This window comes from Phaseolus vulgaris, chromosome 6 (assembly GCF_051622355.1).
Source record: "Phaseolus vulgaris cultivar YP4 chromosome 6, ASM5162235v1, whole genome shotgun sequence".
NCBI lineage: Eukaryota > Viridiplantae > Streptophyta > Magnoliopsida > Fabales > Fabaceae > Phaseolus > Phaseolus vulgaris.
Window position 1 is genome coordinate 9,014,137 of NC_143503.1, and position 72,089 is coordinate 9,086,225.

The 72,089-nt window shown below is 35.7% G+C and overlaps 1 protein-coding gene across 10 annotated transcripts; it reads left to right on the top strand.

The window, feature by feature from the left end:
- Positions 1 to 19,837: 19,837 nt before the first annotated feature.
- Positions 19,838 to 51,491, top strand: LOC137816903 (Major facilitator superfamily protein). 10 transcript variants are annotated; one of them, XR_016521510.1, is made up of 13 exons: positions 19,838 to 20,616; positions 27,703 to 27,903; positions 39,305 to 39,404; positions 39,925 to 40,037; positions 42,154 to 42,302; positions 45,326 to 45,412; positions 45,619 to 45,712; positions 45,790 to 45,946; positions 46,236 to 46,382; positions 46,474 to 46,547; positions 47,615 to 47,703; positions 50,801 to 50,915; positions 51,024 to 51,491. XR_016521510.1 is itself a non-coding variant. In XM_090303417.1 (12 exons), the coding sequence occupies exons 6-12, from the start codon at positions 45,629 to 45,631 to the stop codon at positions 51,204 to 51,206; spliced, it is 849 nt and encodes a 282-aa protein (XP_090159543.1). In that variant the 5' UTR covers positions 20,322 to 20,616; positions 27,703 to 27,903; positions 29,024 to 29,206; positions 39,305 to 39,404; positions 39,925 to 40,037; positions 45,619 to 45,628; the 3' UTR covers positions 51,207 to 51,491. The 10 variants fall into 10 exon arrangements, 6 of the variants coding, with proteins under 6 accessions (XP_068476175.2, XP_090159543.1, XP_090159540.1 ...); XM_090303417.1 differs by lacking the exons at positions 42,154 to 42,302; positions 45,326 to 45,412 and adding an exon at positions 29,024 to 29,206 and having other exon boundaries at positions 20,322 to 20,616; XM_090303415.1 differs by lacking the exons at positions 19,838 to 20,616; positions 42,154 to 42,302 and adding an exon at positions 29,024 to 29,206 and having other exon boundaries at positions 27,703 to 27,778; positions 45,326 to 45,466.
- The last annotated feature ends 20,598 nt before the right edge of the window (positions 51,492 to 72,089 follow it).

Sequence of the window (72,089 nt, forward strand, 5' to 3'; positions counted from 1 at the left end):
TTTCCCCCTTTGTATTCATTAAACAGAATGGGAGCATGGAATAAAAAGAAACACACCATAGCCATACATGATAGTTTAAAATGAAACACCATAAAGTGCTATTACAGTCCAGAAATTAAAACACAACCAATGTAGAAAAGTAGAAAACAAATTGTTCAACAAGACATAAAAGAGAAAGATTTGAAAAGGATCACATGTGCTTGTAGTAAAGTTCAGCTAGCTGCTCCTGGACCCCTTCAATTTGATAGTCTAAGTGTTGAAACCTAGCTTGAGTCATTTCAAAATAGGTCTTTTGATCATCTATGAGTGTGTCCAGTCTGTCCAGAACCTGTCTTTCGAACATTGATAGAGGTTCACCTCTTTATTCAGGTGCTTGGTATGCAACCAATGCATTGTAGTTTGTGGCAACAACATCTTCATTCATGAAAGAATGAACTGGTGATTCCTCCATGTGTTGCATAAATGGTTGAGTTGGTGATTCCACCTTGTGTGATGATGAATGATGCATCCTATGGAATGATGCTTCTGTAGCCTGCACAATTTCATCTTCCCTATGCATTCCAACATTCTCTTCCTCTGCATCTCCATGATTAGAGGCTTCATGCTCAGCTCTACAAGCATCATTTCTTTTGAAAACCCAGTTGTCTTCCTCCTTATGAAAGTCCATTTTCATGAGAGTAGAATTCCATCTCACTTGTTGCTTTGATAGTATCATTTCTTTCATTTGTAGTATCCACTTCAAAATAGTCAATTATTTTGGAAACAAATATTGCATATGGAAAACGGTAATCAGGGAGCCTTGTGGATTTGAGCATGTGTTCTACCATAGTACTCTCCCAGTTTACCTTGATTTGATTGATTATGCAGTAAAGTAGTATTAAGTCTTCTTCATGAAGAACAACATGATTGCTCCCTCTAAGAGTGAGTTGCCAAGCAATGATGTGAGCTAAGAGTCTTGGAATTAAAGTCAAATTACCTGCATGAAACCTAGCCACTGGTTCAGTAGGATTCCTCACACAACTTTTATAAAACTACATCTTGTTAAACCCTTGAATCTCAGTAGTGTTCCCTTTGCTCACTTTCAGCCATGAGTACTTGATTCCACCAACATTGCTCCAGATTTCTCTAGTGATTCTTGTCATCTTGTACAAGGTTGTTATAGAACACCTTCACTAGGTCTGAATAGACATTTCCAGTCATTTCCAGAAAGCTTTTCAGTTTTTGATGCTTGAATAGGGTTTTTGCTTCTGTCAGATTTTCATCTCTCAGCCATGAAAATTCCAACACCTTAGGTACACTGATTTGCTTTCTGCTTGTCTCATGTATGAACCTTGTCACAACTTCAGAATCTCCAGCAAACCAGTTTTCCAAAATACCTTGCGTGCTGTTAGGTTGCTCTCTGGATTTCTTCTTCCTGTGTGAAGAGGATGCCATTGCTCAATATGTTTTTATCTGCACCTATTCACCAAGAGAGATAGTTCCAACTAGAAGAAATGTTAGTGCAAAATTCATATGATGAACATTAAAAGAATAAACTGGTAACCAACAAATTGTGAATCTGGACAGCTTGCAGTAAAGAAGGGAAAATGTGAAATACAATTGATATAAACCAGATTTATATAGAGCACATATCAAACTTCAAGAGTCACAGGTTTGAAAGAAAAATCAAGAGAAACAGATGCAATAGAAATTTGATTCCATGTAGTACAGAAGGGTGCAATTTTGAATGATGCAAGAATATATTGGAAACATGTTTATGCTTAACGAATCAAATTTGTTGCATAATCAAAGTATCAAACCAGTTAGGATTTCCACACATGAATGTCATAAATCTGTTGGTCAATAACCATAAAAGCAGTCAATGGTCAAGGAGAGAGAGAAAAGTAATTATTTCTCTTTCCTAGTCACAGTTGTGATTCTGAAACAAGAAAATCAACACGTTACAACATGAGAGAACAAATTTAAATTTTTACTGCAATGAACAATTTAAGCTAATAATACCCAATTCGTTTAATAGAAAATAAAACCTATCTTTAGCAAGAGGTTTAGTGAACAAGTCAACCAATTGAAATTTAGTACCAATGAATTTAATATCACAAGTTCCATTAACTGTATGCTCTCTTAGGAAATGATGTCTAATTTCAATATGTTTAGTTCTTGAAAGCATAACAGGATTCTTAAACATATTTATGGCACTGGTGTTATCACAGTTGATAGGTATCTTATTTAAAAGAATTTCAAAGTCATTTAGTTGTTGCCTTAGCCATAGTGTTTGAGTACAACAACTTCCAGCAGCTATGTATTCTGCCTTTACTGTAGAAAGAGAAACACATGCTTGTTTCTTGTAATGCCAAGAGATTAGACTTGACCCAAGCATGTGACAAGTTCCACTTGTGCTTTTCATATCAACCTTGCAACCTACAAAATCAGAATATGAAAAACCAATTAAGTTCAAGGAAACATTGTTTGGTTACCATAGTCCAACATCTTTAGTCCCTTGCAAGGATTTCAGAATTCTCTTAGCTGCATTGTAGTGTGATTCCTTTGGATCAGATTGATATCTAGCACATAAGCACACAACAAACATAATGTCAGGCCTACTAGCAGTTAAGTATAGTAAAGAACCAATTAAACTCCTGTATTTTGATTGATCCACTGATTTTCCTGCATAATCCTGGTCCAATTGGCAATTTGTTGAGATTGGAGTGTTGATTGCTTTGCATTGGTCCATCTCAAACTTCCTAAGCAATTCCTTGCAGTACTTTGCTTGATTTATGAAAATTCCATCCTTGAGTTGTTTAACTTGCAGTCAAAGGAAGAAATTCATTTCTCCCAACATTGACATCTCAAATTCACTTTTCATTGCTTCTACAAAAGCTTCACACATTTCTTCATTTGTGGATCCAAAGATGATGTCATCCACATAGACTTGCACAAGTATAATGTCTTTTCTTTCTTTATGAACAAGGTTTCATCAGAGGTGTCATTGTCATAACCTTGAGAGAGCAGAAATTCACTTAGCCTTTCATACCATTTGTTTAGGTGCCTTCTTAAACTTGTACACATGCTCTGAATTTTTGTAGTCTTCAAATCCTGGAGGCTAAGAGACAAACACTTCTTCATTAATATATCCATTTAAGAATGCCCTCTTAATATCCATTTAGAATAACCTGAATCCTTTTATGCTGGAAAATGCTAAGAGTAGTCTGATAGCTTCTAGTCGTGCTACTGGTGCATAGGTTTCATCAAAATCTATTCCCTCTTCTTGGTTATATCCTTTAGCAACCAGCCTTGCTTTATTTCTGGTGATAGCCCCATGTTCATCCATCTTGTTCCTGTACACCCATTTGGTTCCTATGATATTCATCTCAGGTGTTCTTGGAACTAAGGACCATACTTCATAGTATTCAAACTGATTTAGCTCTTTTTTCATAGTTGCCATCTAGTTGCTGTCTTGTAGAGCTTCCTCCAGATTTTTAGGCTCTACTTGTGAAACAAAGGCCATTATCTTGCAGAAATTGTAAAGAGAATTCCTTGTTGAGACTCCTTTCTCAATTTTTCCAATCACATTGTCAAGTGTGAGATCCCTTGGAGTCTTCCACTCTTTAGGTAATCCTGCATTCACAACAGATTCTTTGCAACACTTGAATCAAATTTATCAAACACCAGATGCATAGATTCTTCCACAGTAAGCAATCTTTTGTTATACACCCTGTAAGCATATCCATTAATAGCATAGCCAATATGTATCGCTTCATCAAATTTAGGATCAAATTTGCCTAGATTATCTTTGCCATTATTCAGAATAAAGCATTTGCAACCAAAGATGACTAAGATTAGGCATCCTACCTTTATACAATTCATAAGGAGTTTTCTTAAGAATAGGTCTAATCAAAGTTTTGTTAAGCACATAAGAAGCAGTGAATACTGCATCTGCCTAAGAATATTTAGGTAGATTAGATTTATTTAACATGGTCCTAGCTAATTCCTCTAGAGATTTATTCTTCCTTTCAACTACACCATTTTGTTGGGGTGTCCTAGGAGCAGAATAGCTATGTATGATCCCATGTTTTTCACAAAACCTATCAAACTTTACATTTTGAAACTCTCCCCCATGATCACTACGAATTTGTTTTATGTTATTTTCATTTTCATTGTGTAGAACTTTAGCTAGTTTCTTAAAAGCTTTATATGAATCATTTTTAGAAGCAAGAAAGAGAGTTCATGTATATCTTGAGAAATCATCAACAATTACCAAAGCATAGAAGTTTTCAGCTAAACTAGCAGTCCTAAAAGGTCCAAACAAATCCATATGCAGAACATCCAAAGCTTTATTTGTAGAAACCACATCCTTTGTTTTAAAAGAAGTTCTTATGTGTTTACCCTTTACACATGAATCACACAATCTACTATTGTGAAACCTTATATTTGGTAAACCAGAAACAAGATCCTTAAATTTCAATTTATTCAAGTGATTTGCATGGATATGAGCTAACCTCTTGTGCCACAGCCAAGACTCATCACTTTTTGATAGCAAACATTCATTTTCAGAGCAATTATTCATAATATCTAAGAGATAGATGTTGTTTACCCTTTTACTTGTGAACAACACCTTGTAGCCCTTGTCACACAGTTGGCTAATACTTAGAAGACTATGCTTTAGTCCTTCTACATATAAGACATTCTCAATTGTGGTTGAAGATCCCAGCAATGTTTCAAGATTTTCTAGCTTTATGTGATTCTTCCTCAAGTGACTCAAGCTTAGGTTCAAGTACCCTGTTTACTTTGTTCAGTTTGTTACATATGATAGCCAATCTGTTTGCTTCATCATGTGTTTCCTTAAAGGAAATTAACAAGTAATCATAACTTTCAGAATCAGTGGAAAAGTCGCTCCCTAAATCAGAGATTGATCCTTCATCATTCACCATGAAGCACAAATTTGCTTCTTCACTTCCAGTTGAGGAGTCACTTGTTGAAGAGACTTCATTTTCTTCCTAAGAGATATATGCTCTTTTTCCTTTGCCTCTTTCACTCTTCTTGTTTGCTGATTTTTCTTTGTTTTGATTGTTTGGACAATCAATCTTTATGTGACCTGGTTTACCATAACCAAAGGAAGTATAACTAGAAGAATTTGAGTCATTGGATTTTGAGTACCTTTTTCTTTGTTGAGTTCTGTCTCGGTTCTTCCTTTTAAGAAATCTGCTGAATTTTCTGGTGAGCAGACTCAAGGTCTCATCATGTTCAGGATTCTCCTCTTCCTCACTTGTATTATGTTCTATGGTAGTCTTCAAAGCAATTCCTTTAGATCTTTTCTCCATTGTTTCTCGTTCTTTCAATCTTTTGAGTTCTAGCTCATGCTCCATCAATTTTCCAAACAATGCAGCAATGGACATCTTGAATAAATCTTTGGATTCAGAGATTGTTGTTACCTTAGGCTGCCAACTCCTGTCAAGGCATTTCAACACCTTTATGTTGAGCTTTTCCTTGTCAAAGACCTTACCTAGTCCAGTGAGATGATTTACAATATGTGTAAATCATTTTTGTACATCTGCAATACTTTCTTCTGATTACATCCTGAAAAGTTCATATTCTTGAATTAGTGAGTGCTTCCTTGCTCGTTTCACATCATCCATGCCCTCATGAGTTACTTCTAGCACTTCCCACATCTCCTTGGCCGAGTTGCATTGAGACACTCTAAAGAATTCATCCATATTCAATGCAGAAGTGATAATGTTCTTGGCAAAAGAGTCATACTGAGCCTTCTTCCTTTCACTTTCACTCCAATCTGACAACCTACATAGGTACAAAAGGTCCATTGGCCACTGCATCCCAAATACCCATGTCAATAGATTCCATGAAGATTTTCATTCTAATTTTCCAGAATGCATAATTCACACCACCAAACATAGGAGGTCTATTAATAGATGTACATTCAACAAAAAGCATTTTAAACTCAGACATAATGCACAAACTTGAGTAAAATACAAGTCCTAGCTCTTGATACCAATTGTTGGGTCTATTAGTGTCTAAGTTCGGGGGGGGGTGAATTGAAGTTATAAAATTTTTGCAAACACAAACTGGTTCACAGAATTTTAGGAGAAAAAGAACAGATTGATTTTGAAAAGAACAGATTTAATTTTCAATACACTTTAAGAAAACCAGAACTTGTTCAGATTAGGATTGAGATCAAACAAAGGAATTTTACAAAACCAGATGAGTTAATTTTCTAGCAGCTCTAAGAACAAGATTTATTTCAAAAGATCAACCAAATTCTTTTAATACAATTCCTTAAAAAACGTGAATCATTAACAAAGATTTTATGAAGAAACTATTTGTCCTCAACTTAGTCAATTACACAGATTCAGAAGGCTTTGTTTATGATTAAAGAAATTTTCCAGATCACGAAGAACAATTTGAGTAAACCCAGAAATAACAGGTTCAATTTTAAATGAACAGATTTCTTTCTTGACAGATTATTCAAAATATCATAAATGAGTGCAGAGATGAGAAGAATAATGCAAGCACACTTTATACTGGTTCACTCATAATGAGCTACATCCAGTTTCACCTTACTCTAAGGTGGAATTCACTAAAAAATCAGTTGCAATCAATTACAACACACAACAGTTCTTGAACTCTACAAGAATAATACAACCAAAGTTGAAAAACTCTATTTCAACACACCTTGCACTCCAAGAAACCCTATCAAAGAGTGACTTACACTAACACCTTTTGCAAGAATGAATAAGGAAGGATAACACCTAAAAGAATATGCAAGAACTTTCAATGTTTTATGATTAAACATGTTTTGTTCCCTGTTTCAAAAATTACTGCAGTGACTAGGAAAGATAAAGATTTACTTTTCTCTCTCTCACTTTATTGTTGACTGCTTTTACGGTTATTGACCAGCAGGTCTATGCCAATTAATGTGTGGGTATCCTAACTAATTGGATTTTGTGTAGATGCAACAGATTTGATGTGCCAAAATCAGGTTCCAAGATATTCTTACGTGAATCCACACCTGAACCTGCTGCACCATTGGAATAAAATCTGTAGCATATATGAGAGATTTGATTTTTCTTCAAAATTCATAATTTCCAAAATCTGATCAAATTGCCCTTCATTAACATCTGTGATTTTCAAATTTGGTTTAATGATCCTATATAAACCTAGCACAATTTAGCTTTTCTCTCACACCTTCTCACTTGTGCTATAAGCTGTCCAGGTTCACACTTGCTTCACCACAGGTTTCATTTCTGTTCTAAGTGATAATCTGTGCTGTTTTTTTTTATAATTGTATATTAATAAACTGGTGCAGGGAAAAACAGATTGAGCATGGCATCCTCATCACACAGAAAGAAGAAATCCAAGGAGCAATCCAGCAGCAACCAAGGTATTCTAGAGAAATGGTTTGCTGGAGATTCTGAAGCAATGACAAGGTACATCCATGAGACAAGCAGGAAGCAAGTCAATGCGCCCAAAGTGCTGGAATTTTCTTGGCTGACAAACCTTGCTCAAGCATCAAAAGCTGAAGAACTTCCTAGAAATGACTGGAAATGTCTATCCAGATTTGGTGAAAGTATTCTACAGCAACTTGGTTCAAGATGGCAAAAATCTGGTCTCCCATGTGAAAGGTGTGAAGCTGAAGATTACAAGAGAAATATGGAGCAATGTGGGAGGAATCAAGTACTCTGAAATGAAGGTAAGCAAAGGTAACATTGCTGGAATTCAGGGATTCAACAAGATGCAGTTTTACAGAAGTTGTGTGAGGAATCCTGCTGAACCAGTGGCTAGATTTCATGCTGGAAACCTCACAATCATTCCAAGACTCCTTGCCTACATCATTGCTTGGCAGCTTACTCCAAGAGGAAGTAATCATGCAACTCTCCATGAAGAGGACTTGATTTTGCTGTACTGCATCATGAATCAACTCAAGGTAAATTGGGTGAGTACTATGGTAGAGCATATGCTCAAATCCACAAGGTTACCAGACTATCGCTTTCCATATGCAATTTTTGTGTCAAAGCTAATTGATTACTTTGAAGTTGACATTACAAATGAAAGAAATGACACAATTAAGGCAGCAAGTGAGATAGACAACTCCACTCTTCTCTAGATGGGCTTTCAAAAGGAGGATGACAGCTGGGTGTTTAGGAGGAATGCTGCAAACAGGGCTGAAAATGAAGAAGAAAATGCTGATGGAGTGCAGAATATGGATGCATCACCAGTACACTCTGCTGGACATGAAGATATTGCTGCTACAAGTCAAAATGCAATGGTTGCATATGAGGAACCTGAGTACAGAGGTGAACCTCTGTCTATGTTTGAAAGACAGGTGCTAAGCAGGCTGGACACACTCACAGATGAGCATAAGGCACACTATGAAATGACTTACGCCAGGTTTCAACACTTGGATGACCAACTTGAAGGAGTTCAAGTGCAGCTAGCTGAGCTCTATTACAACAACAAGTGATCCTATTTCTAAGTCTTTATCTTTTATATGTTGTTGAACAATTTCGGATTAATCAGTATTGTTTTTATTCTGCACTGGTTTTTTAGCTGATTTGTGGTTTGTAATGGACCTCTATGTTGGTGTTATTTGAACTGTTATGTATGGCTATTATTGTTCTTTGGTATCCTGTGCTCCCATTCTGTTTCATGAATCCAAAGGGGGAGAAGAATAGCCTGGTACAGGTTCTGCAGATGATATTCACAGAGGTTGCTGATATGATTCAGATGGTAAATCTGCAGGTACATCAATTCTAAATCTGTTTGTTCTGCCTTGACACCTGTGTATTTTTTTTTCTGGTATATAGTACTGTACAGATTTGGTCATGATCTTTCTTCAAAGCTGTGCAAAGCAAAGGGAATTTGTCTCCATCAAACAGGGGGAGATTATTGAAGTTGGAGGAAGCTTCTTCCCTACCAAGGCTTGATGGGTGTTTGATGAAGAAAATAGCTTGAGTGCTTTGAAGATTGTAATAGGTTTTTAGATTCATTTGTAATTAGGCTTGTAATTGTGTATGATTGCCTTTTGCTATGTGACCTATCCTAGATGCCTAACCAAGTCTAGATCAAGCACATGATGTGGTTAAATGGTTTTTGAAAAGCTTTTTAAAGTGTTTTTAAAAGTTTTAAATAAGTACACAAATAAATCTGTTTTATGGAGAAAAAATCTGTTTATTTCTTCTCTGTTAAAAGGCTTTTCTAAAATTCTGTTAGGGCACAACAGGCAAAGCTTAGTTCGTTATTTCAGTTAAAGCTGAGCTGGCCTTTTTGCCTTCATTTAATCTGTTTCACTGTGAAAGAATCGGTTTGCCCTTTGGTCAGTTGAAAGGTTTTTCACAAGTTAGTTAGGGCACCAAAGGTACAACTCAGACAGTTATTTCAGTTAGCTGAGTTGGCGGTTTTTCACAAAATAAATCTGTTAAGTTCAAAAATGAATCTGTTGTTTTCATAACTGCTTTTCAACTGGTTTTTGAAAAGAAGTTAGAAACTATTTTCTATATAAAGAAAAGTCTCTCTCACATGAGGGTGTGCTGAGCAATTACGTTTTTGACAGAGATCAAACAATTTCCATGTGAGAAGAAGGATTGAAAGATTTTTGAAAGGTTTTCCAAAGAGATTTTCAAGTGTGCTTGTTCTAGGAAACCTTTGATCTTGGTGAAGGTGCTGGTGCAGTTCTGCAGCAAATTGAACTACTGGTTTTGAGTTCTTGCATCTTCTTTTCAGGTGTAATCTTTCCTTTATTCTGATTTGTAAAGGTGTAAGTGTTAGTCACTCTTTGATAGGGTTTCTTGGAGTGCAAGGTGTGCTGAAATAGGGTTTTTCAGCATTGTTTGTGTTGTTCTTGGAGTGTTCAAGAACTGCTGTGTTTGTAAGTAATTGGTACTGTTTTTTAGTGGATTCCACCTTGGGGTAAGGTGAGACTGGATGTAGCTCTGTATGAGTGAACCAGTATAAAAACTTGTGTGCCTTTTCTTCTCATCCCTGCACTGATTTCTGGTGTTGCTTAATTCTGTCAAGAACTAAATCTGTTCTTTTGAAATTGAATCTGTTAATTATGGGTTTAAATAAGAACTGTTCTTCCTGAGTTGTTAAAGCTTTCTAATCTCAAACAAGGCAGCTGTATATACTGTTTTAATTGATTTGAAAAACAAATTGTCTATTCATTAAAACCTGAGGAAGATTCATTCTCATTAAAACCTTGTGTTGAATGAAGTTGATTGATTTCTTGGCATAGCTGTATTCTTCATACTTATAAAATCAAATTAATCTGATTCTGTTATAGCTCTCTGCTGATTACAATTTTAATTTGAACAAAGTCAAATTGTGCTAGACTGCTCTGAAGAATCAATCTGTTTCATGTAAAATCAATCTGTTCTTTTTGTCTCTGGTATACTGAAAATTGTGTGATCTTGCGAAAATTTTATAAGCTCAATTCACCCCTCCCCTCTTGAACTTAGACACTAATAGACCCAACAATAACAAATGTCTATCTGCCATTTTTCCCATTTGCTTTGTCATATCTAATTATTACAATCACAAAACTAAGTCCAAAGCCAACAAAAACCTACAAATACATTACAACATAATTACATGCCTTGTCAAATTTATTACAGAAATCAATGAAATTTAGTTTACCTCATCTGTGTTAAATCCCTAACACAATCACCTCCGCCCACCTCATTTTCACATCACGCAAACTTCGTTTTTTATCACTTTCATATCGAACATTTTATTTACTTCATCGATATTTTGCTTCAAAATTGGAATTCCATCTCCACAATTCAACAATTACTCTCCTAAAGTACACAAAATAATCAATGATAAATAAGACCTTTATTATAATTTTATCAATGATTAAAATGAATATTTCTAATCACAAGTGAAGCATTTTTTTAAATCTAAGTCAAAATTTCTGACCTTGATCAGGTATTTATGGATCCAAAATTACCTTCTAGATTGTATCATCTAGAAGATTCATTATAGACTGTACAAATTAGAAGGTATTTCAAGATCCAAGAACACCTTTCAAATTGTACAATCTATAATGCATCTTCTAAACGATACCATTAACCACCATAATAACCAACCACCAAAGTAAGAAACACGAAGAACTTCCTCATAAAGATTTAGTGAACTTCAACTAATAAACACCAAAACCTAAATCCATTTTCTGAAGTATTTTTTAAAATTTAATAAAGGTGTAATTACCTTTTTGTTCCCTACCTTTTTGTAACTACCTTAGTGTAATATTAAATTTACTACAGTGATTTTTTAAAAAAACAATTTGGTCCCAAGGTTTTTTAAAAAATATACAATTTAGTCTCTTTCGTTAAATTTCCACCAACGACGTTAACTTCTGATGATGTGACACATAATGTGGGACAGTAGTGCGTAGGTGGAGTCCACGTGTTATGAATCCTAAGTCTCTCCCCCTTTTCGTCATCCTCAGTGTAACAACCATGCATCTCCTAATTGTCGATGCATCCTTCGCCGCCACCACCACACATCCTTTCTCCCCACGCGCTTTCCGCCTCCTCCACCGCACATCCTCTGCCCAACCTCTCTGCCACGAGATGCTTCGTTGAGTCTTTGAGCACTCACAACTTTAATGTTATCTATCTTTTTTAATCTTTTCTTTTGTTGAATGTTCTACAATACCCCCAAAATCAAATTCATAATGTTCTGCAATGCCTCAATGTTCCCATAAGCTTTTGAAATACCATTAATGATGTGAATGTAACTACAAGAACACATGATTCTTGACATTCTTAGGAGCAACTTGAGCTGGATTTGAAAGGCACTTTATTTTAGAATTGGATCAATGTTCTAATTCAAGAACTCACCAAAACTTAGCACCAACCAAGACTCATATGGAAGTCCATGTATTGTCAATGGAATCAAAACACAAGGAATGAAGAACAAGAATTAAAAACTGGACAGAATTGAAAAGCTAGCTACTAAACCGAAAAGAAAACAAAGAACAAAGTTGGAAAAGTAAATGTAAACGGTAGAAAATGAAGGAAACACTAGGAATTAAAAACTACCGAATGGGAAAATTGAAGAAAAGGAAGAAGAACACTTATAGGAAGATGCTTGCTGGATTTTGAGAATTAGAAGAAGCCATTCACGTCACTTGGAACCTTGAACCAAGATAAGTGATGGAGTGCCACCACTTGAAGCTCACCATAGCTCACAAGATAAGGCAAAGAAGAAGAAGACTCAAAACTCACAAATTCTCTCCAAATTTGAGTATAGTCTCTCTACTATAAAATTCCAATATGAAAAATACAAAGAGAAGCACCTTATTTATAGCCTATGAAGGTGCTGAAAATGCAAGCTAAATGGCACACAAATGCAATGAAATTCGGCGCCAATCTAGACAATGAAGGAAGTGTGACTTTCCTTCCTAGATTGGCACCTCCTAAGCTCCTATCTACACTCCCCCCTAGACTCCCTTACTACTTACACCTTTTTATTACATCCACACCCCTATTCTACAAAAGAAATAAGAAGAGCCATTTTATTATACTCTTGTCCCAAAGCTCTTGCCATGCTCCTAGTAATTCGTTGGGCTTGGGCCCCTTGTTGAGCTTGGACCCCTTGATGGGCTTGGGCCCCTTGTTGGGCTTGGGCTTCATGGGCTTGAGCATGCTCTACTTGGTTTCCATCATACTCCCCGGGTTGGAGAGAATTCATCCACGAATTTGGAAAACCTGCAGCAAAAGGAGTGAGATTAGTAACATTGAAAGAATTACTACCAAGATAAGTAGAGGGCATATCTAACTCATAGGCATTATCATTAATCCTCTTGATGACTTGGAAAGGGCCATCACCACGAGGCATAAGTTTGGACTTCCTTAGAGAAGGAAATCTATCCTTTCTCAAATGAAGCCAAACCCAATCACCGGGCTCAAAGATTAATGCCTTTCTCCTTTGGTTGGCAGTGTCAGCATACTTACCAACTTTCTTCTCAATTTGTAACTTGATGCGGTTATGCAAATCTTTAACAAAAGATGCCTTTTCAAAACCGTCTTTGCATAGAACCTCATCAAGTACAGGAATGGGAAGAAGATCTAGAGGTGTGAGGGGATTAAACCCATAAACAACCTCAAAAGGAGAATGGTTAGTGGTGGAATTCACTACTCTATTATAGGCAAATTCAACATGAGGTAGTAAATCCTCCCAAGCCCTTGGATTCCCGGAAATAAAGCATCTCAATAATTGACCCAAAGTTCTATTAACCACTTCGGTTTGACCATCAGTTTGGGGATGGCAGGTAGTAGAAAACAGAAGTTTGGTGCCAAGTTTCCCCCATAAGGTCCGCCAAAAGTGACTTAAGAACTTAGAATCCCTATCAGATACTATACTTCTAGGAAGTCCATGCAAACGAACAACTTCCTTGAAGAAGATATTTGCAATATGGCATGCATCATCCACTTTGTGGCATGGAATAAAATGAGCCATTTTAGAAAAACGGTCCACTACCACAAAGATGGAATCCTTACCCTTCGATGTCTTGGGTAGTCCTAAGATAAAATCCATAGAAATATCAACCCAAGGCATTGTAGGGATAGGAAGAGGGGTATATAAACCATGGGGTTGGACCTTAGATTTAGCCTTCCTACATGCTATACATCTATCACAGAAGGTATGTACGGATTTGCGCATGTGAGGCCAAAAGAAATGTTCATGCAATATTTCTAAGGTCTTAGCTACCCCAAAATGTCCCATAAGCCCACCCTCATGAGCCTTTTTAACAAGAGATTGTCTAATGGATCTTTGGGGAACACAAAGTCTTTTTCCTTTGAAAAGAAAACCATTATGTAAGAAAAAGTCTTTGTGACCTCCCTTGGAACACTCTTGATAGATTAGAGAGAAATCTAAGTCGTCATGATAAAGTTCCTTTATGTGATCAAAACCTAAATATTGAACATTTAAAACATTTAACAAGGTATATCTTCGTGAAAGAGCATCGGCCACCACATTAATTTTACCTTGTTTATGTTTGATCACATAAGGGAATTGCTCAATAAACTCCACCCACTTAGCATGTCTCTTATTAAGCTTGCTTTGGCTTTTCAAATATTTAAGGGACTCATGATCACTATGAATCACAAATTCCTTTGGAAAAAGATAATGTTGCCAATTTTGCAAAGCTCTAACAAGAGCATAAAGTTCTTTATCATAAGTGGAGTAATTGAGATGACTCCCTTTGAGTTTCTCACTAAAATAAGCGATGGGGTGTCCTTCTTGAAGGAGGACGGCCCCAATGCCTATATTAGAGGCATCACACTCTATTTCAAATGTCTTAGCAAAGTTAGGAAGGGCTAGAATGGGGGCTTTAGTTAATTTATCCTTCAAAGTTTGAAAAGCGTTTTCTTGCTCTTGTCCCCACTTAAAAACCATATCCTTCTTTACTATGGCATTTAAAGGTGCGGCAATTGTACTAAAGTCTTTCACAAACCGCCTATAAAAACTAGCAAGTCCATGAAAGCTTCGTACTTCATTGACATTGGTGGGTGTAGGCCAATGTTGAATTGCTGCAACTTTTGTTTGATCTACATGCACCCCTTTATGACTAACCACAAACCCTAGGAAGTCTATATGATCTAATGCAAAGAAACATTTAGCATGGTTAGCATACAATTTCTCCTTCCTAAGGGTTTCTAGAACTTGTCGAACATGGGACTCATGATCTTCTAAGGATAAGCTATATATAAGAATATCATCAAAGTAAACCACAACAAACTTGCCAATGAATGCTCTTAAAACATGATGCATGAGTCGCATGAAGGTACTAGGAGCATTAGTCAAGCCAAAAGGCATGACCAACCACTCATATAAACCAAATGTGGTCTTAAAAGCGGTTTTCCATTCATCACCATGTTTAATTCGAATTTGATTGTAACCACTCTTAAGATCAATTTTGGAAAATATTTTAGACCCATGTAATTCATCCAACAAGTCATCTAACCTAGGAATGGGATGCCTATATTTGATGGTGATGTTATTTATAGCGCGACAATCCGTACACATCCTCCATGTCCCATCCTTTTTAGGGACAAGTATGACAGGCATAGGACATGGGCTCATGCTATCTTGTACCCACCCCTTAGCTAATAAATCCTTAACTTGTCTTTGAATTTCTTTGGTCTCTTGGGGATTGGTCCTATATGCAGGGCGATTTGGTAAGGAAACCCCGGGCATGAAGTTTATTTGGTGTTCAATCCCTCTTAGAGGTGGTAAGCCTTTAGGAGGATCTTGAAACACATCTTCATATTCCTTTACCAAATGGTCCAAACATGTGGGACTATCCTTAGCCGACTCATATTCAGTAGGTCTAGGAATAGCTAAAAAAATAGGCTTGTGAGTAACTATTACCTTTTGAACTTGTTGGGAAGATATGAGAAGGCTTCTCTTGGAATTTTTAATTTCTTTTTTTTTCTCTCTCTTTTCTCTCATTTTGACTTGGTCCTCGTGTACCTCCTTTGGAGAGAGAGACTTGAGAATGACTTTGTGTCCATGGAAGTTAAAAGAAATTTTGTTGGTAAAGCCATCATGAAAATTTTTTCTATCAAATTGCCATGGCCTACCTAAAAGGATATGAGTAGCTTCCATTGGAACAACATCACACAAGACCTCATCTTTATATTTGCCAATGGAAAATGTAATGAGGACTTGTTTGTTCACCACTATCTCACCCACCTCACTCAACCATTGTAACTTGTAGGGCTTGGCATGAGAGATGGTAGGCAATCCAAGTTTGTCTACTACTCTTGTGCTTGCCACATTTGCACAACTCCCCCCATCCACAATCAAAGAGCAAACTCTATCATTAATAAGACACCTTGAATGAAAAATATTTTCTCTTTGAGTTTCATCAAAAGGTTTTAACACTTGTCCAAGCATGCGTCTTATTACTAATAGGTCACCCTCATGTGGGCTTTCACTTTCACTCTCACTTGGGGATCTAGAAGGCGAGGAATGTCTAGAAGATTCGGACCCATGCTCACTACTATCTACCCCATCATGCATATACATAGTTCGTTTAGTAGGGCAATTAGAAGCAATATGTCCATAGCTTAAACATTTAAAACACTTCTTACTAGACGATTTTTGTGGTGATTTAGGCCTAGCATTGGAAGTGGAAGGCTTAGACTCTCTAGGTTTGAAAGTAGAGTCCTTAGAAGGGATGTTTGAAAAAGAGTTTTTATTTTTCCAAGAAGAGTGGTAGTAGTTATCTTTAGAAGAATTTTTGAAAGCATTTTTCCTTGCAAGTTGATTTTCAATTTTGCTAGCAAGGTGCACCACATTTTCCAAAGAAGAATATTCTTGTAACTCTACCACGTCTTGAATATCCCTTCGAAGTCCACTCACAAACCTAGCTATCTTAGCCTCCTCACTCTCATCCATATTAATTCGAATTAAAAGCGTGTCTAGTTGTTTAAAGTAATCATCCACACTTAGCGCGCCTTGATGAAACCGTTGGAGTTTCAACATAAGGTCTTTCCTAAAGTGTGGGGGTACGAATCTAGCGCGTAAACATGCTTTCAAATCGTTCCAAGAGACCACGGGCGGCCTCTTGTGTAGGTCAATGTCCATGAGGTATTGATGCCACCATTGCATGGCATAGTCCAAAAATTCTAAAGAAGCTAACTTAACCCTATGCTCATCCCTAACCCCATTTACATAAAAAATTTGGTCCACCTTAGCCTCCCATCCTAAGTATACATTGGGATCACTTTCACCACTAAAACTAGGAAGTTTTACATTAGGAGAACAAGGGCCAGCCACATGTTGGCGCCTCTCTTCATGGTGATGATGTCTTGGCCTTGGATTATCTTCATAATAACCATGGGAGTGCCTTGAAGAATGCCGACTAGGAGGAGGAGTTCTTCGCTCATGGTTTTGATGCATTTCTTCTCGGTTTAACTCCAAACTTTGGAGTCGTGCTTCCATCTTCCTTATCACCTCAAGATAGTGAGCATTGGATTGCTTGGCATTCTTTAAGTCCTCATAAAGGGCTGCCTTTTGTGGTGAGCATGGTTTGGAGGACTCTCCTCTAGAGAAATGAGCCATGAGCAGAAAATACACAAAAACAGAAAACAAAACAGTGAAAGAAACTTGTTAGACAATTAAAAAAACAGTGAGATATAGGTTGCTGGAAAATGCCCAAGAAAGCACTCAAACCACTCCAAGAAAATATTCTGTCCTCAACCAAGCCTTGCTTGTGGAATGGAGTAGCTTCAAGTGAAATATGTCACAACAAACCAACTTACTTAAGAACAAGTCTCCACACAACTTTAAGAAGAACAAAAAGACAAGCAAGAAAAGGTGTAAACAATAAAAGCTAAACCAAAAAAAACAGAGAGCAATGTATGACAAACTAGAAAGAATATGAATGAAAGACAATCAAGAAAATAAGGAACTCAATGAATAAAGAAGGCACACAAAAAGATTCCTAAAGAAAAGTGCTAGAATAGATTGAAGAAAACAGAAACAACTACTGGAATTTTTTTTTTGAAAATGCAAACTGTGCTATGTTTACAGATTTAACTGTAACGATTGAAAGCGAACTGGAATGTGAAAAATTAACCACAGAAACTTCAATGTCTTATCTCAAAAATGGCACTGGAATGAGGTAAAAACAGTAAGCCAATTGAGAGAAATAAATTTTTCAAAGTCGTTGCCAGATTACCGTATTTTTTTCAACAGAATTGTACACTGTTCGTATTTTATTTATCATTTTTTGTGTACTTGGAATTTTTGAGTAATTCTTTTTTCTATGCTTTTGTAACACTTTGAAGAATGTAAATCCAAATTTTCACAAATTTACTATGAGCCAATTAATTGCAGTAAATTGAAAACAGTAGCACGTTTGTAAGAAAACAGAGGAGCTTATCTAGGAATGAAAAACAGTATGATGAACTAACAAAGACATAATGGAAAGTATGTAAAGGAACTTGTATAGAATGAGAATACAAGCATGAACTCAAATCTAAAAGTGAAAATGCACAAAGGATCAAGCAAAAAACTCAAAAAAAAAATGAAAGTAAACCAAAGCAAGAAACAATTAAAGCAATAAAAGTACTACTAGAAGTAATGACAATTATGGAATAACATGACTAAGACAAAACTTGACATGATTACAAAATTAAAAGACATATAACAAGATATAACCACAAGTGAAAGGAAGCTTAAGGTCAGCTCTAGGAAGGAGAATGTCATTCCACAAGAGCAGTCATACTCATATGAACAATGAGTGCTAGAATCCTTTTCACAAACACATGGTGTAACAAAAGAAAAACAGCAAGAAAACTCAAAATAAATCCTAAAACAGAATGGTAAACAACTTGAATTAAAGAGCTCTTGAAAGTAAAGTGCAATACAACTCAAAATTTAAGCAAGAAACAAGCCTAGACTCTAGATACCACATGATGTGAATGTAACTACAAGAACACATGATTCTTGACATTCTTAGGAGCAACTTGAGCTGGATTTGAAAGGCACTTTATTTTAAAATTGGATCAATGTTCTAATTCAAGAACTCACCAAAACTTAGCACCAACCAAGAATCATATGGAAGTCCATGTATTGTCAATGGAATCAAAACACAAGGAATGAAGAACAAGAATTAAAAACTGGACAGAATTGAAAAGCTAGCTACTGAACCGAAAAGAAAACAAAGAACAAAGTTGGAAAAGTAAATGTAAACGGTAGAAAATGAAGGAAACACTAGGAATTAAAAACTACCGAATGGGAAAATTGAAGAAAAGGAAGAAGAACACTAATAGGAAGATGCTTGCTGGATTTTGAGAATTGGAAGAAGCCATTCACGCCACTTGGAACCTTGAACCAAGATAAGTGATGGAGTGCCACCACTTGAAGCTCACCATAGCTCACAAGATAAGGCAAAGAAGAAGAAGACTCAAAACTCACAAATTCTCTCCAAATTTGAGTATAGTCTCTCTACTATAAAATTCCAATATGAAAAATACAAAGAGAAGCACCTTATTTATAGCCTATGAGGTGCTGAAAATGCAAGCTAAATGGCACACAAATGCAATGATATTCGGCGCCAATCTAGACAATGAAGGAAGTGTGACTTTCCTTCCTAGATTGGAACCTCCTAAGCTCCTATCTACACTCCCCCCTAGACTCCCTTACTACTTACACCTTTTTATTACATCCACACCCCTATTCTACAAAAGAAATAAGAAGAGCCATTTTATTATACTCTTGTCCCAAAGCTCTTGCCATGCTCCTAGTAATTCGTTGGGCTTGGGCCCCTTGTTGGGCTTGGGCTTCATGGGCTTGAGCATCCTCTACTTGGTTTCCATCAATTAATGTGGAGATTGTGACCAGAAACAAAGAAAGAGGATTGAAGAAAGAGGAAAATGAAATGGCGAATTTGAGGAATGGGTTTGAAGGGTTAAAAATTAAGGATAAAAATTGTTTTTGGTTGTGATGTAAGATATGATTAAATGATGAAGAACAAGCCATAGTTGGGAAAGTGACAGCTAGAGGAAGATGGTTAGGGTCTGGAGAAAGGAGAGAGAAAAATGTGTACTCTAACGTGGAGACATGTGTGCCTAACAATGTCACTCACATATCATCCGCAGTTAAGAGAAGGAACCAAATTGCATACTTTTTAAAATCTTAAAACCAAATTAATTTTTTCAAAGACCAATGTAATAAATTGAATAATGACCTAAATGTAGGGTTAAAAAGTTAATTATACCTTAATAAAATATGATGGTGGAGGTTGAAAGCATGGGGTGAAGGAAGTTGCAAAAAAAATATACTTTCATACCTTTATGGTTCATCCCCATCACGTGGTTTTGCTTCTTTCTTGAGTGCTGATATTGAATTTCTTTACCAATTTCTCATCCCTCTTTCTTCTTCAATCCGACCATTATTAGACTATCGGTTTCTGTTTACTCATCGTTTTCAATTATGACTTCATCTCTTTATTATATAGGGTTTCACAGCACTCAATCATTTTTCATGTGTTGAGTTTTTATTTTGTTACTTATCAGCTCATCAAATTAAAAATGAAAAACAATTAAAAAGTTCGACAAATTGTGAATGTACCTATATCACCCATATTTATAAAGAGGAGTATTTTGATCTATTCCTACTACTATACCACGGGTGTATGAAAAGAATATAAATAATCAAAGTAAAGAGTTTCTTGGTGTCCTTTATAAAACTTGATTCTATTGTCACTTTCAATCTTAACCCATAGTATCGTTTTAAGAAGGAATATAGGGTGATTATAATTTTTCAGTTTTGAAGGATGAATTCCCTTCATTCGGTTTCAGTAGCGATTGTTTCTACTCATTGCCACCCAATTCGCAAACTCCTTTCCTTCTACAAAGCCAAAACCAAAACCAAAACCAAAACTCACAATCTCATTTGCTCCTTTCGCCACCCTTCTAATAGGCTCCTAGTTTCAGCCCTCAAATGCGATTCCCCCGATGACGAAGGACCAGAAAAGCTCCCATTGCGTCAAAACGCTGCAAGTTTTGATTCGGGATGGTTGCCTGCTTTTCCCCACGTTCTTGTTGCTTCAATGTCCAATTTTATATTTGGGTATCACATTGGGTCAGTTTTTTCTTCTATTCCTTACTGTAACTTCACCTTTCATTCTGTGCTGGGAGATTGATAAATACTTGCATGCAGAACCTTAGTCTTTTTTCGAACTTTGAGATAAAAGTTTTGTGAAGGGACACTGTGCAGCCCATTTTCTTGTTAGAGCGGCGCACTGCTATGCATATACAAATGAGATGAGCTTCTTATGTAACAAAAAAAGTGTTTTACATGTTTAGTTTTTAAAAATAAAATCAGTTTAATGTAATCAATAAATAATTTGGTACTGGATTTAGTTCGAAGCTTCTGATGCAAAACAGTAGTTCGGAGGGGAGAGTAATGTATGGAATTATTGCTAGATTTAATTTTGAGAACCATTGTATTGAATGAAAAAACTGATAGCGAACAAAATGTTACCGAACTGAAAAGTGTTGTAGTTCTTGTTACAGAAACGTTTATATAGATCAGAGAATTACGGATGTTATTAAGGAGCAATAGTGAACTCAACTTATAAGTGAGGATAAACAGAAATGAGAAATATCTCTAGCACCCCCACATGCTCAAGGTGAGATAAATGTGTAGATCAACTACTGCGAGCTTGGATCTAATAAACAAGAAGTTTTATAGGAGATAGAGTTTTAGTGAGAATGTCTGCCCGTTGATCATGAACCATGACCATGAATATGTTGAACTATCGGTTGCTCGGCAAACACTCTTTCTCAAACAAAGAAAATATCAAGTTTTATGTGCTTTGTTTTCGCATGTGGAATGGGATTATGAGAAAGATAACAATACCCGAGATTGAGAAAGATAACAATACCGGAGATTGTCGCAGTAAACAATTGGAAAACAGAGGAATAACGAGTTCACTAAGTAATGTTTGAATCCAAAGAAGTTCAGTGGTGGCAGAGGCAAGACTTTAGTATTTTACTTCTGTACTAGATCTAGCAACGATTGTTTGCTTACAAGACCACCACGTAACTAAAGTATAACTAAGAAATATAGCTGCTCTGGAAGTGAACCATTGATCATTTGGATTAGTGGCCTAGTCTCTACCACAAAAAGCTTTAATCATTATAGTTGATTAGGAAGAGATAGAGTAATTTGGATACTACGATAAGAGTTCCCTTCAAATATCGAAGTATGCATTTTACAACAGTCCGAAGAGAAAGAGGAGTTGACACAAATTGACAAACTTTGTTAGTATAGAGACATATTTCTGGTCGAGTGATACTGAGATATTGAAGATCACCCACCACAAATCTATAAAAACATGGCAAAAAGGTCCTTAATGTATTTAGTTTGAGACATAAGAAGAGACCCATTGGATTAAGGTTGAACTTCTATACCAAGAAAGAAATCGAGATTATGAAGAAATTTTAGAGAAAAACCGGAATCCCTTTTTTTATAATAAGATGATGCATCAAAGAAGGAGAACTGTATAGCATCAACATATACCAACAAATATACCTCGTAAGATTGATGATTATAGACAAATATACCAACAAATACTTGTTGTCTTTGAAACCAAATTGGAATAATGTTGTTTTAAGATTATCAAACCAAACACAAAGCTTGTTTAAGTCCATAAATAGCATTTTTGAAGTTTACAGACATGAGAAGTATCAACAGCTACGTCATTGAGAAAACTGTTAAGGAATGCATTATGAACATCGAAATGAATACACCACCTATAAGTAATAGCCAATGTAAGAATAAACCGAATAGAGATAGGCTTAATAATTGGTGAAAAAATCTTAGTTAAATCAAACCTAGGTTGCTAATTGAAACCTTTAGCAACTTTTTAAACTATAGGAAAGAGATGCAAAATGAGTTGAAACTGTGTGTTTTTGAGACAATATGGATGCTTTATTTATTTGAGAAAATGGAATCAATACAATAAATAGAGGAGATATGATATCCTCTAATAATAAAGATATGACATGGGAATAAATAGAAGTGTTCCTAATAATACACATATAATCCAGGTATTCCTAATCATATAGGATTTGCTCCTTATTTTTGTAATTATAACATTCCCCCTCGCACTGGAGTGTATAAGTCGTATGTGCCCAACTTGTTTCAAATATGATTGATCCCTGATACTCTTAAATGATTGATATATATGTCAACCAATTATTCATTAGAGTTGACAAATCTAATGGTGATGTTTCCAGACTATAGATTTTCTTTTATGAAATGACAATCTATCAGATACGAGACTTGGTATTGCCTATATAGTTAGTCTAGTAAGCCAGTTTATTCTTGATCCAAGAGAAAGACGCATGCAAGAAATTGATAAAATTCTTCAATACTTGAAGTCAAGCCTAAGTAAGCAAAAAGCTATTGTTTAGAAAAGAACACACTTTGACCCTGAAGGTATAGACTAATGCAAACTATGTAGGTTTTGTTACTGACAAAAAGTGTACCTTTGGGTATTGTTTCTTAGAGAAAGTTTGGCAATCTGAAGAAGCAAAGAGCGGGAGATCTCATTCTAGTGCAAACATATTGAAATTGTTAGATGTACTTCATTAAAGATAATCTTGACAAAGTTGTTATTCAATTACCAACTTGGGTTGGAGTGTTGTAAATAATGAATTATTAGGATGCAAATATTCTGAATATCTCCATAGTGATTAGGAGAACATATCTTTAGGATCTTCTTATTTTTTTCAACATATTATTATTTCCTTAAGAGTTTGCTTGTTACAAATAACGGTGATGAGAGTGTAATTGGTGTGATTGCTATCAATAAAATAATTCTTTATTTCCTTACTGTTGCATAATCAGGAGAATTATTCTGTAATTAAGTGCATATTTCATTCTCTATTTATTTGGACGGATTTGTTAGTGATTTGATTTGATTTGATTTGTACATCTTTAATCACCAATTATTTCTTGCTTTCATTACCTATTATTTTTTGCCTTAATTGGGTTGTAAACAGTCTATAAATTAAGATTGTAATCACATTTGTAAATTATCTCATAAATATATTTTATCTATTTCTTTCAACTTGGTATCAGAGCTCCTGATACGGGAGACTCTGGTTCTACAATCTTTTTTTTAGCAGCCTTCATTGCTACAATTACTTTTTTGGGCAACCTTCATTACTACAATTACTTTTTTGGGCAGCCTTCATTGCCGCAATTATTTTTTTGGACAGTCTTAATTGCTGCAACTTGTTTTTTTCTTCTCTTTTCTCCATTAACCACCACCTTGCATCATTGACCGTTACTTCCGCCGCCATTGATCGTCGGCGACCACCACCCCCGATTGCTAGAACTGCAAAAAATTTTCGACGAACTTTTTTTGTGAACAAGACCAAAGTTTGCCAATTTGCAAAACTTAGTTGGTTTTGAGCTCTCATGGACTCCCTTAGTAAGACATCTAGCTATTATTCCTTGACTATGAGTGGTAAGAGTTCTACTTTCTTATCCTTTAATGGTTCTAGTACTGAAAATATCTGGATTATAGACTTTAGTACTACTGATCATATGACACCTTATTCCTCTTATTTTTCATCCTACACTGCTTTATTTGGACACTACAGGCACACACTTCTAATCTTTAGCAAGGACGTGAATCTCAGTCATCCTCTCAAATATGGCTTCAACACATACGTCTTGGTCATCCTCCATTTAGTACCCTCAAGTCCTTATTTCCTGTTTTATTTACAAAAGTGTCTGCTGAGTCATTTCATTGCGATGTTTGTCAGTTTGCTAAACACTATCGAACAACTTTTCTTCCCAATGCTAATAAAAGTTCTAAATGTTTTGATCTTATTCATTCATATGTATGAGGACCTTCACCTATTCCTAATATCTCTGGTCAAAATGGTTTGTTTCATTTATTGATGATTGTTGTCGGGTTACCTAGATATTCATCACGAAAGATAAGTTTGAAGTTTTTCACTTGTTTGTAAAGTTTTACAAAATGATTCAAACACAATTTGAAAGTCCAATTAAGAGATTGCGTTCTGATAATGGAAGAGATTATGTGAACCAAAACCTTTCCAAGTTCCTTTAGGAAAATGGAGTTGTTCATGAATTAACTTGTGTGGACACTCCTCAACAAAATGGGATTGCTGGAAGAAAAATCGCCATCTCTTTGAGGTTACTAGAGATTTACTTTTCCAAACGTTTGTTCCTAGATCTTACTGGGGAAGAAGGCTTGATTGCCACTTATTTGATTAATAGATTACCCTCTCGGGTTGTAGAGGTGTTACTCATATTCAGCTTATGACCACATTCTATCCTTCTATTCTCATGTAGATTAGTCTTCAAAATCGTGTCTTTGGTTGTTCTGCTTTTCTCCATGCTCATAGTCCGTATCGGGGTAAGTTAGATCCTCGCGCCATCAAATGTGTCTTCATCGGTTATGCCTCCAACAAAAAGGGTACAAATGTTATCACTCTCAAAGTCATAAAGTTTATGTTTCCAAGGATGTCACCTTTCATGAAATAGAGTCTTTCTTTCCCAGTTCTCAGCTTCAGGAGGAGAGTATTCAAGAAGCTGAGAATCTTGAGTTGCCACCTTTTCCTTTGTTGCAAGATTTCATTGTTAGGGTGGATGACAAAGACTCTGCACCAACATCATTACCAGAGAAGAATAATAAAGACTAATATTTTGGAAAACAATATCAGTGAAGGCAACAAGAACTCGTCTTGGTCGAACAAGAACCTGTGAGACTCTTGAGGACACCTTAAATACTGCTTTTGAACCTAACCTAAATGATTTACCTATTGCCTTGAGAAAAGAAAAAAGATCTTGTGCCAAATATCTTATATCCCAATTTGTGTCTACAAAAAAACTATCTATGCAGCATCGAAGTTTTCTTTCGCTATTGATTCTATTAGAATCCCTACATCAGTACAAGAAGCCTTAAAAGATGAGAATTGGGTTCGAGCCATGAATGAAGAAATGAGTGCATTAAAAAGGAATGAGACTTGGGAGATTATAGAGAGACCAAAAGATAAGAAATCAGTGGGTAATGCATTTGAAAGGAATGAGACTTGGCAGATTGTAGAGAGACCAAAAGATAAGAAAGAAGTGGGTTGTAGGTGGATATACACAATTAAGTATAAGTCTGATGACACACTGGATTGGTATAAAGCAAGGTTGGTTGCAAAAGGGTATACTCAGACCCATGGGATCTATTATGAGGAGACTTTTGCTCCAGTGGCAAAAATGAATACAGTCAGGATTATTCTCTCCCTGACAACACACTTTGGTTGGGCGATGCATCAATTTGACGTTAACAATGCCTTCTTGCATGGAAGCTTGGAGGAAGAAGTATACATGGAGATTCTACCTAGTTATGGTGCTATTAATGAAGCGAATAAGGTGGGCAGACTTAAAGAAGGCCCTATATGATCTTAAACAATCACATCGTGCTTGGTTTGGAAGGTTTACTCAAGCTATGGTATCTTTGGGGTACCGACAAAGCCAAAGTGACCATACTATGTTTATAAAACATTCTCTTAATGGTAAACTCATCCTACTTTTGGTCTATGTAGATGATATGATTATTACAGGTGATGATGAAATTAAAAAACAAACTTTGAAGGAGAGACTGACTGCTCAATTTGAGATGAAGGATCTTGGGAAGCTGAAGTACTTTCTTGGGATATAGGTTGCTTACTCTAGACAGAACATCTTTATTTCTCAAAGAAAATACATCCTTGATTTCCTCAAAGAAACTGGTAAGTTGGGTTGCAAGACCACTGAAGTTGCCAATAGAACAAAATCATAGGATTGGGAATAATGAGGAAAATCGAAAGGTGGAGAAGACACAATATCAAAGATTTGTGGGAAAACTCCTTTATCTATCACACACTAGGCCAGACATAGCTTATGCAAATAGTGTGGCTAGCCAATTCATGCATGATTTAAGAGAAAGACACTTGCAAGCAGTAAATAGAATTATTCAGTACTTAAAAGCCTCTCCAGGGAAATGATTGCTATTCAAAAAAGGGGAAAACTTATCCATGAAAATATATACTGATGCTGACTATGTAGGATCAATTGTTGATAAGAGATCCACCACAAGCTATTGCATGTTCCTGGGTGGAAATCTGGTGACATGGAGGAGCAAGAAACAAAATGTAGTTGGAAGATCAAGTGCAAAGCAGAATTTAGAGTATGGCTCAAGGGCTTTGTGAACTATTATGGATGAAGATCATACTCGATGATCTCAAAATAAAATATGAAGCTCCTATGGGTTTGGTGTGTGATTATAAGTTCGTCATTAGTATTGCACATAATCCACTTCAACATGATTGAACAAAGCATGTAGAGATAGATCGACATTACATTAAGGTGAAGTTGGATAATTGTCTTATAGCCACCGAGTACGTTCCTTCAAGACTCCAATTGGCAGATATGTTTACTAACAGACTTTGCACAAAGCAATTCAAAGATCTTACTTGCAAGTTGAGAATCATAGATATACATTTACCAATTTGAGGGAGAGTGTTGCATAATCAGGAGAATTATTTTGTAATTAAGTGCAGATTTCATTTTTTATTTATTAGGACAGATTTGTTAGTGATTTTATTTGTACAACTTTAATCACCCATTATATCTTGTTTTCATTACCTATTATTTCTTTCCTTAATTAGGTTGTAAACAGTCTATAAATTGAGACTGTAATCACATTTGTAAATTATCTCATAAATATATTTTATCTATTTTTTTCAACTCTTTTTCTTTCAACTCTTACATAGTTCAAGTGTTTTTAGACATAGTTATGGGAGATCAAGTTCTTTCAGTGAAGTTACAAGACATGATGGGCAAAATTTTAAGTTGAGAGTAAATTTGAACTAGGTTTAATAGTTCTAATCAAAATTCTGTAAAGCTAGTTGAATGTGTTCCATTCCATTGAGGTTGTGGAAGTAAAAGCTAGAATGGTATTCCATCTCTTAAAGCCAGAATAGATAATTAATGTGGACAAATTATGTTGTAGCCAAGTATTTGCTAATCTTTTATGTGATAGGTTCAAAATAGCATGATGAGTTTTTAAATTTATATGGTGACTGGGTTTCAGTTTCTAGCTTCTTGTGAAGTTTGAATAATTTCAAACTTGATTACATATTTTTGCAGAGTCATGAATGGTCCTATTGTTTCCATTGCTCGGGAGCTTGGTTTTGAAGGAAACACTTTCATTGAGGGACTCGTGGTTAGTATATTTATTGCTGGTGCATTTATAGGGAGCATAAGCTCTGGTTCATTGGTAGACAAACTTGGTTGTCGGCTCACATTTCAGATTGATAGCATACCCTTAATCCTTGGGGCAATAATAAGGTAGTGTATATGGTTAATGAAATTATCAATATCTTCCTCTCTTCGTGTGGACCTTGACATTGTCTTGCTTTTATATAAAGATTTTGAGAATGCATCCTTTTAACTAGCTAACTCTCTACAGACTCAAGTTTCTAGACAATAGAAGCTTCTTATAATATGATTTTCAAAACTGATTAATTTTTACATGGTTTTAAGATGCATAGTTTTTTTACATAGATGTCCTATGCTTCATAAAGTAACGACTCTTGTTTTATAGGGTTTAAACTATTTTCCTAATGTTTGTTTTAGTAGAAATCAAAAGCCCTACTTAGTGCTTGTCTGGTAAGGGCCAGTTTTGTCGAGAAATAATTGCATTTTCATTTTATCTTTCAACAGCTGTCTCCCTTAGCTTTTGATTACGAGCTTGTTGTCCCCAAAATAAGTTAATTTGAACATAAACTTACAACAATGTTATGGCACCTTCTATTTTGTATAGTCGATCAGATTTAAAATTTGTCATGTGCAGTAATATGTAACAAAACAACATTGCTAATTTTAGAGAATATTAAATAAAAATTTGGGCATGTTAAAAAAAGAATCACAGTTCCAAATCGAGCTCTCTTTTCATTTTTTCTAATTTCCTTCTAGATGTCAACGACTTTTGCTAGATTTCGCCTAATAGAGCTCCTGTATCTTGGTTTCATTCATCTATCTGAAAGTGGTAGACTGTAGTTGTTTGACAACCACTATCTTATTGGTTGTTGGCCTTATGCATTTCTAAAATTTCTCATAATTAAAGTTTAGCTATCTTAAATGGGAAAGGATTGAAATTTATTTAATGTGACAAAAGCTTTTGTTCCAAAATCCAATATATTGATAGGTAAAATTGGTGCATTGCTTTTTATTTATTATAATAATTATAATTATAGAAATAAGGAAAAAATCTTATCTAGTAAAGAATATCTAGATTATATATGTATTATTGGAAACATTTTTATTTCTTCTAGTATCATATCTTTATTATTAGAGGAAATCAAATCTCCTATATTTATTGTATTGATTCAATTTTGTTGTATAAATAAAACATGTGTTGTCTTAGAAGTACACAATTTCATCTCAATGTCTCTCTCTTCTCCTATAGTTTGATGATGCCTATACACATGAAGAGTTGGTGGCGGTGGTGAATCTTTATATGCACTAGGCACAACAAGAGGAATATTAACCTAATTAGATGAAGACATAGAAGGAGAAGGACAAGATTTAAAGTGAAGGGAAGATTCACTGAAGGTGACATCTGCTGAAATAAAATAACAGTTCAGAGAAGGTGAGAAACACATTTGTGTGATCTATTGAACCCTAAAAAAACACATTTGTGTGACCTAGAAGATAATTTATGAAGACCAAGACTAAAATTATAAACAAAGCATGTGAACCCAAAAGCTTTGGGAGGTAAGGAGTGAAAAGGGTCATGCTAAGAACAACGTCACCCCAAAAACACTAAGGAACATCACCATGGATTAAAATAATACGAGTTGTTTCAACAAGATGTCTTTTCTTGCGCTCAGCTACCCCATTTTGTTGAGGTGTATAAGCACATGATGTTTGATGAAGAATACCATGAGTAACCATAAATTTTTCAAAAGAATGAGAAAGATACTCACGTCCCTTATCACTATGCAAAATTCGAATGGAAATTCCAAATTGATTTTTAATTTCATTGTAAAATATTTGAAATATAGAAAACAACTCAGAACGGTATTTCATTAAAAACACCCAAGTACATCTTGAATAATCATCAATAAAAGTAACAAAATACTGAAATCCTAAGTTAAACTTAATATGACTTGGTCTCCAAATGTCAGAGTAAACTAAGGCAAAGGGAGATGAAACACGTGAGACACCACTAGGAAAAGAACTACGAATGTGTTTCCCTAACTGACATGACTCACAATAGACAAACATGGAATAATTTGTTGCATCTTGGCAAGACTAGGATGACCCAAGGGAGCATGAATGAGAAAAGGAGAATCTATAATCACGCCAACATTTGCAAAGATTTGTAGTTGATAAATTCCATGAGACTCACATTCGGTGTCAATCATCTGTCCCGAACTCCGGTCCTATAAAGAAACATAATCTTTAGTAAAAGAAATAACACAATCAATGGAACGAGTGAGACGACTAATGGATAATAAGTTAAATGGAGACCCAAAGACATAAAGAACATTATCACAGATAAAGAAGGAAAAAGATTAATAGTACCAACACCATGTGATGGTACCCTATATTCATTGGTCATGGTAACTGAAGGTAAATAACCCATAGTAGACCGGGAAGAGAAAAAATATTGATTACCAATAATGTGATATGTGGCACCTGAATCTAGAACCCAAAGGCCATGGGAAGTAGAGTGAGTGAGGCCAACAAAAGATGTACTTGAATGTGCAACAGAAGTAGTGGAACCAAGGTTTTGAGGATCCTCATACCATTTAATAAATTCATTGAAAATAGCAGGCTTGCCTAGGGTATCTAATGAAGTATGGTCCACGGTAGAAGGTTGCGCAAAAGGAGTTTGGGCAACCGCAACAGATTTAGGAGGACGACCATGTAAGGAATAACATCTGTCAATTTTGTGGTCAAGTTTGTCATAATGGTCACACTTGTGATGCCCTTTGCCCGGCTGATGAGGGCGAGTATATCAATGGTGTGTTTACCTGGCACACGTAGAAGGGTAGAACAAGTGGAAGAAAAATTGGACACAATAGGAGATCCAAAAATTTGATCATGAACATGAGAATAATCATAAAGGCCATGTAATCCCAATAACATGAAGAATTTGGATCTTTGCTCTAGTTCTTGAGAAGGAGTGGAGGCAGAGGCAATAACTCATTAAAATCATGAAGAAGAGCATGAAGTTTACTCAAATATTTCACCATTGTACCATCATGGCGTTTGGGAGCTACAACTGTGAGACCCACCATAAAGACGTTGAATATCATTGGTGTATAATAATTTTGCTTGTTCCCAAACTTCTGAACATGTCATATAGGTACGAAAAAGTTGTTTTAGAGATGAGTGAAAGGTAAATTTGATAGCAATGCATAATTGAGCATCATTTTTCAACCAATGGGAAACCTCATTTTCAGCAACATAGGGACGAGTAAGATGGTCAACATAAGCTTGACTTCTAAGTCATAATTTAATATCTGAAGCCCAAGTGTCACAATTGGTTTTATCCAATTTGTCAATGGAGAGATGAACATTGACATAATTAGTATAAATAGACGGATCCGTTATAGTGACAACGAAAGAGGCAGCAGAAGAAGACATAGATGATAAGGATAGATCCAGTCACCGACCAATTGGCGGCAGTAGCAACGATGAAGGCTCCGGTGAGAGTCTGACAGCGGCTCTGGCGAGGCGGTGGCTGGAAAATTCCAGTGAATAGTGGGTTCACCAACAAAAATTGAACCCTAACCCTATGCTCTAGATACCATATTAAGAAGTGGACTTTAAGTCTAATTCAACTTCATAAAACCGACTTATAAGGTAAGGTTTGTACTCACTTATATACTATGAAATGCTCTAATCACTAGTCTATGTGAGATCTCCAACACACCCTCTCACGTCGAGGCTACCAACTCGTGTGTGAGACTATATCTTATGGGTGGTCCAATAGCGGGTGGCACGATAGGCTCAACAAACTCTCGTTAAGATAGACTTTAAATAACTTTGATACCATATTAAAAGAACAAAAAAGAATAGGGTAAATCCCTTGTGTATATTGAACACATAGGATTATGTTTATATAGAAAAAAAAAATGGGCTAAACCCATTACATAAATAGAAATATCAAACAATATCTATAGTATCTCATAATATCTAACAAAAATAAATATAGGATTGATATCCTTTGTGTAAAATATACACATAAGGGTGTTTATCAAGCTGGTGAATGTATATTTGATCCAAGAGAAAGCCACTTGTAGGGGGAGTGTTGCATAATTAGAAGATAATTATTCCATAATTAATGCATATTTTGTTTTTTATTTATTAGGACAAATTTGATATGTTTTGGTGAATTGATTTGATTTGATTTGCATAGCTTTAATTGTATATTATTTATTGCTTTAATTACTTATTATTTTTTTTCTTAATTAGGTTGTAAATAGTCTATAAATTTAAACTGTAATCACATTTGTAAGCACATTCAGAAATATATTCAATCTTCTTCTTTCAACTTACAACACCGACTCCATAAAGTGAAATTCGCACGCACTTATATACTATGAAATGTCTTAATCTCTAGTCGATGTGGGATCTCCAACATAACTCCCTCACGTTGAGGCTACCAACTTGTGCATGAGATGCTATATTTATGTGTGATCCGATAGCGGTCCAAAAGCGGATGACCTGATAAGCCCAACAAATTCACAATAGGATAAGCTTTAAAAAACTCTAATATCACATTAAAAATAAAAAACAAATATAGGATTAATAACTCGTGTCAAATACACACATATGATTGTTTATTTATAGATGGAAATAATAACAAAATGATAAAATAATAGAAACTATGGGCTAAGCTCGTTACATTCAACATGTTCCAACTTGAGTGGAGTGTTATAATTGTTGCATAATCAGGAGAATTATGTTATAATTAAGTGCAGATTCCATTCTATATTTATTAGGACAGATTTATTTTATTTTATTTTATTTGTACAACTTTAAACACCCATTATTTCTGGCTTTCATTACCTATTATTTCTTTCTTTAATTAGGTTGTAAAACAGTCTATAAGTAGAGACTGTAATCACATTTGTAAAACACCTCAGAAATATATTTCATCTATTTCTTTCAACTTGGTATCAGAGTCATTTCGATCCTATCCTAGCGTGTGTTTGTTGGGCTTATCGTGTCACCCGCTATCGGACCGTTATCGGATCACCCATAATATGTTATCCCATGCACAAGTTGTCACTCTCGGCGTGAGGGGGTGTGTTGGAGATCCCACATCGACTAGAGATGAAGACATTTCATTGTATATAAGTGGGTGCAAACCGTATCTTTATTTTTTAAAGGAAATACATCCTTGATATTCTCAAAGAGACTGGTAAGTTGGGTTGTAAGACCACTGAAGTGTCAATAGAGCAAAATCATAGGATTGAGAATGATGAGGAAAACCCAAAAGTGGAGAAGACACAATTTCAAAAACTTGTGGAAAAACTCATTTATCTATCACACAATAGGCCAGACATAGCCTGTGTAGTTAGTGTGGTTAGCCAATTTATGCATGATCCAAGAGAAACACACTTGCAGGCAGTAGATAGAATTATTCAGTACTTAAAAGCCTCTCCAGGAAAAGGATTGCTATTAAAAAAGGGGGAAAACTTATCCATGAAAGTATATACTGATGCTAATTATGCAAGATCGATTGTTGATAGGAAATCCATCACAGGCTACTGCACGTTCTTGGGTGGAAATCTGGTGACATGGAGGAGCAAGAAGCAAAATGTAGTTGCAAGATCAAGTACGTAGGTAGAATTTAGAGTCATGGCTCAAGGGGTGTGTGAACTCTTATGGATGAAGATCATACTTGATGACCTAAAAATAAAATATGAAGCTCCTATGGGCTTGGCGTGTGATAATAAGTCTGCTATCAGTATGGCACATAATCCGGTTCAACATGATTGAACAAAGCACGTAGAGATAGACTGACACTTTATTAAAGAGAAGTTGGATGATGGTCTTATAGTCACCGAGTACATCCCTTCAACACTCCAATTGGCAGATATGTTTACTAAGGGACTTCCCACAAAACGATTTGAAGATCTTACTTGCAAGTTGGGAATGATAGATATACATTCACCAACTTAAGGGGGATGTTGCATAATCAGGAGAATTATGTTATAATTAAGTCCAGATTCCATTTTATATTTATTAGGACAGATTTGTTAGTGATTTGATTTTATTTGATTTGTACAGCTTTAAACACTCATTATTTCTGGCTTTCATTGCCTATTATTTCTTTCTTTAATTAGGTTGTAAAACAGTCTATAAATAGAGACTGTAATCACATTTGTAAGATATCTCAGAAATATATTTTATCTATTTCTTTCCACTTGGTATCAGAGCTCCTGATCTAGGAGACTCTGCTTCCGCAATTTTTTTTTTTAAGCATTAATTGCTGTAATCATTTTCCTTGACAACCTTCATTGCTGTAATCATTTTCCTTGACAGCCTTCATTGTTGCAATTATTTATTTTTTTTGGACAGCCTTCATTGCTGCAACTTTCTATGTTCCTTATTCTTTCTCCATTGACCACCACCACCACCTTGCGCCATTGACCGTTACTGCCACCGCCATTGACCACCGCAGACCACCACCACCGACCACCACTGTCGTCGCTCGCGCGGAAACTGCACCGCTCGCCGGAACTGCCACTGCTCGCCGGAAACCGCCGTCGGCCGCCGGAAACCGCCACCGGAAAATTTTTCCGGCGGATTTTTTTTTTTGTGTGTGAACAGGATCAAATTTTGCCAATCTGAAAAACTCAGTTGGTTTTGAACTCTCATGGACTCCCTTAGTAAGCCATCTAGCTATTGTTCCTTTACTATGAGTGATAAGAGTTCTAGTTTTTTATCCTTTAATGCTTCTAGTACTGAAAATATCTGGATTATAGACTCTGGTGCTACTGATCATATGACACCTCATTCCTCTTCTTTTTCATCCTACACTACTTTATCCGGTAAGCCATATATTACTGTTGCTAATGGTTCCACTACCCCCATTAATGGTCGTGGTAACATTCACCTTCAACCTTCATTTCCTTTAAAAAATGTGTTTCATGTTCCCAAACTATCCAATAACCTCTTGTCTATTCAAAAGATTACCCAAGATTTAAATTGTGCAGTGGTATTTTTCCCTTCCCATTGTGTTTTTCAGGATCTTGCCACAGGGAAGACTATTGGAATTGCTAAAGAGCAGGGCGGGTTATATTATTTATAGCATGAAGAAAGTAACATAGGGTGCTAGACTACAGGCACACACTTCTAATCTTCAGCAAGGTCGTGAATCTTGGTCATCCTCTCAAATATGGCTTCAACACAGACGTCTTGGTCATCCTCCATTTAGTACCCTAAAGTCCTTATTTCCTGTTTTATTTACAAAAGTGTCTGCTGAGTCATTTCATTGTGATGTTTGTCAGTTTGTTAAACACCATCGGACAACTTTTCCTCCCAATGGTAATAAAAGTTCTAAACCTTTTGATCTTATTCATTCAGATGTATGGGGACCTTCACCTATTCCTAATATCTCGGGTGCAAAATGGTTTGTTTCATTTATTGATGATTGTACTCGGGTTACTTGGATATTCCTCATGAAAGATAAGTCTGAACTTTTTCACTTGTTTGTAAAGTTTTACAGAATGATTCAAACACTATTTGAAAGTCCAATTAAGAGATTGCGTTCTGATAATGGAAGAGAATATGTGAACCAAAACCTTTCCAAGTTCCTTTAGGAAAATGGAGTTGTTCATGAATTAACCTGTGTGGACACTCCTCAACAAAATGGGGTTGCTGAAAGGAAAAATCGTCATCTCCTTGAGGTTACTCGAGCTTTACTTTTCCAAACATCTGTTCCTAGATCTTACTGGGGGAAGCAGTCCTGACTGCCACTTATTTGATTAATAGATTACCCTCTCGGGTTCTAGAGGGTGTTACTCCTATTCAGCTTATGACCACATTCTATCCTTCTATTCCCATGTTGAATAGTCTTCAGAATCGTGTCTTTTGGTTGTCCTGCTTTTGTCCATGTTAATAGTCCTTATCGGGGTAAGTTAGATCCTCGTGCCATCAAATGTGTCTTCATCGGTTATGCCCCCAACAAAAAGGGATACAAATGTTATCATCCTCAAAGTCTTAAAGTTTATATTTCCAAAGATGTCACCTTCCATGAAACAGAGTCTTTCTTTCCTAGTTCTCAGCTTCAGGGGGAGAGTATTCAAGAAGCTGAGGACCTTGAGTTGCCACCTTTTCCTTTGTTGTAGGATTTCGTTCTTAGGGAGGATGACAAAGACCCTGCACCAACATCATTACCAGAGAAGAATAATGAAGACAAATATTTTGGAAAACAATATCAGCGAAGGCAACAAGAACCCGTCCTGGTCGAACAACAACTTCAATTGTCTGAACCGGAGGTAAGAACTCATACCAGTGAGACTCTTGAGGACACCTTAAATACTGCTTTTGAACCTAACCTAAATGATTTACCTATTGCCTTGAGAAAAGAAAAAAGATCTTGTGCCAAATATCCTATATCCCAATTTGTGTCTACAGAAAAACTTTCTATGCAGCACCAGAGTTTTCTTTCAGCTATTGATTCTATCAAAATCCCTACATCGGTACAAGAAGCCTTAAAAGATGAGAACTGGATCCGAGCCATGAATGAAGAAATGAGCGCGTTAGAAAGGAATGAGACTTTGGGAGATTGTAGAGAGACCAAAAGATAAGAAAGAAGTGGGTTGTAGGTGGATATACATAGTTAAGTATAAGTCTGATGGCACACTGGATAGGTATAAAGCAAGGTTGGTTCCAAAAGGGTACACTCAAACCTATGGGATCGATTATGAGGAGACTTTTGCTTCAGTGGCAAAAATGAATACCATCAGGATTATTCTCTCCCTGGCAGCACACTTTGGTTGGGCAATGCATCAATTTGATGTTAAAAATGCCTTTTTGCATGGAAGCTTGGAGGAAGAAGTATACATGGAGATTCCACCTGGTTATGGTATTGTTAATGAAGGGAATAAGGCGTGCAAACTTAAGAAGGCCCTATATGGTCTTAAACAATCACCTCGTGCTTGGTTTGGAAGGTTTACTCAAGCTATGGTATCTTTGGGGTACCGACAAAGCCAAGGTGACCATACTCTGTTTATAAAACATTCTTTTGGTCTATGTAGATGATATGATTATTACAGGTGATGATGAGATTGAAAAACAAAATTTGAGGGAGAGACTAGCTGCTCAATTTGAAATGAAGGATCTTGGGAAGCTGAAGTACTTCCTTGGGATAGAGGTTGCTTACTCGAGACAGGGCATCTTTATTTCTCAAAGGAAATACATCCTTGATCTTCTCAAAGAGATTGGTAAGTTGGGTTGTAAGCCCACTGGAGTGCCAATAGAGCAAAATCATAGGATTGGGAATTATGAGGAAAACCCAAAAGTGGAGAAGACACAATATCAAAGACTTGTGGGAAAACTCATTTATCTTTCACACACTAGGCTAGATATAGCCTATGCAGTCAGTGTGGTTAGTCAATTTATGCATGATCCAAGAGAAAGACACTTGCAGGCAGTAGATAAAATTATTCAGTACTTAAAAGCCTCTCCAGGAAAAGGATTGCTATTCAAAAAGGGGGAAAACTTATCCATGAAAGTATATACTGATGCTGACTATGCAGGATCGATTGTTGATAGGAGATCCACCACAGGCTACTGCATGTTCTTGGGTGGAAATCTGGTGACATGGAGGAGCATGAAGCAAAATGTAGTTGCAAGATCAAGTGCAGAGGCAGAATTTAGAGCCATGGCTCAAGGGGTGTGTGAACTCTTATGGATGAAGATCATACTTGATGACCTAAAAATAAAATATGAAGCTCCTATGGGTTTGACATGTGATAATAAGTCCGCTATCAGTATTGCACAAAATCTGGTTCAACATGATCGAACAACGCACGTAGAGATAGACCGACACTTTATTAAAGAGAAATTGGATGATGGTCTTATAGCCACTGAGTACATCCCTTCAAGACTCCAATTGGCAGATATGTTTACTAAGGGACTTCCCACAAAACAATTCGAAGATCTTACTTGCAAGTTGGTACTGATAGATATACATTCACCAACTTGAGGGTGAGTGTTGCATAATCAGGAGAATTATGTTATAATTAAGTCCAGATTCCATTTTATATTTATTAGGACAAATTTGTTAGTGATTTTATTTTATTTGATTTGTACAGCTTTAAACACTCATTATTTCTGGCTTTCATTGCCTATTATTTCTTTCTTTGATTAGGTTGTAAAACAGTCTATAAATAGAGACTGTAATCACATTTGTAAGATATCTCAGAAATATATTTGGAGATCCCACATCGACTAGAGATTAGAGCATTTCATTGTATATAAGTGGGTGCAAACCTCAACCTCATGAGCCGGTTTTATGGGGTTGAGTTAGGCTTAAAGTCCACTTTGTAATATGGTATCAGAGCCATTTCGAGCCCATCCTAGCGAGTGTTTGTGTTGGGCCTATCGTGCCACCCGCTATCGGGCCACTATCGGACCAACCATAATATATAATCGCACGCACGAGTTGGCAGTCTCGGCGTGAGGGGGTGTGTTGGAGATCCCACATCGACTAGAGATTAGAGCATTTCATTATATATAAGTGGGTGCGAACCTCAACCTCATGAGCCGGTTTTATGGGGTTGAGTATTGCGCAATCAGGAGAATTATGTTATAATTAAGTGCAGATTCCATTATATATTTATTATGACAGATTTGTTAGTGATTTGATTTTATTTGATTTGTACAACTGTAAACACCCATTATTTCTGGCTTTCATTACCTATTATTTCTTTCCTTATTTAGGTTGTAAAACAGTGTATAAATAGATATTGTAATCACATTTGTAAAACACCTCAGAAATATATTTCATCTATTTCTTTCAACAATAATTATAGAAATAAGGAGCATATCTTATATAATGAAGTATATCTAGATTATATATCTATTATTAGGAACATTTTTATTTATTTTCGTATTATATCTTTATTAGTAAAGGACATTAAATCTTCAATATTTATTTATTGTTTCCATTCTCTCAATATAACTAAAGCATTCATGATATCTCAACAATACATGGTTTTTGCTCATTCTTCTCTCTTTCCTAAATTTCTCATGTCTTCTCTAGCTGAACTGAATATAGTTTATTTTTTTCACTTGACTTTTTCCATGAGTTATATAGAGAAAAAAGAAAAGAAAAAGCTTGTATTTTCTCAAGCTAAGATAAAATTTCTAACTATTTGCCAATTGGTATGTGTGGTCAATGACTATCCAGTATCAAACATGTTTCTCATAATTAAACTTTCTAGAGCTAACCTAAATGCCCAAACTTATTTCTCGTGTTGAAAAGCATCTAGTGTGTAAAGTTACTCTATTATAGCATTATTAGCTACTATTTTTAACTGTTTGTTGAAAACATGATTTCTTAAGTATAAATGATTTATATTATAACATGATTGACTTTTCCAATATTTTGATCATCAATGCATATTGCCCACAAATTGCAAGCTTTTTTTATGTGAAATTGTAGGTCCTTTGCTTAAAGGCTTACTGTTAACATACATGTTCTAATTTTTGACAGTGCACAAGCTCATTCCTTGAATGAGATAATTGGGGGAAGATTTCTTGTTGGTCTTGGTATAGGTGTGAATACAGTTCTTGTTCCAATATATATATCTGAGGTACATGTTGTTATCAACTTTTGCTTTGTACATAATCATTTTCTTGTTGTCTTACCTTATCTGTACAGTCTACACTTAACGCCAAACTCCGGTGATGTTTTTCCTAATGGAAGAGGTGTTATTCAACTGTCTCTTGGGAGATTAGTTCTTAACAAAGTAATTGAGTCAGTTACATAAATGACTATAGGCTGTTAATATTCTTAGTTATATAGTTGTCATTGTGATAGATGTATTGAGCCTATAATACTTTGATTTGATCGTTAAGAAATAAGATCAGACTACCTTTCTTCCTCTATCTCTCTTTATTACCTTTAACATTATTTATTTGTTATATTGAAAACAAGCAGGCCAATCCTTAATTGTTATTATTTATTTCTATTTGTAATTATACTTTACATCTCCCCTTCCATGTTGAAAGTATATTCATATTTCTAATGAAAATGATTTGTACTAACTAATTTTAAAACAAAAAAAAAACAAGTCTTTCTCACTCATGTTTCTTTGCTATCATGTGGTGCAGGTAGCCCCAACAAAATATAGAGGTGCCCTAGGGTCTTTATGTCAAATTGGCACTTGCCTTGGCATTATTACTTCACTAATTCTTGGAATACCTTCTGAGAATGATCTACACTGGTGAGTTTCTTTGTATTTTTTCCTTATAGATTCATGTGTTTGGTATTTAAATCTCAATTTTGACATGCATTTTCATGTTAAATTGGTTGAGGAGCATAGTTTTACATGGAGTGTAAAATTGCTGAATGTTAACAAGAGAAATTGAGGTATAATATCATGAGCTTTTTTGACTGAAATTGTCCATTGATTAGAACCTCATCACTTCTTTTTAGAATCCTTGTGAATATAGTAATGGTGGATATTAGGATTAATTAGACTGATTCTATATGTTTGTTGTGAGCCTAACTTGAAAGATTTAGGGGAAGAAAACAAAAACTATTATTTTCATTTAGGATAAATTCCTTGTGTATATTGAACACATATAGTTATGTTTATAAAGAGAAAAAACATACAAAAAAATATGGGCTAAGCCCATTACATAGATAAAAATATCTAATAATATCTATAATATCTAACAATATCTTAATATCTAACAATATCTTAATATCTAACAATATCTATAATATCTAACAATATCTATAATGGCAGTTAAGAGAAAATGAGAAACATTTATATCCTTTTTACGATCAAGTGAACCCCAAAAAGACACATTTTTGTGACCTAGGAGATGATTTATCAAGACCAGGACTAAAATTATGAACAAAACATGTGGACCCAAAAACTTTGGGACGTAAGGGGTGGAGCAGGTCATTTGGATTAATGAAATAACATGCACTAAGAACAACATCACCCAAAAAACGCTGAGTTACCTCACCATGGATTAAAATAGTACAGTTGTTTGAACAGGATGTCTATTCTTGCGCACAACTATCCCTTTTTGTTGAGGTGTATAGGCACATGAAGTTTGATTTCATTGTCAAAGATTTGAAATATAGAAAACAACTCATAACGGTTTTTCATTAAAAACCCCCAAGTACATTTTGAATAATCATCAATTAAAGTAACAAAATACTGAAATCCTAAATTAGACTTAATACGACTTGCTCCCCAAATTTCAGAGCAAACTAAGGCAAAAGGAGATGAAACATGTTGTGAGACAGTACTAGGAAAAGAATTACAAATGTGTTTCCCTAACTGACACGACTCACCCAGTAAACGTGATAAATTAGACAAACTTGGAACAAGCTACTGCATCTTGGCAAGACTCGTATGACCCATCCTCTCAGATATGGCTTCAACACAGACGTCTTGGTCATCCTCAATTTAGTACCCTAAAGTTCTTATTTCCTGTTTTATATACAAAAGTGTCTGCTGAGTCTTTTCATTGTGATGTTTGTCAGTTTGCTAAACACCATCAGACAACTTTTCTTCCCAATGGTAATAAAAGTTCTAAACCTTTTGATCTTATTCATTCAGATGTATGGGGACCTTCACCTATTCCTAACATCTCGAATCAAAATGGTTTGTTTCATTTATTGATGATTGTACTTGGGTTACCTAGATATTCCTCGTGAAAGATAAGTCTGAATTTTTCACTTGTTTGTAAATTTTTACAAAATGGTTAGAACACAATTTGAAAGTCCAATTAAGAGATTGCATTCTGATAATGAAAGAGAACATGTGAACCAAAACTTTTCCAAGTTCCTTCAGGAAAATGGAGTTGTTCATTTATTAACTTGTGTGGACACTCCTCAACATGAATTAACTTGCTGAAAGGAAAAATCGTCATCTTCTTAAGATTACTAGAGTTTTACTTTTCCAAACGTCTGTTCCTAGATCTTACTGGGGAAGCAGTTCTGACTGCCACTTATTTGATTAATAGATTACCCTCTCGGGTTCTAGAGAGTGTGACTCTTATTCAGCTTATGACCACATTCTATCATTCTATTCCTGTGTTGACTAGTCTTCAAAATCGTGTCTTTAGTTGTCCTGCTTTCTCCATGTTCATAGTTCTTATTGGGGTAAGTTAGATCCTCGCGCCATCAAATGTGTCTTCATCGGTTATGCCCCCAACAAATAGGGGTACAAATGTTATCACCCTCAAAGTCATAAAATCTATGTTTCCAAGGATGTTACTTTTCATGAAACAAAGTCTTTCTTTACTAGTTCTCAGTTTCATGGGGATAGTATTCAAGAATCTTAGGTTCTGGAGTTGCCACCTGTTTCTTTGTTGCAGGATTACATTCTTAGGGAGGATGACAAAGACCTTACGCCATCATTATTACCATCAAAGAATAATGAGGACAAATATTTTGGAAAACAATATCAGTGAAGCAACAAGAACCCGTCCTGGTCGAACAACAACTTCAATTGTCCAAACCGGAGGTAAGAACCCATACCTATGAGACTCTTGAGGACACCTTAAATACTGCTTTTGAACCTAACCTAAATGATTTACCTATTTCCTTGAGAAAAAAAAAAGATCTTGTGCCAAATATCCTATATCCCAAATTGTGTCTATAGAAAAACTTTCTATACAACACCCAAGTTTTCTTTCAGCTATTGATTCTATCAGAATCCCTACATCAGTACAAGAAGCCTTAAAAGATCAGAATTGGATTCAAGCCATGAATGAAGAAATGAGCGTATTAGAAAGGATTGAGACTTGGCAGATTGTAGAGAGACCAAAGGATAAGAAAGCAGTGGGTTGTAGGTGGATATACACAGTTAAGTGTAAGTCTGATAGCACACTGGATCAGTATAAAGCAAGGTTGGTTGCAAAAGGGTATACTCAGACCTATGGGATAGATTATGAGGAGACTTTTGCTCCAATTGGAAAAATGAATACAGTCAGGATTATTCTCTCCTTGACAACACACTTTGGTTGGGCGATGCATTAATTTGATGTTAAAAATGCCTTCTTGCATGAAAGCTTGGAGGAAAAAGTATACATGGAGATTCTACCTGGTTATGGTGCTATTAATGAAGCGAATAAGGTGGGCTGACTAAAAGAAGGCTCTATATGATCTTAAACAATCACATCGTGCTTGGTTTGGAAGGTTTACTCAAGCTATGGTATCTTTGGGGTACCAACAAAGCCAAGGTGACCATACTTTGTTTATAAAACATTCTTTGAATGGTAAACTCACCCTACTTTTGGTCTATGTAGATGATATGATTATTATAGGTGATGATGAGATTGAAAAATAAACTTTGAAGGAGAGACTAGTTGCTCAATTTGAGATGAAGGATCTTGGAAGCTGAAGTACTTCCTTGCGATAGAGGTTTCTTACTCTAGACAGAGCATCTTTATTTCTCAAAGAAAATACATCCTTGATCTCCTCAAAGAGACTGATAAGTTGGGTTGCAAGACCACTGAAGTGCCAATAGAGCAAAATCATGGGATTGGGAGTGATGAGGAAAATCCAAAGGTGGAGAAGACACAATATCAAAAACTTGTGGGAAAACTCATGTATCTATCACACACTAGGCCAGACATAGCTTATGCAGTTAGTGTGGTTAGCCAATTCACACATGATTCAAGAGAAAGACACTTGCAAGCATTAAATAGAATTTTTCAGTACTTAAAAGTCTCTCCAGGGAAAGCATTGTTATTCAAAAAAGGGGAAAACTTATCCATGAAAATATATGCTGATGCTGACTACGCAGGATCAATTGTTGATAAGAGATCCACCATAAGCTATTGCATGTTCCTGGGTGGAAATCTGGTGACATGGAGGAGCAAGAAACAAAATGCAGTTGCAAGATCAAGTGCAAAGCAGAAGTTAGAGTATGGCTCAAGGGGTTTGTGAACTATTATTGATGAAGATCATACTCGATGATCTCAAAATAAAATATGAAGCTCCTATGGGTTTGGTGTGTGATAATAAGTTCGTCATCAGTATTGCACATAATTCAGGATTGGCTCTAAGTGTGTAGTTTACATAAGAGATATCAATCCTAAATTTATACACACTTAGGGATGTTTACTTATTGATGAAAATAATAACAGAATCAATAACAAAATAACATAAGCTATGGGCTAAGCCCATTACATTCAACAGGAGTCATGAATCACCATAGTTATGTGATAGTCTGGTTGTCATCATTGTCCCAAATTTGAAAGTTAGTGTTCTCTTGGGATATGGCTCTCTTTCAACATGGTTAAGCCTAACCATACTCTTAATTGTGTGTCTAAGAAATTGAGCCCACTGGAGGATAATTTTGACCATTAAGATGATTATAATCAGGAAAATGAGGAAGATCAACATTGCTTAGCAACAACGCTTGCGTTCTATGTGCGAAAAGGGAAACTATTGGTGTGAGTATGTGGACTCTTTATTGGTTGCATTACTTCGACAATAGGTAGGTTGAAGGGCAGCGAATCTCCTATTATGGTTGCTGGCCAAAATAGAGTCACTAATGAGAATAGGGTATTGGTGGTGACAATGGTGGAGATGCGGACAATGAAGTTTAAAAGCGGTGACAATCACAACTTGGAAGCACTTTCGGCAACCCAAAAAAAAAGAGAGATGGGTGCATTTCAGGCAACCATAAAAGGAAGTGCAGCTAAGGTGTCAAAGAATAAGATGCAAAAGTAGAGCCCTAAAATCGAGAGCTCTGATACTAGCTTGAAAAGGATTAGGTATCTGAGAGGAAAAAGATATTTGTTTAACTGATTGAATTTAAAAATAGTACATGAGTCGTAGAGTAATGATTACAAAGATCTCTAGTACATTACACTACCACATTCGTAATGATTACAATATCTTCTTGTAACTCAATAATTCTTTTTGTCCTAACTCAATAGAGAGTATGACTAGGGACATTGAGAGATTTTGATCCTGCCATTCTAGTACGGTTCCGTATTTCTGTAAGCTTTGTAACACTTTTGTTCAACAACTCCTCAGCCAAGCATATCAGTAAACGGGATAAAGGATCCCTTGCCTCACCCGTAACAGCCCTTATGGAACCGAATACTCTTGTGGAAGATAAAAAATTCAAATCCAAACCTGTATGAGTGTTTCTTTTTGTCCTTGGATTAAAATCCAGTTTACATTAGGACATTCTCAATATTCCCAAATTAAGAAATACACAAGCTGCGTAGAATTTGAAGTGAAGAGGCTAGACATTGCCTACACAATTAGTGAGGTAGGAAAACCCTTTATCTATCACAAACAAGACCAGAGATGGCCTATGCAATTAGTGTGGTTAGTCAGTTTATGTTTCATTGAATAGAAAAACAATGCAAGCAGTTGAGTCAATTCTTTATTACTTGATGCCAAACTTAGGAAAGGGGTTACTATTCAGGGAAAAGATATTTTGACCCTAAAAATGAGTAAATACCCAAATTCATCCGTGAAAGATGAGTGCGCTTGCTGATAGGTCCCTGTTTTCTGTTATTTCAGATTGGACTTCAACGATGTAGAGCCAGCGGCCAAGGCTCAGAGCCTTGTTTTGCAGCATTATAAAGAGCTCCGTGAAAATATTGTTTGGTAACAATGGCCTTTGGATTCATCTAGAGTTCAATAATGTATTTTGAACTTAATGTAAGAGGAACATACTTTTCTATGGTTGAATGAAATCAAGTCTGCACATGCAAATTCACGTTGATTCTTCCATCAATTATATGTTTAGTCTTCAAAAAATGAAAATTGTTTTCCAAATAATGTATATTTTGAACCAACAAAACATATTTCAGGTGGAGGACAATGCTGTATATTGCTAGCATCCCAGGTATTCTGGTTGCAATTGGTATGCAGTTTACTGTTGATAGTCCACGGTGGCTTTGCAAGGTAGGAGCTTATTATTTGCTTGACTTATAAGTATAAACTTTTCCACAGTTTATACAGCTTTTAACATTTCTGCTCAGGCTGGGAGAATAAATGATGCTAAAACAGTAATATGTGAGCTTTGGGGGGCATCCGAAGTTGATAGCGCAATTGAGGAATTTCAGTCAGTCAGCAAGGATGATAGTGGCGATTCAGACAGCAGATGGTCAGAGATCTTGGAGAAGCCACATTCTAGAGGTTGTGTAAAGGTGGTTTTGGCTGTTACTATTAGATAGTAGGCAGCATTCACTGCTTGGAAAATTATTCTTTACCCTGTCCTAGTAGCCTAATTGATATGAGTACCAAGTCAAGAGAAATATAAGCACATAAAAGTAATAGTTTCAATTGAAGAGGGGAATGAATTTAGCTCCATAAAACATAACTTTCTTCTTTTATACACAATTACATATTTATGATCATTACTTGTGCTTGCTACTTGAAACTTGGATGTATAAAATTTGCTGTGGATTTTCTTGTGTGATTGCAGTTGCCTTTATTGGAGGTGCTCTTTTTGTATTGCAGCAGTTTGCTGGCATTAATGGAGTTCTTTATTTTTCATCATTGACCTTTCAAGAAGTTGGAGTTGAAAGTAGTGCTTTAGCAAGCTTGTTTGTTGGGCTTACTAACTTTGCAGGTTTGAAGTCTTCTCTACTTAGCATTCTTATGGATATAAATTTCTTCTCGAAATCTGATTCTGATTGCTCTTATCTTTTGTTTCTCTTCAGGTGCACTTTGTGCATTATACTTAATTGATAGGGAAGGGAGACAGAAACTTCTAATAGGAAGCTACCTAGGAATGGTAAGTGTGTAAAGAATGTTCATAACTTCATGATTTTGTAATTATCTGTGAACAAAAGGAGACATCTGTTACAAACTAAGAATCAAGAATATGAAAGAAGAGATAGATTTAATTCAATAAATAACAACGGTTTGCAGAGAAAACTCTCCGAGTGTTTCCCCTTCAACGCTTGTAAGTTGGACAGATAGTGATCTGCCCATTACCATTTATAGGAGAAGGCCCTGTTGGCCCAACTATAAATAATGAAGGTCTAATAGTGCAAAAGAGAAAGAAAGGAAACAATTTGGTTAAGGGGGAGAAAAATAACAATGGCAACAGGTGGCAATGAGGGATTGGAGGAAGGTAAAACTAAGGGAAATTAAGGGAATATTCATACTGAGGAGCGTCACTGAAAGTTAATATGGCAATGAGTAGACGGACTGTCCCAGTAGTCAGGCAAAGAAAATGTTAGGAATGAATTTAAGGAGCATCTAAAATAGAAAAAACCTCTACAGGTTTATTATAGAAAGAAAAAAAGAGGAAGGTTCATTATAAATAATAGTTGACTGGGTCAAGAGGTTAGTTATTTTTGTTAAGTAGGATTTCTTTCTCTTTAGTGCGGGGTGATTGGTGATTTTTTTGTTTTACTGGTTTTTTTCCATTGAGAAAGGGATAGTGCTCTCCTTTTGGGCGTATATTTTGTATACCTTTGTTCTTGAAAGAGTATGGTTGATAATCAATACAGAAGTTACACAGTTTTTTACTCTCTTGTTGTGTCATTGTGTTGTTCTTTGTTAGGATTCTATTATCTTTTTCTTTTTGTTTAAAGATATTCCTAACATAAAATGTGACGAGGGAAAGGAGACAGCTGTCCCTTTTGTTTCTGTTTTTCACATTTTCTAAGTGTATCTTCTCCTACTCTCTGCTATGATCTCTCCTGAAAAGGTTAACTGTTTTATCAACAAAACAGGGCTATGATTACAAGTTCGTATCACATCACACACACTGAGCTCTTTTATATTTTTTCAAATAGTGTAGTTTTTCTCCCAATATTATCACCGATGAATTTCACTTGTGCATCTTTGTAGGCAATTTCAATGTTTCTTGTGTCCTCTGCTATCATCTGTCCATTGGACGAGCGACTCAGCAACAACTTATCAATACTAGGAACTATTATGTAAGCATTTACTTGTTGCTATGAGTCTAGTGCCATATGTCTTAGCAAAATCAACCTAGCTTTTTTATCCACAATAAAAATTAGGTGACAATTACTCGATGCTATAGGAAATAGAGAGACGTTGAACTAAAACCGTGTGATTGAGACGGGACGGGTGCTTTATCTCTATTGAGAAAACAAATCAATACAATAAATAAAGGAGATATGATATCCTCTAATAATAATGATTTGATATATATGATCTAGATATTTCTGATTATAACAAATTATAAAAAAATATTCCTAATTATATATGATCTATGCATTATTTCTATAATTATAACACTCTCTTAAGCTAGAGCATATAAATCATATGTGATTGTTAACATAAAGTAAAAAGAGATATAGGATTAATCCCTTCTGTATACTGAACTCATAGGGTTATATATTCATAGATACAAATAATACAAAATATATCGGTTAAGCCCATTACGTCTAACACTACCACTCAAACTGGTGCATATAAATCGTATGTACTAGGCTTGTTACAAATATAATCAATTTTAGGTCCCTATAAATATTTAGTGAAAATATCTGCTAATTGATTATTCGAATTAAAAAACTCAGTCTTGATGCCTCCAGTTACAATATCTTTTCGAATAAAATGGTAATCAATCTCAATATTTTTGGTCCTTTCCTGAAAGATGGGATTTGAGATAACATGAAGAACATCCTGATTATCACATATAAGTGGGTCATTTTAGTGACCTCTCCAAATTGCAATTTTTTAAGTAACTGTTTAAGCCAAATAAACTCACAAGTAGTTGAGGCCATAACCTTATATCCTGTTTTTGCATTAGATCTCGCCACAACATTTTGATTCTTGCTTTTCCAAGAGATCAAAGTATCACCAATGGAAACACAATATTCATTAGTAGATCTTCTATCAGAAAGAGATCCCGGCCAATCAATGTCTGAATAACATACAACTTTAGTATGGTTATTGTGACCATATAGCAAACCTTTTCCAGGAGAACCTTTAATGTACTTCAATATATGAAGAATTGCATTCCAATGATCTATACAAGGAGATTAAGAAATTGACTCACCACAATGACTACAAAGGCAATATCAGGACAAGTAACATCCCCAGTTACCTTATCAAATTTCTATGTCATGACGTTTAATATATACATTGTTGTGTGATTAGGATATAATTATTCCATAATTAGTGCAGATTCCATTTTCTATTTATTAGGACATATTTGATATCTTTTGGTGACTATCGACTACCGTCGTTGACCACCAACCACTGTTGACTGCCACCGGAAAAAAATTCCAACGAGTTTTGTGAACAAGACCTTTACCATTAGAGCCGGATTTCGCCAATCTGCAAAGCTCAGTCGGTTTTGAGCTCTCTTGGACTCCCTTAGTAAGACATTTAGCTCTTGTTCCTTACCATGAGTGGTAAAAGTTCTAGCTTCTTATCCTTTAATGTTTCTGGTACTGAGAATATTTGGATTATAGACTCTGATGTTATGGACCATATGACACCTCATTTCTCTTATTTTTCATCCTACACTGCTTTATTTGGTAACCAAAATATTATTATTGCTAATGGTTCCAATATCCCCGTTACTGGTTGTGGTTCGTAACATCCACTTTCAACCTTCCTTTCTTTTAAAAAATCTGTTTCATGTTTCCAAACTATCTAATAACCTCTTGTTTATTCATAAGGTTGCCCAAGATTTAAATTGTGCAGTGGTATTTTTTCATTCCCATTGTGTATTTCAAGATTGTCAAAGGGAAGACGATTGGAATTGCTAAAGAGCAGGCGGGTTATACTACTTATAGCATGAAGGAAATAAAAAGTGTGCCAGAATGCAAACACTCACTTCTAATGTTCAGCCAGACTCTGATCCTCTCTCTCATATATGGCTTCAACACAGACGTCTTGGTCATGCAGTAAGTAGTATAACCCGCTCTGCTCTTTAGTAATTCCAATCGTCTTCTTTGTGGCAAGATCCTGGAAAACACAATGGGAATGGAAAAATATCATTGCACAATTTAAATTTTGGGTAAACTTATGAATAGACAACAGGTTATTAGTAGTTTTGAAACATGAAACACATATTTTTAAAATAAAGGAAGGTGGATGTTACCACAACCAATAACGGGGATATTGGAATCATTAGCAACAATAATATGTTGGTTTCTAGATAAAGCAGTGTATGGTGAAAAATAAAAGGAATGAGGTGTCATATGGATAGTAGCACCAGAGTCTATAATCCAGATATTCTCAGTGCTAAGCATTAAAGGATAAGAAGCTAGAATGCTTACCATTCATGGTTAAGGAACAAGAGCTGGATGTCGAAGGGAGTCCATGAGAGCTCAAAAACGAATGAGCTTTGGAGATCGGTGAAATTCGGTTCTAATGTTAGTGATCCGGTTCACAAAACTCGCAGGAAAATAATTTTTCCAGCGGCAGTGGGTGGTCAACGAAAAAAAGGTTGTAGCAATGAAGGTTGCAGCAATGAAGTCTACCTAGAAAAAAGGTTACGGGAATGAAAGCTGCCCGGAAAAATTGCAGAAGCAAAGACTCCCAAGATCGGGAGCTTTGATGCCAAGTTAAAAGAAAAAGATTGAATATATCTCTGAATGTATTTACAAATGTGATTACAAGTCTAAATTTACAATCTAATAGATAAAGCAAGAAATAATAGATAATTAAAGCTATACAAATCAAATCACCAAAAGATATCAAATTTGTCATAAAAAATGGAAAACGGAATCTGCACTAATCATGAAATAATTTTCTCCTAATCACTAATAACCAAGGAGTCAGTTTTCAACTGCTCTATATACAATATTCACGCACGAGAACATTATTATAGAATTGCAACATTAAGCAATTGACACTATTAGGTAATGAAATATGATGATGTTTTGCCTAATTCAATAATCACATTTAAAATGCCTTTACTTTAAAAGTTAGCATAATTCCTTTATTATTTATTAACATGAAAGTAGATGATAACTTGAAGATGTTCCTAGTATTTTATATTTTCTAGAAGATTGACGCAAGGAAGGAGCATTTTTCCTTTATATTATTCCACAGGTATATATTCTCTTTTGCAATTGGCGCTGGACCCGTAACTGGCATCATTATATCAGAGCTTAGCAGTACTAGGACACGAGGGAAAATCATGGGATTCAGTTTTTCTACCCATTGGGTGTGTATTGAAACCTTTCCTCCATTGAAAGCTTTTTCATGTCAATTTAGTTGGTAAATGTGATGGAATTTTTCTGGCTTCTTATTTTAATTTGTCCTTTATATCTAGGTGTGCAATTTTGTGGTGGGGTTATTCTTCCTTGAGTTAGTGGAGAAATTTGGAGTTGCACCTATATATGCCAGCTTTGGAGCAGTTTCCCTGTCAGCTGCAACATTTTCCTATTACTTCATAGTAGAAACAAAGGGTCGGTCTTTAGAAGAAATTGAACGATCCTTAAATGTGAAAGCTTGAACCAATGAATCTTATGGTGCACCAATCCATTTATTTGGGAAGGTTTTATTTTGGGGTTAAGCATCAGTATCAGCTTAACTGATACCAAGATGTTTGAAGACTGATATCATGATGTAATATAAACAACATAATACAAGTCTTGGAGCAGAGGTTTTAAGACCAAAATTGCTTAGAAATCGATGAGATATATTTGATTTTATGTGAATTTATTTGTTTGAGATCATGATTTGTATATGTATATTATATTATCCATAAATTATTGACAGCTTACCTGTCTTGTGTTTTCTATGTAACTTTTTGTTGAGATCGTACCTTGTGAGAGATGATTAGGTCGAAGTGGTAGTTATAGACGAACACAAGGATTTTTTATTTTTTTTAGGTGTGTATGCCTATGTAGTTTATGAATACTTTGGTGATATAAACACTTTGTGTTGAAGATGGGAGCTTTGATGAATCAAATCCACATGAAGCATGAAGCTGTGCTGTTTTCTGGGTTTGGGTTTAGATTAGGTTGTTTAGAATCTATGTTAAGATCAGTTATAATTCCTATACAAAGATTGATCAATCAGTTTTAAAAGAAACAAAGTGTTTTTCCATGCAAAGAGAAAACAACCAGTTGAATTGTCGAGATAATCGATTATTTGTCACTTAGCTGGTAATGAGGTTTTGAAACTGTTTTTTTTTTAATTGGTTTTATAACTACCTAACCCATTCAACCGGTTAAATCGTGGTTTCAACCGGTTAAATGAGTGTTGTGCTAACAGTTTTTTAAAACCTGTTTCAACTATTTTAAATGAGATCAAAATTGATTTGACTTTGTTTTGTTGCCTTAAACGGCTAAATTTCAAATGCTATAAATATAGCCTTCTTTCAAATGATTAATACGAATGAAAGAGAGAAGTTTTTACACTCATATTTGAGATTAAAAAAAGAGAGAGATTACAATCTGTTTGTGAAAGAAGTTTTCCAAGATTAGCAAGATTGGTTTTATAACTACCTAACCCATTCAACCGGTTAAATCGTGGTTTCAACCGGTTAAATGAGTGTTGTGCTAACAGTTTTTTGAAAACCTGTTTCAACTGTTTTAAATGAGATCAAAATTGATTTGACTTTGTTTTGTTGCCTTAAACGGCTAAATTTCAAATGCTATAAATATAGCCTTCTTTCAAATGATTAATACGAATGAAAGAGAGAAGTTTTTACACTCATATTTGAGATTAAAAAAAGAGAGAGATTACAATCTGTTTGTGAAAGAAGTTTTCCAAGATTAGCAAGATTGCTTTTAAGCTTTGTTGTGGTTCAAGAACTTATCATAAGGTTTCTGGTTTTTGTAATCCAGGTGTTTTCTACCCTTAGTTTCTTGTAATTGAATTCTGATATTGTAAAAGTGTATGTAAAATCCTGTAAAGTCAGTGTGATTCTAGCTTGAGGTGTATGCTGGTGTAAAGAGGGTGAGTAGGCTTTTTGGGATTCAAAGTCACCTCTTTGTGGTGTGTTGTTGTAAACTGTGATTGGTTACATAATGGAATACTCAGTGGTTTGACTGAGGACTGGATGTAGCTCAGGGGTTGAGTGAACCTGTATAAACTTTGTGTGTGAATCTCTCTATTATAATCTGTTTGATATTTGCTTTGCTGTCATAATCAACCGGTTATTTCATATTTCAACCGATTGATATTTCTACTTTACAAACTACTTATACTTGCTTTTGTCTCTAAAATATAAAATGGCGGTTATATCGAAGTTTTAATCGATTGTTTTCCTGATAATAGTTTTATTAGCTCATTTCTTTTGGCCTCTCTAATTCTTCTTTCTATAATTCATTAAAGAAATTCATTCTTAGTTATCATTTGTGAAAACCTTTCATAAAACAATTCACCCCCCCCCCCTCTTGTTTAAGTCATCAATTCTAAAAATTGGTATCAAGAGCGAGGTTCTTGAAAGTTATTCAAGTTTTGATTCTAAATCCTTTTAATGGCTGAAAAGTTTTCTTTTGGGGAATGTGCCTGTTTAAACAAACCACCATTGTTCTGTGGTATGAACTATGAACTGTGGTGCATAAGACAAATTGTTTTGAGTAATACAAATGTTGATTTCAAAAATCTTGAACTGATTTATAAAATCTCCTCTTGCAATTGTGATTCAAATTGTTGTAAAAATTGTAAAACCCTTCAAGAAAAAGTTGTATATCTTGTGAAAACTATTGATATTCTTTCGAAAAGGAAATCAAACTTTGAGAATGTTTTAGCATGTCAACAGTGTGTTTTTGGGAAATCAGGTTTGGGTTTTAACCCACAAAGCAAAAACTTTAGCTTTTCAGAATCTTTTTCAAACCTCACGAAAAAACAATCGGTTAAAAGTACAAAACAACCGGTTGTTTGTTGTTTCTATTGCATGAAAAAGGGTTACTCTGTTAGATTATGTAAAATAAGAAAAGTTTATGTTCCCAAAGGTATTTTAAAATGGGTGTCTAAGATTTTGAAGGTTCCTAAGGTTGCTACTAACATCATTGGACTCAAATTCATAAGGGGACCAAATCTTGCTTCTTAATCTTTTCTTGTAGGTATCCTTGGCAGCCAAGAATTACTTTTGTGCTTGAAGAATGACTGCTAAAAGGAAAACAACAAGAGTAAAGATAGTCTCTGTTCGTCAAAACTGTACATGTGTTCTTAAAAGAATAGTTCCTATTTCTCTTCCTTACTTGGACAATCAATCCTAAGTTCAATTTTGTATGTCTATAAAGTGTTTCTGGTTTATATATGCCCTATTATCATTCAAATGATGTGTGCCTTAACATGCATATGTGTTTCTCAAGTTCTGGTGAAGGATTTGGATTTTCTATGTTTAAAAATCCCTGTTATTTCTGCAAAACAACCGATTATTTCAGCTTTGACAGTGCTACATTTGGTCCTGCTTTATTTGTTTAAGCTTTGATTTGAATACATGATCCTTCTCTATACCATTAGTAGTCAAATACACATTTATTGAACATGGTCTTTTTGTGCAGTTATTGATTATTTATAGCATGAAAAAATTTGAAAAATTGTTTGTTTTAGTCATTGCATAAATTCAACCGATTGTTTCTTCGAAACAACCGATTGATTTCTCTTTGACCAACACTGGGCAAATCTGTTTTTAAATCTAAGATCTGATTTGATGTTTTGTTCAAACCCAGTGATGTTTGTGGTCTATATTGCATTGATTGCTTGTTTGAATACAATTTACACCTACTGTATCTGCTATTAAAGATCAAATTCCTCCAAACCTTGAAAATCAAAACTGCCTTTAATGTTTGGTCAAAATCACATGTGAATATGTACCTTTCTGATTTGACTGACAATGTCAGATTTATGGTTCAGATTTGATTCGTTTTTCTGTGTTGAATACAGCTAGCTTTGACCAGGTTGTTTAGCTATAAAATGAGTGCATACAGCTACAGTATTCTCTCACACATACAATCTGTTTTTCTTCTCTTCTCCGTTTTGAGCTTTTTTGGCAGTGTGCCAAAGTTGTTTCTGATTTGAGAAATGGATGGAACTCCTCCCTCATCAAAGAGAATGAAATCCAAAGGTGTTAAGAGCAGTGGAAAACTAGAAGGATGGATTTCAGGTGATGTTGATCTCATAAACAAGTATCTACTTGAAACAAGTAGAAAGAGTGTGAACACACCCAAGGTGGTGTCTTTCACTTGGATGAAGCAGCAAAAGCTGGACTCTGTAAGAAGTATTCTCAAGGAACAAAGATTGAAAAGATTCCTAGAGCTTACTGGAAATACATATCCAAATTTGGTGAAGGTATTTTACACTAACCTTCATTTTAATGGTGACTCACTTGTTTCACATGTCAAAGGTGTAGAGATGGTCATCACAAGTGATATATGGGTTGTTGTGACTGGACTTAAATCTTCTGGACTGAGAATCAATAGGGGAAACCTTGGAGTAGTGGAAGATTTCAACAAAATCCAATTTTACAAAGGTTGTCTCAAGAATCCCCACTCCAAAGTGAGGAATTTCTCAGTTGGTGGATTAAAGCTTGATGAAAGGCTTGTGGCTTTCATAGTTTCATGGATTCTCACACCTAGGGGGAGCAACCATTCAACTTTATCTGAAGAAGATCTTCTCTTGATCAACTATATCATGAACAAAGTGAAGATCAACTGGATTCACACAATCAAAGAGCACATGCAAAAAGCCATGAGGTTATGTGACTTTCATTATCCTATGATATTTTGATTTCTAAGTTTCTTCATTATTTTGAAGTGGATATAGAAGGGGAGCTAGCAGAAGTAATCAAGCCCTCCAGTGAGATCAATAGTGGATCCCTAACCCTATGAGATTTACTAAGATTGGTGGAAGATGGGTGAGCAAGGATGGTGATCAAGCTAGCCCAAGTGGAACTAATGAAGGTGATGAACCTGAAGAAGCAGCAATGCAAGATGAACCTGTTGCTGAAACTCAAGAAGATGACCACAATGACATCAATATGGATGAAAGGATGCCTACCATGTCATCTTTTGAAAGAATGATGATCAATAGTATGGATACCTTTGCTTACAATCAAAGGAACCTCTACGACTTGTGTGAGTCAAGGTTCAACAACATGGATACACGCTTTTCAACACTAGATGAACAAATTGAGGAAGTCCGCCACTTGAGATATTACCCATGTTAGAATATATGAGAGGGGGGTGAATGGTTTAAGGGAGGTTTTTGAAATCTTTTTAAAGTTTAACAAAATCCTTTGTATGAATCCAGAACAGAAATCAGGTTAGCCAAGAACAAAAGCAATAAAACAGCAAAGCAACAGAAAAACAATCGGTTGTTTCTGCAAAACAATCGGTTGTTTCTGCAAAACAATCGGTTGTTTCTGCAAAACAATCGGTTATTTATACCAGTAAAACTTAAAACAGAATTTAAATGAGTCTAAGGGTAAGAGAAAGATACACCAACAGTTTATATTGGTTCACTCTTAAACCAAGAGCTACATCCAGTCCCCAGAAAATCACTGGGTAATCCACTAAGTAATCAAACCAAATTACAACACACAATCCACCAAAGGAGTGACCTTGAACCCTTCAAGAAACACACTCACTTTGGCAAATCACACACCAAGAGTATTGATCTTGACCACCTCAAGAGCACACAACACTCATTGACAACACAACACCAGAAATACAGAAGGTTGAGAAGAGATTACACTTGTTTACAGAACAATCTGAAATCAATACAAATGCAATCATATTCCACTCTCTCAGAAAACCCAAAGCTTTGATGTGAATGTTCAAATCTTGAATCAAGTCTTTAACAACTGAAAAACTCAAATCTGTTTTTTTTTTTAAACATAAACAAACTATTTATATTTTCCAAAGATTGGTCAAAGCATTTAATAAAGGAACGTATTCAGTTGGAAATCATTTAAAGCACATTCAACCACCAAAACAGAATTTTGTTAGGATTTTCAAAGAAACAATCGGTTGAAACCACGAAACAACTGATTGTTTGGTTTGACAGTTAAGTCAACCAAACTTAAACAGTTTTCAACCTTTTCAAAAACTCCTAAGAGTAAAACAATTCGACAAAACAACAGGTTGTTTTTCACTTAGTTGGAAAAACACTTTATTTCAAAAAGGATTTAAAACACATTAGCTTTAGATTCAACAAAGGAGTGGATTACAAATAAAACTACCCAGAATCCTCCCAAAACACAGCAGCAACACAGCAGCAACACAGCCTTGCATCAAATACATAGGATTTGGATTCTTCAAAGCACAAATTGAATTCTTCAAAGCACTTGATCACTCTTGATCAACAACCCACCCAAGATAACACCCAACATGATAGCTCACAAGTCTCACAAAATCACTCCTGCAGAGTTTCTTTACTATTCAAATTCAATGTGTGAATACATGAGGCAAGACACCCTATCTAAAGGAATGGGTGCCTCGGTGGGCAAGATGGGGAAGGGTAAAATGGACAAAGGGAGTGGGGCTGCCTAAGGTGTTGACCATGGTCAAAACCACACCTTTAGACACATTTTCTAGAAAGTAGGTTAAAAACCCTAATTCTAGGTGCCTTGTCTTGAAAAAGTGGGTTTGGTACAAGCCCATTTCGCTAAGTACACTTTCTTTTATGCTATGTGAATCTACTCTAGCCTATTTTTCTATTTAAACCCCCAAAGTGAACCCAGTTTATTTACAAACATGTTTTTGTCTTTTAAAAAGACCAGAAGAAAGAACATTTGGTGTTTTGGTCTATGCCCAGTTCTTCTTCTGGTGAGGTCCGTCTGATCTTTGATGGGGTCTTGACTTGATTGTTGAGATGACTGCTCACAGTGTGAATTGTCTCTTGAGTCATTTGTTATCTTTTTGGCTACTTGGATTGTATCACTTATGAACCAAGAGTAAAAAAGAAAAGTGAGAAAAGTTATCATGTAAATAATATCATACCAAAAACAATATAAAATTCATTTTTTTTTCAATTTCAATAATTTAATTTTGTTTTGTATCATAAAGATTTGAATTAATTTTGTAATAGTTAGTCAATATAAATGAGTTTTACCATGGTTGTCAAAATAGTATAAGATGGTCCTCTTGAATAATATTTACTCGTTTAAATCTCCAAAGTCAAACCTACATTTAAAATGTCTTCAAATCTTTTTTATTAATAACATTATTATATGTGTACAATAATTATTTTTTTTAAATTATTTCTATCATATTAGTTTGTGGGTGATATTCTGAAAAAAGGCATAGTCGCCGTGAATTAAGGTACGATTTGTTCTCCTCTTAAGAATGGAGGTTTGAAGATTATTAATCTTCGTCATGAAAAATATTGTGTATCTTCTTAAGCTTGCTTGGAACTTTACTTATAGCAACAGGCCTTAGTCTTTTCTCTTCAAAGTCAGGGTTCTTAAATCAAAATACGAGTTTAGAATGGTTTATAGATACTCATCTCTTCGGCTTGGAATTAAGATTTTTATTCTATTATGCTTGATTATACTTCTTGGACTATTCGTACAGGTTCTTTTATTAATTTGTAGAATGATAAATGATGTTCTACTACTTCTTTAGCAAATATTGTAGGATTATCTGATGGTGCTAACATAACGGATACAGTCTCTCAGTTTTGGACAGGTTGTGATTGAAATATTTCCTTATCTTTACAACAGATGCCTCATTTTTTTTAATCATTTAGGAAGGAACATGATATTCCTAATTGGATTCTAGATGAGTTTGGTCGCTTTACTCTTAAATCGGCTATGACTTTTTTCTTGGAACCAGGAGTTCCCTGTGTGATATGAGTTTTATTTTAGGATTGTTCATTTAGGTGACACTTTAGATTTATGATTGAGATTTTTAGGCAATTAAGAGTGAAAACCTAAGGAAAATCCCCACTGGACATTAACTTAACCAAATGGTTAAGTAGATGTAAAGGTCCATTTCACAAAGGCAAAAGGAAAACACAATTATAAGGTGAAGATGGTGACAATATATGGTGCAGAATTAAACAACGAAAGCAATAAAAAAGGAAATGGCTGAATAGAAACAAGGAATCAAAACACGAACATATTTATGAATTGAATGGAATGACAATGGAAGGAAAAGATGAAGGAAAAGGAAGCTTATGAGAAATGGAGTTTGAGATGATGAGCAAGCCACTTGGATGATGAAATGAATCCAAGATAAGTGTTGGAAGCCGCCACTTGAGAGCTCTCAAATTCTCACAAGATAAAACTAAAGACTAAGAGGAACAAGCATCACTAGCATCTCACACAAAATGTGCAGAGTAACTTTTCTCTATTTCATTCAACTTGTCAAATACACTAGGTAGGTCTCCTATTTATAGGTGAAGGAGTGTTGGAGAACAACCTAAAGGGGTAGGATGGGAAAAGGGAAAAAATGGGCAGCCTTAGGGTTTGACTAAGTCAATCCCGCATCTTAAGCTTGTCCTTCTAGAAACTAGGCCAAAATGTCTTCAAATGGGCTAGGAACAAGCTAAAATGCTACCCACACCCCCTATTATACTAAAGATACCTTATTCTAGCTTATATTTGCTATTGGGACCCCCAAAGTGAGCCCAATTATTTACATATTTGTAATCATTTAAAAAGACCAATAGGAAGAACTTTAGATGCTCTGGTCTATGTCCCATTCTCCCTCTGGTGAGCTCTCCACTTTGAGATGACTTCTAATTGTGTAAATTAGAATCCTTAGGCATTTCCTTGTTGACTAGATTTGCATCATGCCCCCCAGGTTGGAGAGAATTTGACCACGAATTTAAAACTCTTGTAGATAAAATAGTCAGCTTGCTAACATATAAAATAGTGCAAGGAGTGAGATGTGAACTTGACTATTGTTTGGGAATGACAAATATTGTTGAAGAAAATCCTCTTATAAGGTGGAAACCTTTAGGAGGTGTTTGAAAATCATTCCTAACATTCTTTAACCAAGATGGTGTGTAGGTAGAAACCTTGGCTAATGAAAAAGATAAGGAAGAAGGACACATTGGAGGTGCAATTTGTAGCATGGCACGAGTCAACATGATTGATTTAGTTGTGAAAGAAGATACTTTATGACTTGATTTATCTTTTCTTTCTTGCTCCTTATCATTTTCTCTTTTTGTTTTCATTTTTATTTGGTCCTCATGAACCTCTTTGGGAGAGAGGGGTTTTAAGGTAACCTTATGCCCTTGGAAAGTAAAAGTCATTTTGTTGGTTAGGCCATCATGTAGAGCATGTTTATCATATTGCCAAGGCCTTCCCAATAGAATATGGGTTGCTTCCATGGGCACAACATCGCATAAAACCTCATCTTTATACTTTCCTATAGCAAAAGTTATGAGGACTTGTTTATTAACCATGATTTCACCTTCGGCACTAAGTCATTGTAATTTTTAGGGCTTTGTATGAGAGATAGTGGGTAAAGTAAGCTTCTCCACTACTTTTGTACTTGCCACATTAGCACAACTACCCCTATCTATTATCATGGAATATAACTTGTTGTTGATAAGACAGCGGGTGTGAAAAATATTTTCTCTTTGGGTGTCATCCAAAGGTTTTGGAATTGTTCTCAACATTCGCCTTATCACCAATAAGTCACCTTCACAAGGTATCTCATAGTCATTATCACTAGGGTTTTTGAAGGGGAAGGGGGGTTAGACCTAGAAGATTGGTCACTATGTTCACTTACTACTTGACCCCCCCTTAACCATCATGGTTCGTTTTTTTGGACAATCGACCGCTATGTGCCCAAAACCTAAACATTTAAAACACTTTTTACCTGAGGTTTTGGTAAGGGACTTAGGTGTAATAGTGGAGGGTTTAGAATTCCTAGAGTTGTAAGTGGACTCCTTTACAAAATTGGATACAAAAGTCTTAGAAGAAAATTTGTTTTTATTTGTCCAAGATGAGTGGTAGTAGCCATCATTATGAGTATGTTTGGAAAAGGTTTTCTTTGAAAGTTGTGATTCAACCTTGATAGCAAGATGAACCAATTTTTCTAAAGATGAGTACTCATATAATTCTACCACATTTGAATTTCCCTTCTTAGACCACTTACAAAACTAGCCATTTTTTACTCCTCACTTTCATGCATGTCTATTTTTGTTAAAGTTGTTTCAAGTTCCTTAAAATAAGCATCCACACTTTGTGTTCCTTGTTGAAGTCGTTGGAGCTTCAACAAGAGCTCTTTCTTATAGTGTGGAGGCACAAATCTAGCGCGCATGCATAATTTCAAATCCTCCCAACAGACCATGATTGACCTCTTGTTTAAACCAATGTCCATTAAGGTTTTGTGCCACCATTGCATGGCATAATCCAAAAATTCTAAGGAGGATAACTTAACCTTTTGGTCATCTTGGACCTCATGCACATTAAAGATTTGTTCTACCTTAGCCTCCTATCCTAGGTAAATATTATGGTCACCTTCCCCACTAAAACTAGGTAATTTTACAAATTGCAAAGAAGGCTTTGCCACATTTTAGCGCCTATCATCAACATGATGCATTCTCTATTCATCCTCTTCTTCATGGCTACCATAGTTTTGGTAACTTCTTGATTCACGCCTAGGATGATATCTTCTTCCTCTTTGGGGTCTATCATAGGTCGCTTCTACCCTTTGGAGTCTTTCCTCCATTTGCCTCATCTCTTCATCCTTTTGTGCTAAAGATCTTTTTAGCATCGCCAATTCTCCCATAAGGAAAGCCTTTTGGGGAGATTGGGGTTTAGAAGATTCTTCACTTGAAAGATGAGCCATAAAACCAACAAAACACAAATAACAAACAATTAGAGAAAAATAAATTAGGAATAAAGAAATCAAGGTGGCGCCACTTATCAAGATCACTCCAAGCACTCAAGAAAGAAATTTCTTCCCTTAGCCAAGGTCTCTCTTGTGGATGAGATACTCTCAAATGAAAAAGGTCAAATCCTTCAACACTTGATCTCAAAGGAAAATCACCACAAAACTTTTAAGGAGAAGGAAAGAAAAAGACAAACAAGAAAAGCTTAAACAAAAAAGGCTAAACCAAATTGGAAAAAGAGAATATGACAAAACTTGAAAAGGAAGACAAACAACAAAAGGCACACAAAAAGACTCTTAAGAAACTTACTAAACTTTTAATTATGAAACTCTTTATTTTTAGAAATTGCTAAACCAAAAGGATAAAACATTCCACAAGGTTGAAAACAATTTGCCAATCAAGTTGAATCAATATTTTGGAAAATGATTTTCTTTGCTAAATGATAGCCTAAAGATGCGTTTGAAACTTTCCTTTGCTGTTTTTTTTTTTATATACTATGGTGACTTATGGAAAGAAATGACCATATTTTGCATCATGCATAATTTCCAAGAACTTTCAATTTTCACAAAAAAAAATAAAATTGGTTGGATTCAATATAATTAAACACTTGAAATAATGTGTTTGGAACTTTAAATCTACTTCTACTAAAAACAAGTTTCTAATTACTTTGCAAACTTCACAAATAAAAGCAAGTAGAATCAAAACAAGGACACCTAGAACACTAATGAACATTATCAGAATATATGGCCTTAAACAAGAGGGGGGTGAATTGTTTATAAGAGATTTTCGAAAACTTTTGAAGGTTTAATGAAACTCAGTGAAGAAATCCATAAGAGGAATCAAGTTAGCCAAGAACACAATCCGTTTTAAAGTGAAACACAAAAAAACAATCAGTTGTTTCTTCGAATCAATCGATTGTTTATACCAGTAAAATTATAAACAACTTAAAAACAGAATTTAAAGGGGATCAGAGAAAGAGAAATGCACACAAGCAGTTTATACTGGTTCACTCTTACAACAAGAGCTACATCCAGTTCCCATAAACCATTGAGTAATCCACTAAGCAATCAAACCAGATTACAAACACCACACACCAAAGTAGTGACCTTGAACCCCTCCAGAAACACACTACCTTTGGCAAACCACACCAAGAGTATTGATCTTGAACACCTCAAGAACACACAACACTCCTTGGCAATACAACAACAGAAATACAGAAAATTGAGAAAGGATTACACCTGATCAAAGTACAACTGAAAAGAATACAATTGCAATCTTATTCCACTCTCACGTGAAAATCGAAAGCTTGATGTGAATCTTAAAAACTTGAGATCAATTATGTCAAAATGAAGTTCTCAAAATTGTTTCTTACCCTTGAGAAACATATAACAAACTATTTATATTTTCCAAAGATTGGTTAAAACATTTAATGAAGGAGGGTATTTAATTAGAAATCATTTAAGATAGATTCACCATTCAAAACTAAATTCTATTAGGATTTTCAAAGAAACAATCGGTAGAAAACACGAAACAACCGATTGATTTGGTTTGACAGTTAAGTCAACCAAGTCAAACAGCTTTCAACCTTTTTCAAAACCTCTAGAGCAAAACAATCGGTTAATTCGACAAAACAACAGGTTGTTTTTCACTTAGTTGGAAAAACATCTAATTTCAAAAAGGTTCCAATTCACATCAGTTTTAGATTCAACAAAAGAGTGGATCACACTTTATTCTACCCAGATCCCACCCACACATAGCAACAACACCAACCTTTCATCAAACACCTTGGATTTAGATTCTTCATCTACCGAGAGCACGTTAAAGAAACCTCTCGGCCAAGGAAGAATTCACTTAAGTGAATCCCTGCTGATAGCGCGTTAAAGAAACCTCTCAGCCAAGGAAGAATTCACCTAAGTGAATCTTTGCCGATAGCACGTTTAAAAAACCTCTTGGCCAAGGAAGAATTCACCTAAGTGAATCCCTGCCGAGAGCGCGTTAAAGAAACCTCTCGGTCAAGGAAGAATTCACCTAAGTTAATCTCTGCCAAGAACGCATTAAAGAAACCTCTCGACCAAGGAAGAATTCACCAAAGTGAATCCCTACCGAGAGCGCGTTAAAGAAACCTCTCGGTCAACGAAAAATTCACCTAAGTTAATCTCTACCAAGAACGCGTTAAAGAAACCTCTCGACCAAGGAAAAATTCACCTAAGTGAATCCCTACCGAGAGCGCGTTAAAAAAACCTCTCGGCCAAGGAAAAATTCACCCAAGTGAATCTATGTCGAGACCGCGTTAAAGAAACCTCTCGGCGAAGGAAGAATTCACTCAAGTGAACCCCTGACAAGAGTGCATTTGATGGAGATCAAGCTCAAGAGGACATGGAGGCCAATCAACAAGATCAAGAAGAGGTAGAGGCGCAAAGGGAGGACGCCCATGGAGGTCAAAGCCCACCTCAAACGCTTACAAGAAGCATGTTCAAAGCTTTAGGAGCTAGGGGACATTTATTTTCTCTTTTTGTAATTTCTTTGGTTGAAGGTGCTTAGAGGGAAACATTAGAAACCTCTTTTGTTATAGCATCTTTTAGGTTTTAGTTAGGAGCTTTAGGAGGGGGGGTGTGTTAGTAGATAGGTGTAGGAGTAGAATAGGAGGTGCCAAAGTAAAGGAAGAAGTCACACCTTCCTCATGCCTTGTAAATAGGCGCCGGTTCTAGATTGTTTTAGGAGGGAAATTTGAATTGTTTAGCTTGCATTTTCAGCACCTTAGGCTATAAATAGAGGTGCTCTCTTTGTAAAATTCATATTGGAATTTATCTAAAGAAACTATACTCAAATTTGGAGTAAGCATTGGAGAGCTTTTGAGCCTTCTTCTCTAGTCTTATCTTGAAGGATCCATGGTGTCCTCAAGTGGCGGCAGCACACTCATCTAGGAGCAACCACACTTCTAGTGGCGTGATCATTCATCATACATCCATCTTCATGAGCAATTCTCTTCTCCTTCCTTTTCTTCTTTGTTAATTCCTTGTCTTAGCTTGTTTCCTTGTTGTTTTTGGTTCGGCGTTTTCAGATTTATTTTGTGTAGCTTCGGTTCTTTTATGTTCCTTGATGTTCTTCATCTTATTCTCTTCTTTTTCCAGCTTTTGTTCGGTTCAATTTAATTTCCAGCTTTCAAATTCAGTTTGCTTAGCTTTTGTGCCTTTTTGTTCGGTTCAATTTGACAATAATTGGATCTTCTATATGAGTTTGTGTTTTGGCACTAGTTTTGGTGAGTTCTTGTTCATAGAACCTTGATCCATTTCTATGATAAAGTGCCTAGCTCTTAACCAACTCAAGATGATTCCTAAGAATGTCAAGAATCATTCTAATTGTGCTAGTGGAATCACATCATGTGGTATCATGAGTTTAGGTGTGTTCTTGTTTAATTGTTGAGTTGTGTAGCACTTTATTTCAAGAGCTCTTTTAATTTCTTGCAATTTAAGTTTCTGTTTTAGGCTTATTTTGAGTTTACTTGTTGTTTTAATTCTTTTTCCTATCATATGTTTGAGTATTTTTCTTTTTGAATCATGTCAAGTTTTGTCTTAGTCATGTTATTCCATAATTGTCATTACTTCTAGTAGTACTTTTATTGTTTTTGATTGTTTCTTGCTTTAGTGTCATATAATTTTCTGAATTGATATTGATCCTTTGTGCATTTTCTTTTTAGAATTGAGTTCATACTTGTATTCTAGACCTATACAAGTTCCAATACATCATTTTCCATTATGTCTTTGCTAGTTCATAATTCTGTTTTTTATTCCTATTAGGATTCCTCTGTTTCTGAAAAAAAGTGCTTACTGTTTTTCCTTATTGCAATTGATTTACTCACTGGAAAATTCTGAAATTCTGGATTTGTGATATTCAAAGTGTTAGAAAAGATTAGAAAAAAGAATCATTCAAAAATTCAAAGTACACAAAAAATGATAAATAAAATAAAAAAAGTGTACAATTCTGCCGAAAAGAATACAGTAATCTGGCAGCGATTTTGAAAAATTTATCTCAATTAATTGGCTTACTGTTTTTAATTGATTCCAGTGCCATTATTGAGTTAACATCTTGAAGTTTCTGTGGTTTAAATTTCATAATTCAGTTCGCTCTACATCATTCCAGTTAAATCAGTGAATATCAAGCACAGTTTTCTTTAAAAAATAAAAAAAAATTCCAGTAGCTAAATTTTTTTGTTTTCTTCATCTACTCTAGTGCTTTTCCTTAAGTATTCTTTTGTGTGCCTACTTTCTCATTGAGTTCTTTATTTTCTTGATTGTCTTTCATTCCTTACTCTTTGAGTTTGTCTTACATATAGTTTTCCTTTTGCAATTACCTTTCTTTGCTTATACCTTTTCTTGTTTGTCTTTATTGTTTCATTGGTTTTGTGGTGGTTGCCTTTGAGATTGGTGTGCTTGCTTTGACATCTTTCATTAGAGGATTCCAAGGCCTCAAGATCAGATTGGTGCAAGGACATTATTTCTTTGAGAGTGACCTCTTTTTCTGCCTCTTTTCACTTCGGCATTCTTGCTGGCCACACTCACTGTTTTTGCTAATTTTTGTTTCTTAACTTGTTTGCTGTTTTTGTGTGTTTGCTGTTTTTATTTCCAAAATGGCTGGATTTTCAAGTGATGCATCATACAAGCAGAATTCTCCTTCCAAAGCTTCAATCATTGGTGAATTACATGAAGTTCAAAGAACCATTAGACGCTTGGAGGAGAAATTGCAAAAGATGGAGGTGCAACAAGCTAGACCATCTCCTCCAATTCATGATGAGCATACCTTCAACAAGAGCTTCGTCCAATGATTTTGGCCGTGAAGATGAGCATAGGAGAAGGAGAACTCCACCCCAAGTCCATGGACAAAGACATCATCACCAAGGGGAAAGAACTCACTACGGCAATGGCTTCTATCATGATGCAAAGTCTAGGCTTCCTTCGGTCAAGCTTCCTTGTTTTAATGGCTCTAGTGATCCTAATGTATATTTAGATTGGGAGGCTAAGTGTGAACAAATATTTGAGATCCATGAGATCCAAGATGAGCATAAGCTTAAGCTAGCCACCCTAGAGTTTAGTGATTATGCCATGAAATGGTGGCATGGAATTGTAAAGGACATTATCTATCACAAGGGTCCTCCCGTGGACTCTTGGAACTCTTTAAAGGATCATATGCGCGCTAGGTTTGTGCCCCCACATTTTAGGAAAGACCTCATGTTGAGACTCCAACGGTTTCAACAAGGCACGCTAAATGTGGATGAATATTATAAGGAGCTTGAGACGCTTGTGCTTAAAATTGAATTAGAAGAAAGTGAGGAAGTTATGATTGCTAGGTTTGTGAGTGGTCTTAGGAAGGATATTCAAGACATTGTTGAGTTAAAAGAGTATTCATCATTGGGCTCTTTAGTTCATCTTGCAATGAAGGTGGAAGCCCAACTTGCTAAGAAAAACTCTTTCAAAAATGCTTCCAATGATGGATACTACTCCAAGTCTTGGAGAAACAAAAATTCTTTTTCTAAACATCCTTCCAAAGATTCTTCTTTCAAACCCAAGGAAACTAAGCCATCTACTTCTAGACCTAAGTCTCCCACTAGAACATCCAATACTAAATGCTTTAAATGTATGGGTTATGGTCATATAGCTGCAAATTGTCCTTCCAAACGAAGTATGTACATGCATGAGGGCATTGTAGTTAGTGAGCATGATTCGGATTCTCCTAAGCATTCATTGCATTCTCATGCATCTAGTGAGGAAGAGAGTGAATGTCCACTTGAAGGGGACTTGTTAGTTGTGAGAAGACTTCTTGGACAAGTTTCACAACCTTTTGATGAAAGTCAAAGGGAAAATATTTTTCATACAAGATGTCTTATTCAAAACAACATTTGTTCCTTGATAGTGGATGGGGGTAGTTGTGCAAATGTGGCTTGTACAAGAGTAGTAGATAAACTTGGATTGCCTACTATCTCTCATACAAAGCCCTACAAATTACAATGGCTTAGTGAAGTAGGAGAAATAATTGTTAATAAACAAGTCCTCATCCATTTCTCCATTGGAAAATACAAAGATGAGGTATTATGTGATGTTGTGCCCATGGAAGCCACTCATGTTCTTTTGGGAAGGCTTTGGCAATTTGATAGAAAAGTTTTACATGATGGCTTTACCAACAAACTATCTTTTGAATTCCATGGTCACAAGGTTACTTTAAAATCTCTCTCTCCAAGGGAAGTCCATGAGGACCAAGTTATCATGAAGAAAAAGAGGGAGAGTGAAAAAGATAAAAAAGATAAGAGTTCTAAGCCTACACTCCTTGTGTCTAGGCGTGACATTGAAAGGGAAATAGTGGCTCATCATCCTCTTTTCTTAGCCATCCCTAGAACTCTTAGAGTATAATCACTTGTTGATAGTCCTCATTGCTTGGAAAATTTGGTAGAAGAGTTCCAAGATGTGTTTCAAGATCCTCCAAATGGACTTCCACCTTTGAGAGGGATTGAGCACCAAATTGATTTGATACCGGGCTCTTCTTTACCAAACCGTCCAGCATATAGGACCAATCCAAGTGAAACCAAGAAAATTTGCCAACAAGTTGAGGCTTTGATTGAGAAAGGGTGGGTGCAAGATAGCATGAGTCCTTGTGCTATGCCTATCATCTTAGTGCCAAAAAAGGATGGCACATGGCGAATGTGTTCGGATTGTAGGGCCATCAATAACATAACAATTAAGTATAGGCATCCCATACCTAGACTAGATGATTTGTTGGATGAATTACATGGTTCAAAAATCTTTTCAAAGATTGATCTTAAAAGCGGCTACAATCAAATCCGTATCAAACCGGGTGATGAATGGAAGACGGCTTTTAAGACCAACTTTGGTTTATATGAGTGGTTAGTTATGCCTTTTGGCCTAACTAATGCACCAAGTACTTTCATGCGCCTCATGCATCATGTTCTTAGACCTTTCATTGGTAAGTTTGTTGTTGTTTACTTTGATGACATTCTCATTTATAGCTTATCTTTGAATGATCATAGGTTGCATGTTAGGCAAGTTTTAGAAACCCTTAGGAAGGAACATTTGTATGCTAACCTTGCTAAATGTATGTTTGCTCTTGATCATATAGAATTCCTAGGTTTGTTGTGAGTTGTAAAGGGGTCCATGTGGACAAAACAAAGGTGGTGGCCATTCAAAATTGGCCTACACCGAAATCTTTAAATGAGGTCCGAAGTTTTCATGGACTTGCTTCTTTCTATAGAAGATTTGTCCCAAACTTTGGTACCATTTCCGCACCACTCAATGACATAGTGAAAAAGGATATGGTCTTTCATTGGGGAGAAGCACAACAAAATGCTTTTGACACTTTAAAAGAAAAATTGACTAATGCTCCCATCTTGGCCCTTCCTAATTTCACTAAGACATTTGAGATTGAGTGTGATGCTTCAAGCATAGGTATTGGGGTTGTTCTCCTTCAAGAGGGCCACCCCATAGCCTATTTTAGTGAGAAATTGAAAGGAAGTCATCTCAATTATTTCACCTATGATAAGGAATTATATGCACTTGTTAGGGCTTTGTTTACTTGGCAACACTATCTTTTTCCCAAAGAGTTTGTGATACATAGTGATCATGAATCTCTTAAATATTTGAAAAGCCAAAACAAACTTAACAAGAGGCATGCTAAGTGGGTGGAATTCATTGAACAATTTCCTTATGTGATCAAACACAAGCAAGGCAAAGTAAATATTGTGGCGGATGCTCTTTCTAGAAGATACACTTTGCTAAACCTTTTAACCTCTCAATATCTTGGTTTTGATCACATTAAGGAACTTTATCATGATGACCTTGATTTTTCTCTCATCTATCAAGAGTGTCTTAAGGGAGGACACAAAGACGTTTTTATTCAAGATGGCTTTCTTTTTAAAGGAAAACGTCTTTGTGTTCCTCAATGCTCTATTAGATTATCTCTTGTTAGAGAAGCTCATGAGGGGGGTTTAATGGGACATTTTGGGGTTGCTAAAACTTTGGATGTGTTGCATGAACATTTCTTTTGGCCTCATATGCATAAACATGTTCATAGTTTGTGTGATAAATGCATAGCTTGCCGCAAAGCTAAGTCTAAAATGCATCCCCATGGTCTATATACTCCTCTTCCTATCCCCTCAATGCCTTGGGTAGACATATCTATGGATTTCATCTTAAGCTTACCCAAGACATCAAAGGGAAAGGACTCCATTTTTGTGGTAGTGGATCGTTTTTCAAAGATGGCTCACTTTATTCCTTGCCACAAAGTGGATGATGCATGCCACATTGCAAACCTCTTCTTCCAAGAAGTGGTTCGCCTGCATGGGATTCCTAGGTCTATAGTTTCCGATAGAGATCCCAAGTTCTTGAGTCACTTTTGGAAGACCTTGTGGGGCAAGCTTGGGACTAAGCTTTTATTTTCTACCACTTGCCACCCACAAACTGATGGTCAAACCGAGGTGGTGAATAGAACTTTGGGACAACTATTGAGATGTTTTATTTCGGGGAATCCTAGAGTGTGGGAGAATTTACTACCCCATGTTGAGTTTGCATATAATCGTGTAGTAAATTCTACCACCTCACATTCTCCTTTTGAGGTGGTCTATGGGTTTAATCCCCTAACACCTCTTGATCTTCTTCCTATTCCCCTTCTTGGAGATGTCTTGTGCAAATATGGGGATGAAAAGGCTTCTTTTGTGAAAACTTTGCATAAAGACATCAAGAAGAGAATTGAGAAGAAGGTTGGCAAGTATGCTGAACTTGCCAATAAGAGGAGAAAAGCATTGTTGTTTGATGAGGGCGATTGGGTTTGGCTTCACTTGAGGAAGGATCGCTTTCCTACTCAAAGGAAGTCCAAACTAATGCCTCGAGGGGATGGACCTTTCCAAATCCTCAAGAGGATTAATGACAATGCTTATGAGTTAGATATGCCTGATACATTCTTAGGTAGTCATACTTTTAATGTCAGCGATCTAACTCCTTTTTCTGTAGGTCTCCAGAATTCGTGGTCGAATTCTCTCCAACTCGGGGAGTATGATGGAGATCAAGCTCAAGAGGACATGGAGGACCATCAACAAGATCAAGAAGAGGTAGAGGCACAAAGGGAGGACGCCCATGGAGGTCAAAGCCCACCTCAAACGCTTACAAGAAGCATGTTCAAAGCTTTAGGAGCTAGGGGACATTTATTTTCTCTTTTTGTAATTTCTTTGGTTGAAGGTGCTTAGAGGGAAACATTAGAAACCTCTTTTGTTATAGCATCTTTTAGGTTTTAGTTAGGAGCTTTAGGAGGGGGGGTGTGTTAGTAGATAGGTGTAGGAGTAGAATAGGAGGTGCCAAAGTAAAGGAAGAAGTCACACCTTCCTCATGCCTTGTAAATAGGCGCCGGTTCTAGATTGTTTTAGGAGGGAAATTTGAATTGTTTAGCTTGCATTTTCAGCACCTTAGGCTATAAATAGAGGTGCTCTCTTTGTAAATCAGATTGGAATTTATCTAAAGAAACTATACTCAAATTTGGAGTAAGCATTGGAGAGCTTTTGAGCCTTCTTCTCTAGTCTTATCTTGAAGGATCCATGGTGTCCTCAAGTGGCGGCAGCACACTCATCTAGGAGCAACCACACTTCTAGTGGCGTGATCATTCATCATACATCCATCTTCATGAACAATTCTCTTCTCCTTCCTTTTCTTCTTTGTTAATTCCTTGTCTTAGCTTGTTTCCTTGTTGTTTTTGGTTCGGCGTTTTCAGATTTATTTTGTGTAGCTTCGGTTCTTTTATGTTCCTTGATGTTCTTCATCTTATTCTCTTCTTTTTCCAGCTTTTGTTCGGTTCAATTTAATTTCCAGCTTTCAAATTCAGTTTGCTTAGCTTTTGTGCCTTTTTGTTCGGTTCAATTTGACAATAATTGGATCTTCTATATGAGTTTTTGTTTTGGCACTAGTTTTGGTGAGTTCTTGTTCATAGAACCTTGATCCATTTCTATGATAAAGTGCCTAGCTCTTAACCAACTCAAGATGATTCCTAAGAATGTCAAGAATCATTCTAATTGTGCTAGTGGAATCACATCAGCATTTGCCAAGAAGCACAAGTAAACAATCAAGAAAACAGAGAAAGCAAAACAAAAAGCAAGAACAAATGTTCTAAGTTAAATCGAATTCATTAAAAGGCCTACAGGCCGTCAAATTACACAAAAAGGAGCCACACGATTACAAAAGATCAAACATGTGTGCCCAATCCAAAAGAAGAATAAAGAAAGACCTAATTATCTAAGTCAATCTTCTCGACGTTAGAAGTTCCCGATGGAGCCAACACAACTTCTCGACCACTCGGTATATGGTCAATTGGCATCAGTTGACCCTCACAAAAGTCTTTGTCGACATCGAATTTCCCTTCGTCTAAGGGAATGTCGTAGATAAAGACCGCTTGCTGAAAAGCCTTTTGGAAGTCAAGCTCATGTTCCAAAACGTTGTCTTCGACAACTTCTAGCTCTTTCACCAATTTTTCTACTTTCTCCTCAATTTGGTAGTTCGTGAGGGCCATGTCCGAAAGACTCTCTTTAAGCCCTCAGATTTCC

Bases quoted from the DNA above. Each gene is read 5' to 3' on its own strand.
- LOC137816903 (XM_068620074.2), top strand. From the start codon at position 20,309: ATGAATTCCCTTCATTCGGTTTCAGTAGCGATTGTTTCTACTCATTGC. The intron at 20,617-27,702 runs GTCAGTTTTTTC...ATATTTTTGCAG, and splicing joins ATATTTGGGTATCACATTGG to AGTCATGAATGGTCCTATTG. The intron at 47,704-50,800 runs GTAAGCATTTAC...ATTATTCCACAG, and splicing joins TCAATACTAGGAACTATTAT to GTATATATTCTCTTTTGCAA.